The sequence below is a fragment of the Mesocricetus auratus genome, unplaced genomic scaffold (assembly GCF_017639785.1).
Source record: "Mesocricetus auratus isolate SY011 unplaced genomic scaffold, BCM_Maur_2.0 Super-Scaffold_100010, whole genome shotgun sequence".
In the NCBI taxonomy this organism is placed as follows: domain Eukaryota; kingdom Metazoa; phylum Chordata; class Mammalia; order Rodentia; family Cricetidae; genus Mesocricetus; species Mesocricetus auratus.
This window is the reverse complement of record NW_024429194.1, coordinates 40,278,562-40,350,650: the sequence shown is the minus strand read 5'-3', so window position 1 is coordinate 40,350,650 and position 72,089 is coordinate 40,278,562. Positions and strand designations below refer to the sequence as shown.

The 72,089-nt window shown below is 37.8% G+C and overlaps 1 protein-coding gene across 1 annotated transcript; it reads left to right on the top strand.

The window, feature by feature from the left end:
* The first annotated feature begins 38,486 nt into the window (after window positions 1–38,486).
* On the top strand, window positions 38,487–39,874 carry LOC121142804 (HAUS augmin-like complex subunit 4). Its single transcript, XM_040753391.1, is given in 1 exon segment — window positions 38,487–39,874. A coding segment is annotated over 1 exon segment (681 nt). The 5' UTR covers window positions 38,487–38,930; the 3' UTR covers window positions 39,612–39,874.
* Window positions 39,875–72,089: the final 32,215 nt, after the last annotated feature.

The window sequence follows — 72,089 nt, the reverse complement described above, 5'->3', positions numbered from 1 at the left end:
CTGGGTAGGGGGTTGGGAGGGCTGGGGGAGGGAGTGGGCATGGAGTGGACAGAGAGGGAGCTGGGACTGACATGGGAAGCAAGCTTGTTTCTAATTTAAATATATAATAAAAAGTGTATAAAAAAGAAAACGAAAAACAACAAAAAACCACTCATTTCTATGGGGTTTGCCTGAATATAAGTATGGGCAACATGTGCATGCAGTGCCTGTGGAAGCCAGAAGAGGGCGCTGGACCCATGAAACAAACAAGTAAAAAATCTTTGAATGTAAAGCAAAGGATAACCAGGCTACCATCCGCCCCAGAGAAGCCAGGTAACAAGGAGGACCTAAGAGGGATGGGTGGATATCCCTGGGAAGAGGACATAGATGAGTTGTCCTGGGTAAACTGAGGATGTAGGAGGGTAGAGGGAAGGGGATGGAGGAAGGACATGAGGAATCAGGGTGGTCAAGCTAGGAGTAGGACAGAGGGGGCAAGTAACGACTCTTGATAGAGGGGGCCATTATGGGATTAGGGGGAAACCTGGTGTTAGGGAAACTCCCAGGAACCTGCAAGGATGACCCCATCTGAGACTCTTGACAATAGTATAGAGGGTATCTGAACAGCTCTTCCCCTTTCGTCAGATTGGGGACTACCCTAATTGTTATTATAGAGCGTCCATCCAGTACATGATGGGAGCAGATGCAGAGAACCACAGCCAAGCACTGGGCCGAGCTGCAGGAGTCCAGTTGAAGAGAGGGAGGAGGGATTATATGAGCAAGTGGGGGTCAAGGTCATGATTGAGAAAACCTATAGAGACAGCTGACTTGAGCTTGTGGGAGCTCATGGACTCTGGATTGACAGCTAGAGAGTCAGCATGAGACTGACCTAGACCCTCTATATCAGGGTGAAATTGTGTAGCCTGGTCTTTTGTGGGGCGCCTAGCAGACCTGTCCCTGACACATGAGCTGGATCCTTGGAACCTATTTCCTATGGTGGGATGCCTTGTTCAACTTTAATGCAAGAGGGAGAAGTTTGGTCCTGCTTCAGTTTGACATGCCATGCTTTGTTGACTCCCATGGGAGGCCTGACCCCTTCTGAATGGAGACAAGGATGAGTGGATTGGGGAAGTAGGGAAGTAGTAGGGAGGGGGGTGGATGGAATGGGAAGAGAGAAAGGCAGGGAAACTGTGGTTGGTATGTAAAATAAATAACAAAAGAAAGAAAAAGCACTTAACAAAAAGTCCTGGCTGCCAAAAACAAAAACGAACCAGTGGTTATATTAAACTTCAGTTGGCCAATGGTTCAAAATGGATCTTTTCCTTCATAATTGAGTTCATGATTGTAAAGGTATTTATTTAATAGATTTAGGGGAATATTTGAAATATTCTGCAACAGACTTTGAAAGCCTTGAATATCCCAATATATTTCTAAAATAGGTTGTCTGAAATCCTTCCATGAAAAACACCTTGAATGAATATTTTGTAGAAAAGCAAAACTGCCCAATGAAGAGATAGATAGAAATAGATACCCACTCTCCCAGCTTTTCCAATAATCAAAGCATCTTAACCATTGCATATTCAAGGATAAGGTAAAAAGCATCATTTTTAGATGATGAGTAATTACATGATTTGGATACTGAAATGCAAATCCATATGAATTTGAGAATCATGTCCATATGTTCCGATAGTCCTTGCAAATTCATGTGAAATCCATAGTCTTACAGGGTGGCAACATGGCCCATCATCATATACATGAATGTCTAAAGCCTTAGTTTACTGAGTGGTTTTATGTCAGATATTCCTGAACATCCAGCACTATAAGTTCAACATTTCTCTTACATATGACACACTGCTATGATATTTTAACTTTATAACATTTTTCCTACATTTTTCTTGATAAAAGAAAAATATTACTTTAAATCAGGGCTAATAATCCTGACATTTGTTTCTCTCAGATAATGTCCATGTAGAAATCAGCTTAGATTTGATTTATCAACAGAAAATTAGTCATGAATTTCTGTAGCCAATTTGCCATGTATTTAAAATTAGTTTAAAAAGTTAAATTCACAGCTTTTTGGGGCCTATTCCCTATGGTTGTGTTGTGCCCAAATTCTTAACCCCCAAATCACCAAGAGGCCCATTTCGATGTAAAAGCATGGAATCTTTTAATGTTGTTTAACAAGCTAGCCCCATTAGCTTGGGCCTTTCATCCATTCACTGCAGCAGATGGCTGGAGAAAAGACCCAAGAATCACGAGGCAGGGATCTTATAGGGCAGCACAAGAGGAATGTCTAGGGGTGTGTAGCAATCTCAGGATTGGTGCACTTCCAGGCTTGTATGACCTGCCCTGTTCAACTGGTTGTTATGGCCTATAAGCCATAGCAGCCTTCCAGGGATGTTGTTATGCTCTGCACTTCACTGTTGTGCACCTGCCCATAAAGCACACCCAGAGCCATAAAGCACAGGCCCACAAGCTAACTTCTGATTGGTTCCTTGCCATGAGGAGGGCACCTAACCTCCTAGGGACCAGAACAGGAGCAGCAAGGTCATGCAAGTACACGTTAGCCTGTCATGGCTGCTAAGACGGTGGGGGCTGGGGGGGCTGTTCCCTTCAGTGGGATACTCGGTGCAACCTTGATGTAGTGGGGAAAGACTTGGTTCTGCCAGACTTAGTTGACTCCACATGGGAGGCCTTACCATCTCTGAAGAGTAGATGGGCAATGAGGGAAAAGAGGGAGGTAGAAGGAGCAAGGGAGGGAGGGGAACTCTGATTGGTATGTAAAATGAATTTAATAAGAGAAAGAAATAATTTTAGATTTAAAAAGCTAAGTTTAAGGAGACTTTAAGATATTATATGGAAATTAATACATATCTATATGCATAAATACCTACCAGAGCACATCATGAAAGAAAAAGTTGCTATATATTGTTGTCATTGTCAACAATGGTTCTGGAAAATATTTTTTTTATTATTAATATTTTTTTTTCCATTTTAAATTTAGATAAGAAACAAGGTTGCTTCACAAGTCAGTACAAGGTCCCTCTCCCTTTCCCTCCCCTCCTCCCGTGCCCTCCCCCCATCCCCCCCGTTATCCCCTCATTCCCCCAGGGAGGGTGAGGCCCTCCATGGGGGTGTCCATAGTCTGTCATTTCATATAGGGCAGGGCCTAGACCCTTCCCCAAGAGTTCAGGGTGAGAGTGCACCTCACATTGTTCTATGGGAGTCCAGAGACCGTGTGTATACTTGGGATGGGTACTGATCTGCTGTCCAAGGCTCAATAGATTACCTAGGCCTCCTCACTGACACCCAGATTCAGGGGTCTTGATCAGTCCCATGCTGGATTCCCAGGCTGATGCCTGGGATTCAAGAGTTAACCTTTGTCTGGTCAGCTGTTTCTGGGGGTTCAACCAGCCCAGTCTTAATCCCTTTGATCATCAGTCCTCCCTCTCTGATACTGGCTTTCTTGAGTTCAGCTCAGTACTTAACCAGTCAGTAAATGAAGTTTCTGTTTCCCAGACTCTCTGGCCATAGGATTGTAGGCTGGCACTCCCCAGATCTATGTCTAAAATCCATATATGAGAGAGTACATGCCATGTTTCTCTTTTTGTGACTGGGTTACCTCACTCAGGATGGTTTCTTCTAGTGTCATCCATTTGCCTGCGAATCTCATGATTCCATTATTTTTTCTGCTGAATAGTACTCCATTGTGTAGATGTACCACATTTTCTCTATCCACTCTTCGGGTGAGGGACATCTAGGTTGCTTCCAAGTTCTGGCTATTACAAATAAAGCTGCTATGAACATAGTGGAACAGACATCTTTGTTATATGAATGGGCATCTTTTGGATATATGCCTAAGAGTGCAGTTGCTGGGTCTTGTGGTAGGTTTATTCCCATTTTTCTGAGGAATCTCCATACTGATTTCCAAAGTGGCTGAACCAGTTGGCACTCCCACCAGCAATGGAGGAGTGTCCCCTTTCACCACATCCTCTCCAGCATAAATTGTCATTGGTGTTTTTGATTTCAGCCATTCTGACAGGAGTGAGATGGTATCTCAGAGTTGCTTTGATTTACATTTCCCGGATGGCTAAGGATGTTGAGCACTTTCTCAAGTGCCTCTCAGCCATTTTAGACTCCTCTATTGAAAACTCTCTATTTAGTTCTGCAGCCCACTTCTTAATTGGGTCCTTTGCTGTTTTGGAGACTTGCTTCTTGAGTTCTTTGTAAATTTTGGAGATCAACCCTCTGTCAGATGTGGGATTAGTGAATATTTTTTCCCATTCTGTGGGCTGCCTTTTTGTCTTGCTGACTGTGTCCTTTGCCTTACAGAAGCTTCTCAGTTTCAGTAGGTCCCATTTATTAATTGTTGATCTCACTGTCTGTGCTACTGGTGTTATGTTCAGGAAGCTGTCTCCTGTACCAATTCATTCAAGGGTACCACCCACTTTCTCTTCTAAGAGGTTCAGTGTGGCTGGATTTATGTTGAGGTCTTTGATCCATTTGGACTTAAGTTTTGTGCATGGCGATAAACATGGATCGATCTGCATTCTTCTACATGCCAGTCTCCAATTATGCCAGCACCATTTGTTGAAGATGCTTTCTTTATTCCATTGTATATTTTTAGCTTCTTTGTCAAAGATCAGATGTTTGTACGTGTGTGGGTTAATACCCGGATTTTCAATTCGATTCCATTGGTCTGCCTGTCTATTTTTGTGCCAATACCAAGCTGTTTTCAGGACTATAGCTCTATAATAGAGCTTGAGGTCAGGGATAGTGATGCCTCCGGACGTTGCCTTGTTGAATAGGGTTGTTTTGGCTATCCTGGGTCTTTTGTTTTTCCATACAAAATTGATTATTGTTCTTTCAAGGTCTGTGAAGAATTGTGCTGGGATTTTAATGGGGATAGCATTGAATCTGTAGATTGCTTTTGGCAGGATTGCCATTTTTACTACATTGATCCTACCTATCCAAGAGCATGGGAGATCTTTCCATTTTCTGAGGGCTTCTTTAATTTCTTTCTTTAAAGATTCAAAGTTCTTACGATACAGGTCTTTCACTTGTTTGGTTAGCGTTACCCCAAGGTATTTTATGTTGTTTGTGGCAATTGTAAAGGGTGATGTTTCTCTGATTTCTCTTTCAGCCCTTTTATCATCTGTATATAGTAGGGCTACTGACTTTCTTGAGTTGATCTTGTAACCTGCCACTATGCTGAAGGTGTTAATCAGCTGTAAGAGTTCCCTGGTAGAGTTCTTTGGGTCATTGATGTAAACTATCATATCATCTGCAAACAGTGAAAGTTTGACTTCTTCCTTCCCGATTTGTATCCCCTTGATCCCCCTTTGTTGTCGTATGGCAATAGCTAGAACTTCAAGTACCATGTTGAAAAGGTATGGAGAGAGTGGACAGCCTTGTTTTGTTCCTGATTTTAGAGGAATTGCGTTGAGTTTCTGTCCATTTAGTTTGATGTTGGCTGTTTGTTTACTGTATATGGCTTTTATTATGTTTAAGTATGTCCCTGTTATCCCAGATCTCTCCAAGACCTTTATCATGAAGGGGTGTTGGATTTTGTCAAAGGCTTTTTCAGCATCTAGTGAGATGATCATGTGATTTTTTGTTTTTCAGCTTGTTTATATGGTGGATTACGTTGATGGATTTTCGTATGTTGAACCATCCCTGCATCCCTGGGATGAAACCTACTTGATCGTGGTGAATGATTGTTTTGATGTGTTCTTGGATCCGATTTGCCAGTATTTTATTGAGTATTTTTGCATCAATGTTCATGAGGGATATTGGTCTGAAGTTCTCTTTCTTGGTTGTATCTTTGCGTGGCTTGGGGATCAAGGTTATTGAAGCCTCATAGAAAGAGTTTGGCAAAGACCCTTCTGCTTCTATTGTGTGGAACACTTTGAGAAGAATTGGTATAAGCTGTTCTTTGAATTTCTGGTAGAATTCTGCACTGAGGCCATCTGGACCTGGGCTTTTTTTGGTTGGGAGACTTTTGATGACAGCTTCTATTTCCATAGGGGTTATAGGTCTATTTAAATTGCTTATCTGTTCTTGATTTAGTTTTGGCAAATGATAGCTGTCCAGGAAGTCATCCATTTCCTTTAAATTTTCGAATTTTGTGGAGTACAGGTTTTCAAAGTATGACCTAATGATTCTCTGGATTTCCTCAGAGTCTGTTGTTATGTCCCCCTTTTCATTTCTGATTTTGTTAATTTGCGTGTTCACTCTCTGCTGTTTGGTAAGTTTGGACAAAGGTCTGTCTATCTTGTTGATTTTCTCAAAGAACCAACTCTTCGTTGCATTGATTCTTTGTATTGTTTTCCTGGTTTCTACTTTGTTGATTTCAGCCCTCAATTTGATTATTTCCTGGCGTCTACTCCTCCTGGGGGAGTTTGCTTCTTTGTGTTCTAGAGCTTTTAGCTGTGATGTTAATTCTCTGGTATAACTGTTTTCCTGTTTCTTCATGTGAGCACTTAGTGCTATGAACTTCCCCGTAGCACTGCTTTCAAAGTGTCCCATAGGTTTGGGTATGTTGTGTCTTCATTCTCATTGAATTCGAGGAAGTCTTTAATTTCTTTTTTATTTCCTCTTTGACCCAGGGATGGTGCAGTTGAGCATTATTCAATTTCCATGAGTTTGTAGGTTTTCTGCAATTTGTGTTGTTGTTGAATTCTAATTTTAAGGCATGGTGGTCTGATAAGATGCATGGAGTTATTCCAATTTTTTTGTAGCTGCTGAGGTTTGATATGTTGCCAAGTATGTGGTCGATTTTTGAGAAGGTTCCATGTGGTGGTGAGAAGAAGGTATATTCTTTTTTATATGGATGAAATGTTCTATAGATATCTGTTAATCCCAGTTGGGTCATTACTTCTATTAGACCCTTTGCTTCTTTGTTGAGTTTCTGTCTGGTATTCTTGTCTAGTGGTGAGAGTGGTGTGTTGAAATCTCCCACTATAACTGTGTGGGGCTTTAGATGAGATTTAAGTTCTAATAATGTTTCTTTAACGAATGTGGATGCCTTTGTATTGGGGGCATAGATGTTCAGGATAGACACTTCATCTTGGTGGGTTTCACCTGTGATGAGTATGTAATGACCTCCTTCATCTCTTTTGATTGATTTTATTTTAAAGTCTAGTTTGTTAGATGTTAGGATTGCTACCCCTGCTTGTTTCTTGGGTCCATTTGATTGAAAAATTTTTTCCCAACCTTTAACTCTCAAGTAATGTCTGTCTTTGAGGGTGAGGTGTGTTTCTTGTATGCAGCAGAAGGAAGGGTTCTGTCTTCGAATCCATTCTGCTAGTCTGTGTCTTTTTATGGGTGAGTTAAGGCCATTAATATTGAGGGATATTAATGACCATTGATTGCTCATCCTTCTTCGATTTGCCATGGTTGTTGTTGTTGGAATTATGGGTGGAATTTCACCCCTTTGTTCTTTTGGCTGTTGGTAGAGAGGGATTCTCTAGTGCTTATGTTTTTCTGGTTGTAGTTAGCTTCCTTGGGCTGGAGTTTTCCTTCCAAAATTTTCTGTAGGGCTGGGTTAGTGGACACATATTGGTTGAATCTAGTTTTGTCATGGAATATCTTGATGTAGTGGGGAAAGACTTGGTTCTGCCAGACTTAGTTGACTCCACATGGGAAGCCTTACCATCTCTGAAGAGTAGATGGGCAATGAGGGAAAAGAGGGAGGTAGAAGGAGCAAGGGAGGGAGGGGAACTCTGATTGGTATGTAAAATGAATTTAATAAGAGAAAGAAATAATTTTAGATTTAAAAAGCTAAGTTTAAGGAGACTTTAAGATATTATATGGAAATTAATACATATCTATATGCATAAATACCTACCAGAGCACATCATGAAAGAAAAATTTGCTATATATTGTTGTCATTGTCAACAATGGTTCTGGAAAATATTTTTTAAAAAAAATCTTATTTTGTGTCTACCAGAGATTCAGGAAACAAATGATCCAATCAGTTTCTAAATATACTTTGGTTTTTTATTTTCTTTATTATAAGATGTACAGGAAAATCTCACTAAAATATGATTTTAGACTTTTTGTCTTAAAATATTTAGATTGTTTTGATTGAGTGAATAACTCTGCACCCATGCCCATGATGGTAACTCTGGTAGAACCTAATGGGTCATGCAACAAAAACAGCAAAAATTAAAGGGAAGGGGATTATTTTTTTTTACAGGATGGAGTGAGGGTGGAAGGGTAGTAGGATATTGAGTGTGACAATAATAGTATACATATGTATGAAATTGCCATGTATAATATAGTAATTAAAAATAAAAATTGTGACAAAATAGCTATCAACACCAGTAGATCTACTCTTTGTCAGGTTCAGATACATACAAATCGTAGGGGTGGGGGTGAAGGGAATACCTGTCTGGGCACATTCCAATGAGGATAAATATGCTAATTAAATAGGCAACCCATCAACAACTGCCAGGCTCACTTGCAAGCTTAGGGACCCAAGATGGTAGGATGATAGTAAGAAAGAAACAGCTACTTGGGTAGAAGCTGTGGAAGGTTTACCAGGAGAAAAGAAATGCATTTGGAGCATTGTACATGACACAGTAAGTAATATCAGAACATGGGCAGGCGGTATTCATTTTCCTTATATTGGTAGATGTGTATTCTTTTTCAAAAAATTATACATAGTTTTTATGATGTTTCCAACTTTTCTCTTTCTTGTATCTCTGTGTCACTCTTTACTCTTGTCTGAATACACACAGCTGAAATAATTGTGCATGAGCTGTATGTATCAGTTATTTTTATTGCACAGAATACATCTCCTGAATTCGGCTTTGTGGGTTGGTAATTTGCACCAGACTCAAATAAGCAGGTCCTCTGGTCTTGGTTTAGGTCAATCATTAATCTAAGTCAGCTGTCTCATTGGTTGGAATGAAGTACGACATAGTATTTTAGTAATACTGATAACATGTGTGTCATTTTCCTTTAAGTGTTACTGTTTATAGAGTAAACATTTTATATCACTTTTTATAACATCAGCTAGTCTATATACTTAAAAAATGGCAATACAAGTGATGGATCCCTAGTGCTATAAATATCCTAATAAGCTGTACAATCTGTTTCTACATTGCCGTTTCATCAGCTGTATCTTATACATATTTGCCACCTGCTTTGAGTCCAGCAGACCATCTATGGGAAGACTAGCTAAATCTGTTCTATGGCTGTAGCTGCTGCCTCTGTCACTTCTGTTCATTTTAAAGATGACATGTCAGTCATGCCAGTAGTTCTTTATATGAATAATCCTGGGATGTAGGTATGCCCAGGAGATTGATGTTTGAGAAGCTTAAATATTTGCATGTGAAAATAGTTCTTTCACAATTTACTTCCCACAGCCAACTACTATATACTATCAACTTCAAGAAATAAAATTGTAACTATAATGTATATATATATAATGTATTCTTCAGAAAATGTACCACTTATTGTTAAAGAATATGAAGGTGAGTTGCATATAACTGTTAACTGCAGAATGCATAAATCTCAGACAGCAGAGTATGTCTGCTTCCCAATATATAGTAAGTATTCCATACTGTTAGTCTTTAACTCATGATGATTTGATGATTTTTCAGGATGGTTTACAAGAGGGATGTAAATTTAGTAAAAACTATATTTGAATTATGGATATAGATTTTCCCCACCCTGGGACAAACAATATACTCCAGGTTACAATACTGGGTTACAACATTATATAAGCAGATAGCAATCACGACTACTCTATCATGTTTTGCATTGCTAAGCTCTGATGTTCTGTAGGTGAGGGCTACTAAATGTACTCTGTTGTGGTGGTGCCAGAATTGTTGAGTCTACACAGATCTACTATGGAGCTAACCAGCCTCTTGTATGTATTTTGACTCATGATATTCTCAGTCCATGAGAGGTTATTAAGACATATCTCACCGGGCGGTGGTGGCGCATGCCTTTAATCCCAGCACTCGGGAGGCAGAAGCAGGCGGATCTCTGTGAGTTCGAGGCCGGGCTGGACCGATAGCCTCCAAAACAATAAGGAGAAACCCTGTCTCGTAAAAACCAAAAAAAAAAAAAAAAGACATATCTCCATCATAAGTCAGAGAGTAATCTTGGTGGAATCAATCAGTAAGTTGATAAATAAATTAATTTACTTTGACTATCTATGTTTTCCTAGGAAATTAAACCCACAGCAAATTGACACCCTCCCATAGACTAATTATTCTACTGTCTGGGGAGCAACTTTCCATTAGAAGGACTCAGCAAGTGAAGAGACAGATAATTTTATCCATGCAAAGTATATTTAAAGGGCAACAAGGTCATTATAGGGGAAACAAAGGGGAGTTAGAGAGCTATGCAGCATCTAAGTCATTTTCTCCCTTATGATTAGTTCTTATAAACTGTCATTTATGAATGAATGATAAAATAAATTGGTTCTGGGGTTTTACTGCTTTTGTATGCTAAGCAAGTTCTTTACTATTTAGCTATGCCATATCTACTCATGATATACTTAAACAGCATTCTGGCTGTAGGTAGCAAATGAAAGTAGAAGACAACAAAATTAGAAATAAGGAATGTTTTAAGTCAGGATGGAATAATGTCTAGAAAAGAAATGTGAAATGACTTAAAGTAGGACAGTATCAGTAGATATTGATTAAAACAGTCATTGATTTTTTTAAGTGCATATACTAATCTTGACTAATAGCTAGCATGTTGATTAGGAAAGAATGAAATGTATCAAAGTAGACAAACTACTATCCTTTTTACAGAAATAGAAAAGACTGAAAAAGGACAAGCTAGAAAGAGAAAGTCCATAACAGTTTCATATTGCACATGATAAGTTTGATAGAATGAACAGAGATGTTTCAGATTGGGGGTCTACAGTCTTGTTGCTGCCATTCATGCCAGCAGGCAACTACTTTACATTTGTTTGTGAATAAATTAATGCCAAAAGGAACTGGATATGTATATGTATATATAATCTTGATGCCGAACTCCAAGTTTTAAATGATAAGCAAAATCCCAATCTTCAGTCCCCCACTTTAGCCAACCTTACCCTTTCACTGAAAACTTATGCACCTTGCTTATTCAAAGCTATGCTTTATATTCTTTATAGATATGAATAACAAATTTCCAGAACCTTTGAAATATAACAATTTCTAATATTTTTCATTATCACATAACAGTAGATAAAATGGATTTTATTATTGTAAATACATATTTGTGGGTAAGTTTTTAATATTTTTATATATACATACAATGTGAAGTGATCAAATCTGTATATTTAAAAATTAATTATTAATCCTTTCTTGACAGCTAGACTTTCAAAGCTATATCACAGGTCATTATCATTTTTTACTATCTGTCTTTTATTTACATTTTTGGTAATAAATATGGTGGCTTCTCTACAAATAGGGCTGTTTCTTTCTTACAGGTAAATGATAATTGTGATTAACATTGTGAAGTGAAGAATTTGCATATTGAGGGAGTGTGGCCCTGTACCTCTTATTTTTAATCATTAGAACTAATATAACTGACAGGAGCAACTAGGTTTCCCTCTGGATCATGGTTTCAAGGGTTAAGTCTGTTGTAGCAGGAAAGGCATGGCAACATGATTGGTTTTATCTGAACTAGAAGGCAGAGACCATAAGCTGGAAACAAGGGCAGTTATGCTTTTCATTCTCTCTCCTACTGGTTTCCTTCACCCGCAAGGCTTAATTAACCCTTAAAGTCTCCATGCATTTTCAAATTGCTAGAAACCAAGTGTTCACAATATGAACTACTTAAGAACATTTCAGATTCAAACTCTACTCGGTTCAAAGTACTTCAAGAAAATCAAGCTCCAAAATTTCCCACAGAATATTATTTTTTAAGGAATCTTTAAAAAATCACAGAAGGCTTGAAGGACAGATGAATATTTGTGGCCATTTTTCTGAAAAATGAAGAAGAATTTTCAAGGATAATTGCTTCTTTTAATGAGCATCTTCTCCATTCTTCTGTTCAACATTCACTGAGGGCCTAGAACAATACTTTATGGTGTGCTCCATCAAAACTGAAGATACAATAGACTCAGTCATGGCTGCCAAATAATTAGTACTCTAGTAGAAAAGAAACACAGGATGCAAGTATTCTTATGTGAATGACAGAAAAATATCTGATGAAAATAAAAGGGGGGCTGTCTCTGCCCTCTTCCCTCTGCTTGAGGTGTGTGTGGGCTCTTCTGGGGCCCCAACTTCCTACATCCTCCTCCTTGGTTCTTCCTGGGCCTGCTCTGAGCCTAGACTGACGCACCCCAGCAGAAAGGACCACCCTGAGTCTATCCACATTTCGGTCTTGGCCCCCCTCTGCCCTCTGCCCTCTGCTTGAAGTGAGTGTGAGCTCTGCTCAGGGCTAACTCCCTACATCCCCCTCTGATGGTGATAAATGAGCCACGCCAAGGATAATGGCAGTGAAGTCATATGATACAGAGAGAGAGAGAGAAGTTACTTGCATGAGAAGCCTAGAACTGAGGTCAGCACTCTGCTTGTCTCTGAACTCGATCTCAACACTAAGAGAGACAGTAACACCTTCTGCCTTGTTCTTTATTCCTGCCTCCCTCCACATGCCAGTGACAAACAGGTTTGGTCACTGCTGTGAGTATGTAATATCTCTACCTACACCCTCCTTGGATATTCCTGGGCCTGCCCCTCACCTATATACCCATATATGAGTGAGTACAATATGGTATGTACTCACTCATATTGGATTTTAGACATACAGCAAGGGAGTGCCAGCCTAAATGCCACCACCAGAGAGTTTGGGAAACACGGAGGAACCTAAGAGAGATCTACAAGTTACCCCAAAGAAGAGCAATGGGACAGAATTTCCTCAGTGGATTAGGAGCATGGGGAGAGGGGATAGGGAGCTGGGAGAGAAGGGAGAAGAGTGGGGGAGACCAGGATGAGAGATACCATGATTGAAGGAGACATTTTAGGTTTGAGGAGAGATCTTACAGTAGTGAGCTTTCCAGAGATCTACAATGATAACACCAACTGGCAATCTAAGAAATATTTGAGGTTACCTTAAAAGCCCTTCCCCAATAATGAGATTGACGACTACCTTATATGCCATCCTAAAACCTTCATCCAGTGGCTGATGGAAGCAGAGGCAGACACCCACAGCTAAACACTGAACTGAACTCCTGGAATCCAGTTTCAGAGAGGAAAGAGTGATGAGCAAAGGGGTCAAGACCGGGCTGATGAAACCCACAGTAACAGCTGACCTGAACAAGGGGGGAAATCATGGACTCCAGCCTAATGACTGGGAGTCCAGCATGGGACTGATCCAGCCCCTCTGAATGTGGGTGTCAGTGAGGAGACCTCGGCAATCTATGGGACCTCAGGTAGTAGATCAGTATTTATCCCTGGCATATGAATGGACTTGGGGAGCCCATTCCACATGGGGGGGATTCTGTCTCAGCCTGGGCACATGGGGGAAGGCCTGGGCCCTTCCCCCGATGATATGACAGACTTTGAAGAATTCCCATGGAGGCCCTCACCTTACCTGGGGAGTGGAAGGGGATAGGGTAAGGGGTTGGGGAGGCTGGTGGGGGATGGGGGAATTGGGGAGGGTGAGGAAGCTGAATTTGAGATGTGAAGTAATCTTGTTTATAATTTAAATAAAAAATTAAAAGAAGATAAAAAGGAGAAATGCAAATTTATAATTTAATAACATGATAAGGTGTCAAAGATTGACGTGTCCTGGAGAAAATGACCTATGTCTTAGAACTTTCTTGGAAGTTGCCTTGATTATCAAATTAATTTAACAAAGGGAAATAACTCTAGAGATGATTATATTTTAGGTTAATAGACACAAGTGTGCATGTACAAGCTCACATGCTCATGTAAAGTGAGGGTATTGTGTAATTGCATTATTCTTCCAGCCTAGTCCCAGAGCCTCATCAGTCGCAAATGAACACACAGAATTCTATATTAAATATAATGCTGCTGGCCATTTGCTATGGTTTCTCATTGGCTAGCTTTGACTTAATTATTAACCCCCAATTGCTAATCTGAGTATTTCCACGTGGTCTTCTTTTACCAGAGAATGGGTATGTACCTCATACTTCTTCTGCATCCAACATGGTGATTGACTGCCTCTGTTTTCCAAAATCCTCCTCGCCTCCTATTCCCACCTATCTTGCTTCCCTATTGACCAACAGTGCTTTATTCAAACAATAAGACAAACATATATACAGAAGGACCTCCTCCATCAGTACTGTGTGTGTATGTGTGTAGTATGCCAGTGTGGAGACCAAATTACTGCAAATGAGAGAAAACAGGGGGCACTTTCAGGACAGAATTTACATGTTAAACCCTAAAACATAATTCTCATCATAAATGCTTAGGGAGAAATCACAGGGTTTTCTTTTTAAAGAAGAACTTTAATTTTTACTGTTTTCCTTTTTATTTATCCTTCTCTCCTACAATATGGTCTCCCTTCCTCCACTCCAACAATTTCCTGCTCCCTGAGAGATCTTCTGCTCCTCTGTTTCCCTTCAGGAAAGAGCAGGCTTCCCAATAATCTCAACCAAACATCACTTGAAAGGATGCAATGAGGATAGTCACAAACCCTTATAACAAGGCTGAAGAAGACAACTCAGTATGAGGTAAAAGAGTAAGTGACATCCCCACTTCCACTGCTAGAAGTCCCACAGAAACTTCAGGTTGAACAACTATAGCATGCATGCAGAAGAACTAGCATACAGTCATGTAGTCTCTGGGATTGCCTCCAGTCTTTGTGAGTCCCTAAGAGCCCAGGTTAGTTAATTCTGTGAGTTTTTCTTGTGTGTTTGATCCCTCTGGCTCCTGCAATCCTACCTCCTTCTCTTCAGCAGGATTCCCTAAGTTCTACCTAATGTTTGGCTGTGGGTCTCTGCATCAGTTGCTTGAGGAAGCCTCCCTGATGATGATTGGTCTAAGTATTGACTGTATACCAGAATATCATTAAGAATCTTTTATGTTCTTCTCTCTCTCTCTCTCTCTCTCTCTCTCTCTCTCTCTCTCTCTCTCTCTCTCTCTCTCTCTCTCTCTCCCTCCCTCCCTCCCTCTTTCTCTCTCTCTTTCTCTCTCTCTCTCTCTCAACTGTGTTTTTTTTTCTATCTTAGGTTTCTGAGTCATCCAGCTTCAGTGTCTTACCTGGGTACCTGGGTTCCTTCTCCTGGCTTTGGTTCCAAGTTAGACCATTCATTTGATGGCCATTCCCATAAGCTCTGAGCCACCATTGTCCCTGCACACCTTGCAGCAAGGATAGGTGTGGGTTTTCTTTTTTTTTTTCTTTTTTGGCTGTATTGGTGTTCCCAGTGCCATGTCAGGGAGCCTTGCCTAGTTACAGAAGATGGCCAGTTCATAATCCCAATATCCATATGCAAAGCTGGGTGAAGTGTTTCAATGCTGAGGAAAGTGGAAGAGAGGATACCTGGGGCTTGCATGCCAACTATCCTAACAGTATAATGAGCATCAGGCTCAGTGGGAGATCTTGTCTTAAAAAAGAAGGTGGAGGGATGGAGAAATGTATCACACTTAAGAAGTGGGAGTGCTCTTGCAGAGAACCAGTTAGTTCCCAACTCCTATATCAGGTGACTCACAACTGCCTGCAACTCTAGTTGCAGGGGAATCCTACATATCTAGCCTCTGCAGGAATCTGCATATACTGTGCCTCCCCTCCCAGACAAATATGAATAGATACATAATACACACTTAGAATACACACATACTAACACACAACATGAACACATATATAATACATGCATACCACTTCCACACAAAAGGAAAAAACCAGATGCTGCCTACAAATCATGGCATTTTCAGTGACTTCTTGCTGTCTTAGAATTGTCAAGAAAGACCTGTTTAATAAAAAAAATGCAAGTGAGTCTCTCTCTCTTCCCTTATAAGTTATATATTTTCTGAGACTAGCATAATAAATCACCCCAATCACAGTAGGGGAAGTAATACAAATTTGTTATTTCACGGTTCGAGATGGCAGAATTCTTACATGGAGCTTAAGTGGGTGAAATCAAGGAATCAACAGAGCTTCGTTTTTGTGTGTGTCTGTGTGTGTTTTTTGGAAAGTGGAGGAACACTCTGGTTTCTGTTTGTTCGGTTGGCTAGTTGTTTTTGATTTGTTGTGTTGTGTTTGTTTGTTTGCTTTGTTGTTGTTGTGGTTTTGGGTTTTGTTTTGTTGTTTGACTTATCCAAAACCTACTATTGCTTTCCCACTCTGGCACACAGTTCCTTCTTCCCACATCACAGTGCTGCTTCTGTGATGGCATTTTCTTTCTAGACTTGCATCTTCCTGTCTCCTTCTTAGACGGACCTTGTTTAGTCCTGGCTTTAATTCATTCCTGTTTCCGTAACAAAGCATCTTACACTGAGTAACTTTAAGGTAAAGACATTGGCTCCTCACATCTCCTGTGGCAAAGCTAGTCATGATTATCACATTTGCTGATTATGTATCTGGTGGGGACTGATCTCAGACTCTGGGATGGACAATTCTGCTCTGTCCTGATGCTGCAGTAGATACAGAAGGGCAGTAATAGAACCAATTCGAATTCCATTCCTAAGGGTAGTACTTTCATAGACTTTAATAGATAGCTCCAAGGGCCCTCACCTCAGGATAGAGTTTCAACCTCTGATCTTCAAACAGATTCATGCACTCCAATACTGGTAGTTCCACACAGGGAAACTAAGATCTCCCACACAGGAGATCCAAGGTCATCTCCTCAGTTGAATATCTTTCTTCATGTCTATGAAGTTCTTCTTACTATTGAAAGTTACATGCTGATAAGTTTCCATCACTGAGGTATGGAATTTTTTGGAGATTCATTATTTTTGACTATAGTATTTATCACCTACGAATTATTAACAACCTCCACCATAAATTTGAGATGGTTCACTGCCTTTGTCTACAAAGACCAGAATGAAAACCTGCTAGTCTTACTTTCACCCTTCTTTAACCATAGAATTTTCTCTTTCATTGGTTTAGCACAGGAAAAAGGAGAAAGTCATTTCGCCATATCTCCCACTTGAAAGATCTCTGATATATCTAATAGATAAGCAAAGATTGGAGCTAAGACATTTTGGTCATTGAGTATGATTTGTTTAAGATAATACCAAATTAAAATAGACTATATAATAATTAACAATAAACCATAAAATTTCTCTTGTTTAAAAAACAGTTTTTAAAAGCAAATCATGGTGTTATTATCTAATCCTTTCATGGATGCTTGGGTGTATTCATGATCTCTAGCTTTTATACACCTCTTACATACAGTTGAATGCCTGAAATCCAGTTGCAGAGAGGGAGTGGTGATGAGCAAAGGGATTGAACGGAACAAGGGGAGCACATAGACCCCAGAATGATAGCTGGCAAATGAGCATAGGACTGTTCGAGGCTCCCTGAATGTGGGTGTCAGTTTGGAGGTGGTTAATCTATGGGGCCTCTGGTACTGGATCAGTATTTATCCCTAGTATACGAATGGACTTTGGGAGCTTACTCCACATAGAGGGATACTCTCGCAGCCTAGACACACAGGGGAGGGCCCAGACCCTGCTCTAAATGATATGACAGATTTTGAAAATCTTCCATGGAAGGCTTCACCCTCCCTGGGGAGTAGAAAGGGGATGGAATAGGGGGTTGATGGGAGCCAGGGGAGGAGGGGAGGGAGAGGGAACTGGGATTGACATGTAAAACACGCTTGTTTCTAATTTAAATAATAAAAATAGAATGACGAATAATAAATGTTTCTCCAGTCACTAAACCCAGAATGAGAAAAAGCATGGTGTTTAGTTTGTCAACATTCTGCTCTAAACCTTCAGAATCTTTCTCCCCCTTTTTCTACTTAGTCCCTTCAGGGAGAAAAAGTTCTTAATTATGCTATCTGATTCTGTTGCTTTTCCTCCTGACACATAATCAGAAAGGATTACTTGAACTCTCTTAACCATGGAAGCAAAGAACACTAGCAGCAGTCCCCTAAGATATTCTCATTCCTACTGCAGAAAAATAACAGATTTGGGTCTTAGCCTTTCGAAGTCATTTCTCTCCCTAAGCTCATGTTTATCTGAAAATAAATCTGTCTTGGCCATGTTGGCTGTGATAAATATGGAATAGGTTGTAGGTGATGCTGCATGGCCAGTGCTCAATGTGACTTAGTATGGCCTCTGAATCTTCCCATTTGCTGAATAAGGAACTCAAATCTTTCGGGGGGGGCAGGGTATATTTTTTGTTTGTTTTCTCTTTAGGTGTTTTCTTCCTTATAGATGTTTTCTTCCTCCTTTCAACTTCTAGAGATTCATGAAGCGAGGTTTGTCATTTCTGCGCTCTTTGGATATGAACTTCGGACTGATTTCCTGTTCTTTTTCTCTTACCTGGGCTTCTCTTCTATATGTCTGCACAAACACGTTTTCCTAGTGCTGCTGTCTGTGTTGGAATATATTAAATACTAAAACTTAGAAATTGTGTCTGTTTAGGGGTTTGAAAAGACTTTCATTTTTCCCAACAAGTCATAATTGCTGATAACTGCTTTCTTTTCCAGTAATTTTTGAAACATGTAGGAATATCAATGTGCACATACTCTTAATGAAATTTTGTAGATGATAATGAAAGATCAGAAAGAAGTCATGCATCAAATAGGCAAATCTATGAATGAAATGACCCTGGGGTTGATCAAAATCAAAACCCAGCAACGCTTTGCTTTTAATTTGAAATTAATTATTAGGAATTTTAAGTGGATAACTCAAATTTTAATATTCTTTACAAATAATGGTTATCTCTGATACTCTAAATTGATTATGGGTTATTCTTCTACAGTGTGACAAGAAAATGAAATTAATGGTGATATCTGTGATCTAATATGTTTTCTCATATCTGATAACCATGGGAATTCCACCTTCTCTATGGCTCCATATTTTTCATTATTTCTGTCTTAGAGTTTGAACAAAAGATTTTACACAAATGTATGTGTACGTGTACACACACATACACACACACATACACACACACACACACACACAAGAACTCTAAGCTAGTGCTAAACTAAATTTTTAACTATGTGTATTTAGTTGACTGATAATATAAAAACCATGTTACTGCTTAAAATTGAGCCAATACATAGCTAGCTTGGTAGCTGGAACTTTGGGGAGATAAGTCTTCCTTGTTCTGTAATTTTAAACATGTATTGTTGTTCAAATGTCTTCCCTGGCAATATAAGTCAGGATGAGAGAGCAGGGGAATGTACAGAAATTACCCTGTAAAATATTGACCAGGAAGTTTTTGTATTACTTCCTCTTTACTCCCAAACTGACCACATTTATGTGCAAGAGAGAATGGAAATGATGGTCTTCAACATAAGCCTTGTTAAAATTAGACTTTTTATTAATAAAGGAGAACTACAAAAATTGACATTCTTATTCAGTCCTCAGACTCTACATACACACTAACATTGCCTAAACATGCTTTCAAGTTATTGTATGTAGGAGACCAAAAGATAGTAGCACGTCTACAGTGTTTCTATCGTTGCCTAGGGACAGCTTTTATAAATATTCCCTTCTTTATTAGTTTTCTTCCTTCCTTCTTCCCTTTCTCTCCTTTCACCTCACTTCTTACATTCAATTATTTAAGTAACTTCCATTTATTGGTTAATGTGCTACACACTGAAAATCAAAGTTGACAAGGTTGTTTTCTATCTCATGGGGAGGAAAGTAAGAAGTCTACCTAACTTGGTTTCATTTTAACCGTATGTTAAAAGAAGACAGAACAAAGAGTGTGTGGGACATTCAGAAAACATCACTAACAGGTCACATTTGAATTTGATTGACTCAGAGTAGGAGTTGCTGATTGTTACCTGTTTTGTTTTCACTCTTCTTAGCTCCAGCTCTGTCTATAAACATTAACACCCAGGACAGTGAAAGACCCTGATACTATTCACTGAATTCATGATTAACCTCCTTCTAAGCACAAATTAGAACTGTATCTCCTCAAAATCAAATGTAGCAAATGACCTGCTATAATAAAGATACATGAATAGAGTAGAAAAATGTACTTTTAAGTGGACTGATGGAATAGTTGCTCTGTTTTTGCGACAGTGATAGTCAATAAAAAATTTGCTGAGCTTTCAAATGCAGGTCAGCTAATCAGAGAGCTGTCTGTACCTGAAGCACATCCCCAGAGAAATAAATTCTTTTTGCTTTAAGGCATAGAGATTTGTGGACTGTTTGATAAGAAAAGGCATTCAGCCTACTGTCACTCATACATAAGAAGAAAAAAAAACAATTCCTCCAGCAGTACATTTTTCTCCCATGTTCTGTCTTTATGTTCATGTTATTATTTTAACAGCAAGGTAGGAATTCTAGAATAGGATTACACATAGAACACAAGAAAGATCTAAATGATCCTCAATGAAACCCATTCTAGTTATGTCTAGGTCTCATACTTTTATTGCACATCAGGTACATTCATTATTGTTTATACAACTCACAGGAGTTAATTTTGGTTTGGTAGAGCTGTATTCATTCTCCCAAATGATAGAAAGGTTTTATCTATCCAATCAAAATGAAATACATTTCATTGCTCAAAATGCAATATTGCTTCAAAAGTGAGAGATCAAAATAGGTGCAAACTTGATAAGATAGGGCATCCATATTTACATAGTTTGATAATCATTACATGACAAAATCCATTGAAAGAGTGAATATTGTTGGCATTGCCACCCTGAAATAGTTTATACTTACCTACATAGAACCTTAGGCATCAATGAGGTGAATTTGTATAACTTTTAGCCTGGTAGGAATATATATTGGGAAGGAAAACAGTGAGGACATATGGCTTTGGAACTGGATCAGAGAAACTGACTGTAACTGGTAATGACACTGAGGAACATGCTGGAGCTTTTGAGTTCTCTGTCTCTGATGTGTAAGCAAGGACAAAGCATCCAGAGATCTGACATGAGAGGTCAAGAAGATACAGAAATAAAAGGGAAGAAAAATGCTAAAGAGGAACTGAAAGGTCTTTGCTGACTCTGAAAATGTCATGGGGTCGCTTGGTGGGACTTGATAATCCAAAGTGCTTGTCGCTTAATAGAAGGAATGATCTGTGTCACAGTCTCTGCTGTCCTGAAAATTACTTTCTTACTTTTTGCATTAAAAATGTCCATTATACATTTTTGTATGTGCCAGTATCTTTACCCAACCAACCAATCAAAATAATCTGCTGGAAACTTCTGCTAAACAAACCCCAAAAATCCTACTTCAGCTCTCAGCAAACCTTATAGAACTGAGTAGACAGAAACGTATTCCTTCTTCTCACAAGAGGGTGCCAGATACCCAGACTAGAATTACAAACAGTTTGGACTGCCATGTGAGTGCTGGAAACTGAATCCAGATTCTCTGGAGAAGTGGTCAGTGCTGTTATGCACAGTTACTACTTGAGTCCTTTTATCCTTCTTTAATCTGAAGTGTATTTACAAATATTATGTCTTTACTATGATACAATTTCATGTCTGTTGGTTACTAGGATATTTGTCCCATATTAACTAGATATATATGTATATATAAACATGTATGTGTGTGATTATCACTGTTGTTAATCTCATAATTTTAAAATATTCATGATTAACAACAAGACAACATAGTGAATTATAAAATCCAGGAATAAAGGAATATAATGTATGCCAAATACAAGCTAGCTCTTGGTATAGGAATGAAGATGATAGTAATGATGATGATATTATGGAAAAAGACATCTTAATTTAAGTTTTATAAAATTTTATTCCTATAGTTGGACAGAAGTTGAGTATATTGATTTTGTAGTAATGTTCTTTATACCATTTGAGTATTTAAATCATTCATGATCATTTTAAAAACTCACATAATCAATCTCATTCTCTTTCTATTTTTTCAAGTCTGCAGGAATTTTTTTAGAAAACACAGAGATCGTAAATAACTTTTTAGATAATTTACTTCCCTCTTTCCATTTTGCTATTATGATTGCATCCATTTGTTTCTTAATGCTTTCAGTTGCTTCTAGATCCATCCAATAAATTTTGGCACAAGTGCGTTAGTATTGTATTGCTAACTCTAAAGAAAATTGTTTTATTTTCTTATGGTGAAACAAACAGGCAATCTATAGGGTAAATTTGGTAATGTGGATAAGGCTGTGTACTTAGTTTATATAATTGCATTTTGAGAGAATTAGTGATTGCAGGTTTGAGGGCACAAGTATCTAAATAACTGCAATAACTTTCTTTGCCATTATAGATAAAGATTGATATGACTAGCTTAGAGGATGTGGTGTCCATTTTCATTTCACTATTATCATCCCTGAATCTCCCCTCATCAGCTGAGAAGACATATAATAGGTTATTTTTTTTTTGATGGTAGAGATTACTTGTGTTGAATTTGTCCTGCGGCTGAGATAAGTGGGTCATGCTTTGAATATTTATGAAAACTATGTGCAGATATTGGAAACTTTAAAGTATTTTCTTGTATTAAATGGTGATTTATAATATCTTGTTGTTAATATGGAGAGATGGCCTGTTGTCTCCATGTAACATTGTTTGTATCTCAGTGCAACTCCAACTTGCTTTGCTTATGCATTTTTTACCCTCAATGTGCACACCTCTCCAGCTTGAGGGCTTTCTTTGTGAAAGGAGGGGACAACTTGTCTCAGAGTCTCAGGATGTGTCAGATGTCAGGCCATCTTCTTGACACATCTGGGAGCAAAGCATGCACATTTGCATAGTGACCTTTGAAAAACCGAACAGAGAAGGTGATATGAGGGTCACTTCTTAAGCCCAGATAATGAACTGATTACCCCTACAGCCTGCTGATCTGAATAACAATGAAGAGAGGAAAGTTCACAGTAAATCCTGTGGGGGAAAATAAATCCCTCAAGTGGTATTTTTAATAAACCAATTGTATATTACAATCAGTATTTTAATTTTGTTGCTGGGATACCCAATGCCAAGAGATCAAATTGTTGCCATAAAGAATACCAGTATACTTAAACGAAAATTATCTCATTGTTCTTGAACTATCCCATGTCTCCCCTCTCCCGTCCCTCTCTGTAAGGATATTAAAGTATAACAAAGATTTTTCAGAATACTTATAGGCTAAAAATTTGAACATATTTTCAGTTAAGCTCAATTTGTTCTGTATGGCTAACTGATATGTAAAACTTAAATGAATTAAGGATATTATTATTATCATTTCCACCCACATAATTTCTTTACAAGCATATGGTATAGTTTCAGATTTGGTATTGTCTTAATTGGTTACAATGGAAATGATATTTTCAAAATTTCAGCAGATTAATCCTCTGTATCAGAATAAAATCAAAATTAAGAAGAAATGGGCTACACTGTGAATTTTATGTTCAGTTGGCACACTCAAATTTGAAGCTCATCTACACCTTCATGGTTGTTGAAGATAATCTAAACTACAGACATTGGTCTATCATCATTTTACATGTTTAGCTATATGAAGGAGATATTCCCTGACTGACTGAATAATTGGTGAATATTGATAACATATCTGACTATTCTCTGTATATATTCTTTGCAAGTATATGTTAATTTTTCAGTGACTATTTCAAGCGTTGATCACTTTGATCAATTACATGGTCAGTGACTGATTTACATAATCAATACCTGTGTTACAAATCCTATTCTTTGAAGATAAGTTAGTATACCACTTGTGATTTCCTGGTATTATATTTGTTCTGTAGTAAAGGAAAGAGAATAATAGAAATGCTTTATTCATCAACCAATAAGAGAAACATATATTCAGAAGGACATCCCCCATCAGGATCTTCTCTGATGTTCATGAAATTATCTTACTATGCCTTGGTTACATTTCTAATTGCTATGTTAAAACGACCTAAGGAAAGCAACCTAGGGGACAAAGTATTTATTTTGGCTCACAGTTTGATGCTGCTATCCATTATGGCAGGACAGTTTGAGATGGTGGGTTGCACTACATTTATACACAAGAAGCAGAGAGTGATGAATGTGTTCAGTTTTCTCCTTTTTATTCCACCTGGGATTCCAGTATAGAGAATGGTGTCATCCAAAGTGGGGTAGATTGTCTTCTTACTACAATTATCACATCAAGGTAATCCTTCCCAGATATACCTGGAGCCTTGACTCTTTGGAGTTGACAATATAGTTATCACATTGTGCTTTTCCTGTTGTGCATTCCATTCCAATTTTTAGTCTTTCCAGTGGTATCATTTTTGAACTGGTAGCATCCATCCACATATAATCAATTGCCCTTATGAATGTTTTATTTTTTACTTTATATGAATACTGAAATTTAAGAAATATGGGTTAAAAATTACCATCAGTTTGACTTCAGCTTATCATTTTCTATTATCAAAAACAGATTTTTTTCTCACATAGTGTATCTATGCTCCCAGTAGTTCCTTCCCACCTCCCCTCCCATCTGGATCCACTTCCCTTCTGTCTCTCCTTAGACAACACACAAGCTTCTAAGGGATGATGTAATATAAAGCAAAAACTAACACGCTGGAACAGGACAAAACAAACAGAAGAGATCAGTAGAGAAAGACCCCAAGAAAAGATGTAAGAAAAAGATATAGATAGAGACCCACTCTTACACACACTCAGTAATCCCATGAAAACACCAGACTGGAAGCCAAATATATATACAGAAAAGACCTGTAGGAATTTTTTTAAATAATAAAATAAAATATACTCGATTTAAAATAAAATAAAGGAAAAGCCCCTTTATGCCATTGTGAGACAAGGAACCTCCAAAGATGCTGTTGAGTTCATTTTTCTGTTGGCCATCTACTGCTGGACATGAAGCTTACCCTTCAGAGCAATTTGTTTCCCCAGTGAGACTTCCATGAAGAAAACTCAATTTTCATTTGCAAGTAATAAACCTTGCAAGTTTTAATAAAGATATTAACCTTTCCCAAATGACTCTATTGCCAGTATACTATACTGGTTCTAAAATGGAGTCAAAGTCTCTCCTTCTATCCTCTTTCATGCAAATTGAATCAATACCCGCTTAATAAATTGGGTAGAAAATTGCTTTTCCTCACCTACTCCCCTTCCCTCAGGACCCAACAAGTCACCTAGTACTCTCTCTTCAGTGAAGATACATTTTCTGATGTTGCATTTCTGCTCTGCATTCCACAACCACCAAATTAATTTTCTCCCTGACTACATTCTAATCGCTAGTCCTTTTAATATATCCTGAACTCCGCATTCAGAATTGATTTTTCCGAGTATTTTAAATCACTATTTTCTGAGTAAATTCAACTGGTAATTTTTACTGAATCATTGCTCCATAAGAAAAATCCTAAAATCCACAGAATGCTGGGACCATTTCACCAGTGGTTGCTAGGCTCCCTTCCTGTGAGTTTTCCTTTCATTGCGCTATTGTAGGCAATGTCCATCTGGTAAAGAATACCTTCTCCACAAAGTTTTTTTTCCAAACTGATTTCATGGACAAATTTAATTGTTCTTTTATCACTGTTCCTTTTTCTTTGATTATTTAGGCAACCTTAACGGTCATTATTCTAAATTCCCAATTAAACAGTTTTAACAATATTCTACAAATTAAAATGGTCTATTTTCACTCTCTCTTAATTGCACCTTTTATTGATCTATTGTAATTCATGTTTGGATATGGGGGCTATGCAGAAATTCCAATTCCAATTTTAGAATTAACTTCTAACTTAGTTTCCTGGCCAGAAAGTATACTTTGAATTATTTTAGCCTTTAGTACCTTGTCAGGTATTTATTTAATATTCTGTGGTAAGTTGGGAAGAACATTCACTTCTAACATGTTAAAGGCACCACTCCAGACATTCCATTACATCAAGTTAATTAGCTGTGTTGCTTATGTCTTCAAATCCTATTGCTTGTATTATAGCTATAGAAAGATATATACTAAAGTCACATGTTCATGCATTTGCCAAATCATCTTATTTCTTGCAATTTGGTTTAAATGTTTAAAGGATGTATTAAATGGAAAAGTTAGAAATGTTTCTTATCTTAAAATGTACATCTAGCTCTGTTAGTATAGAGAAACCAGAAATCTTGTAACTTCTCATGACAACCTGTACTTTTTCTATTTTATGTTGGGGATTTTGGTTTTATTTTGTTAAAGCTTGGAAGTTTCATATAGTCCATCTCTGTCTCAACCTAGCCTTACAACATGTGTGTTTTAATTTGAATATTTATACTGCTTATAGTTATTGCAATTATGGCTATATAATATTTGTATCTATAGTATAGATATTTTTCTGTACTTCAGAGCCTTTTTTGATTACTCTAATTCAATTATCATACTGATTAACTTGTTGGAGTTATACCTTCTGTCCTGGTCATTGTTGTATTGCGGTGAAGAGACACCATACCATAACTAATACAACTCTTGTGAAAGAAATCATTTAATTGGGGCTTGCTAACAGTTTTAGAGATTTAGTTTATAATAATGGTGGGGAGCATGGTGTCACACATGGCTGTGGAGCAGTAGCTGGGAGCTACATCCAGAGAGAGACAGAGAGAGAGCTTGGTATGGGCTTTTGAAGCCTCAAAGCCAAATTCTAGTGTCATACTTCCTCTAATAAGGCCACACCTCCAAACCCTTCTAATCCTTTCAAATAGTGCCACTCCCCAGTGACTCAACATTCAACCTGAAACTATGGGAGCAATTCTTATTCAAACCAACATAACTTCTAATGTTCCTTTAATTATTTATTTAAGAGTCATTATACCTTATTATAGGATAAAAATTTATAATTCTCAACATATTTTTAAATCCTCATATAATATTACACTTATATTTTTTTCACTCTTCTCTGTTGGGTTACATTTGGGCATGCCTTTATTTCTGCTTAGAAGCTGTTGCCCATGTTTTTAATATATACACACAATATTAGGTTTCCTTAACACATTTTCATAGTGAATTTATTTTCATTGATTGGTCCCCTCTTCTCCCCTTCCCCCAGAGGGTTGTTATCCTCTCTCTACTTTCTTTTTATATTATTTATTTTATTTTACTTTTTACATTTAAATTAGAAACAAGCTTGCTTCATATGTCAATCCCAGTTCCCTCTTCTTCCACTCCTCTCTTGTACTCCTTCAACCTCCCCCAACCCCCCACCCAATCCCCACTTCACTCTCCAAGAAGGGTGAGGTACTTCATGGGGGATCACCAAAGTCTGTCATACCATCTGGGGCAGAGCCTAGGCCCTCCCCCATGTGTCCAGGCTGGGACAGCATCCCTCCACATGGAATGGACTCCCAAAGTCCATCTGGATGCTGAGATAAATGCTGATGTATTGCCTGAGGCCCCAAAGAATGCCTAGACCTCCTCACTGACTCCCACGTTCATGGGGTCTGGATCAGTCCCATGCTGGCCTCTCAACTATCAGTCTGGGGTTCATGAGCTCCCCCTTGTCCAGGTCAGCTACTTCTGTGGGTTTCACCCACCAAGTCTTAACCCCTTTGCTCATCACTCCTCCCTCTCTGCAACTGGGTTCCAGGAGTTCAGTTCAGTGTTTAGCTGTGGATGTCTGCCTCTGCTTCCTTCAGCCAATGGATGAAGGCTCTAGGATGGCACACAAAGAAGTCATCAATAAGGGAAGGGCATTTAAGGTAGCCTCTCCACTAGTGGTTAGATTGCCAGTTGGTGTGTCATCCTTGTAGGTCTTTGGACGTCTCACTAGTGCCAGATCTCTCTTCAAACCTATTATGTCTCCTTCTATTACGGTATCTCTCATCCTGCTCTGCTCTATTCTTCCCCTGATTCAACCTTCCTGCTCCCGCATGTCCTCCTCTCACCTCGTCTTCACCTGCTCTTTCTCCCAGCTTCCTTTTCCGCTCTGAACTCGTGATCCCCTCGGAAGATTCTGTCCCAATCCCCTTCTCTGGGGTATAATGCATATCTCTCTTAGGGTCCTCGCTGTTTCCCAGACTCTCTGGCTGTGGGATTGTAAGCTGGCACTCCGGTGTTTCATGCCTAAAGTCCATATATGAGTGAGTACATACCATGCTTGTCTTTTTGTGACTGGGTTACCTCACTCAGGATGGTATCCTTTAGTGCCATCCATCTGCCTACAAATTTCAAGATTCCAATTTTTTTCCGCTGAATAGCACTCCATTGTGTAAATATACTATATTTTCTCTATCCACTCTTCAGTTGAGGGGCATCTAGGTTGCTTCCAGGTTATGGCTATTACAAATGATGCTGCTATGAACATAGTGGAACGGATGTCTTTGTTGTAAGAGTGTGCCTTTTTGGGAATATGCCTAAGAGTGGAATCGCTGGGTCTTATAGTAGACTGATACCCATTTTCCTGAGGAATCTCCATACTGGTAACCAGCAATGGTAACCAGCAATGAAGGAGTGTTCTCCTTTCTCCACATCCTCTCCAACATAAAATGTCATTGGTGTTTTTGATTTTAGCCATTCTGACAGGAGTAAGATGGTATCTCAGAGTTGTTTGGATTTGCATTTTCCTGATGGCTAAGGATGTTGAACACTTTCTCAAGTGTCTCTCAGCCATTTTAGGCTCCTCTACTGAGAATTCTCTATTTAGTTCTGTAGCCCACTTTTTAATTGGATCCTTTGGTATTTTGAAGACTTGCTTCTTGAGTTCTTTGTAAATTTTGGATATCAGCCATCTGTCAGATGTGGGGTTAGTGAATATGGTTTCCCAATCTGTGGGCTGCCTTTTTGTCTTGTTGACTGTGTCCTTTGCCTTATAGAAGCTTCTCAGTTTCAGGAAGTCCTACTTATTAATTGTTGATCTCAGTCTGTGCTACTGGTGTTATGTTCAGGAGGCATCTCCTGTACCAATTCTTTTAAGGGTACCTCCCACTTTCTCTTCTAAGAGGTTCAGTGAGGCTGGATATATGCTGAGGTCATTGATCCATTTGGAACTAAGTTTTCTGCATGGTGAAAGACATGGATCTTTCTGCAGTCTTCTACATGCCAGCATCCAGTTATTCCAGCACCCTTTGTTGAAGATGCTTTCTTTTTTTGACTGTATAATTTTAGTTTCTTTGTCAAAAATCAAGTGTTCATAGGTGTGTGGGTTAATATCAGGGTTTTCAATTCAATTCCATTGTTCTACCAATTTTTGTGCCAATACCAAGCTGTTTTCAGGACTATAGCTCTGTAACAGAGCTTGAAGTCAGGGATGGTGATGCCTCCAGAAGTTCCTTTATTGTACAGGGTTGTTTTGTCTATCCTGGGTCTTTTGTTTTTCCATATAAATTTGAGTATTTTTCTTTTCTGTGAAGAATTGTGCTGGTATTTTGATGGGGATTGTGTTGAAGCTGTAGACTGCTTTTGGCAAGATTTCCCCACTTCTCTCCCTCCCCCAGAGTGTTGTTACCTTCTCTCTACTTTCTATAAACACTTTCTACTTTATTCTCTGTAGAACATTGTATACTCAAACTCACAGAGATCTGCCTGCCTCTGTTTGTCAAGTGCCACAATAAAACACATGTACCATTCTCCAATTTGCTAATCTCTGTGTTTTGGAGTTAAAACATGTTGATTTCTGTTATTTTATTAATATTATGGTGCTTGTATTTTAGCCTTATTTTGTTTAATTACAAACCTAGCTATCATTTTTTCATTACTCTCTTGAATATATTTAATTTTCTTTACTCTGAAGTATTCCATTCGGTAAGTTCTGTAGGGCTTGTTGATAGTCATAGATTCCTTTAATTACTTTTATTCTGTAAGGTTTTTTCTTTTATTTCTTTTGTTGAAAATACTAGTCTGTTCTGGAATCTGTGTTCTTTCATATCTTGTAATATATTAGTTCAAGTCCTTCTGGATTTTCATGTCTCCCTTTCAACGGTAACCTCAGGTGTTATTCTGACATGAATACCTTTACATTAATCGTGGTCTTTTACTTGTGTAATTTTCAATTCCTTTCTTTGCTCTGAATATGCAGAGTTTTGCTTATTCATTTTACGTGTTTGGGTATGTTGCTTGCATGTATACATATCCATGCACCACATTTGTGCATTACCTATGCAAGCAAGAATGGGATGTGAAATCCCCTGGGACTGGAGTTACAGATGGTTGTAGATTGCTACACAGATGCTAGGAATCAAACGCTGACCTTCTGGAAGTATAGCCCTTGCTCTTAACTGCTGAGTCACAGCTTTAGATCGCTATATCTAGTATTCTGAATATTATATGATATGAAGAAATTCTCAGGCCCTATCTGCATGCCCCCCCATCTAAATAGGCATCTTTCCCTCTAGATTTAGGAAATTTTCTTCTGTCATTTTGTTCAAAGTATTTCTGTTTTTGGTCTAGGTTTTTCTCTTCTCATGGGTTTGTTTCTTTAGAGTGTTAAACAGTTCCTGCATGTTCCTGTTGGGCTGGAATTTCCAGCCCTCCCCTGCAAAAGCCCCATTTCTGTCTCTCTAAATCCTACCCTCTCACAGATTTTCCCACAAAGGCTCCAACAAAGCCCAATCCAGAATTTTTGGTGGCTAAGGTAGAAAAAACTATTATCAGGGTACAGAAAACCTATCAGTCCCACGCATGATTTTGTTTTGGTGGTGACAGTGTACTTTATCATTTCACTTATGATCCCATTCCTCTACCTTGTAAATTCTCTCCCCAAATTGGTTATTTCCACTTCTAAAGGTTTCTGCTGAACTTTGCTTGCTGAGTTCTTATTTCATTTTTTATTAAATTATAGTTTTATATCATGAATTTTTTCCTTGTTTTACTCATGATATTTTATGTCTTCTTGGTCTTATTATTATTGCACATTCTTTTGTAGCCTCTTTGAGTTCCTTGAAAATATGAATAATTGCTACTTTGAGACCATTGTCTTCTCTGCTATTTAATTTACTTTCTTCAGGGAACATGTCTACAGAAGTAGTAAAAATTGAAAGACATATGCTCTTGTACTTTTTTGTGTTAGCTGTATTTTTGTGATAATTCCTGGCCATTTGTAATTAGGCTAATGGTTTTTGCCTTTTGTTGTGGTTATCTGCCCCAGCATTAGTTGGTTTCTTGTTCAGTTATTGCTGTGAAGAGACACCATGACCAAGGTAACTCATAAAAGAAAGCATTTAATTGGGGACTTGCCTACAGTTTCAGAGACTTAGTTCATTTTCTTCATAGTGGAGAACATGGCAATGTGCATGGTGCTAGAGCAGTAGCTGAGAGCTTCATCCTGACCCATAGGCAAAGAGAGAGAATGAAAGCACTGTTGAAAACATTAAAGCCGACTCTTGGTGACACACTTCCTCCAACAAGGCCACGACCCCTAATTTTTCTAATCCTATCAAAGAGTTCTCCTCCTTGGTGACTAAGCATTAAAATGTGTGACTATACGGAACATTCTATTCAAACCGTCACAGTTAGTGGTTGTTAGGGTCTCTATTTGCTGTTACATCAGGTTGACAGGTTTGGAAGCATCTGGACTATACCTGAAGTATAGTCTTGGGATCACTCAGTGCTGATATGTGCTTGAGGTATCAGAAGTGATTGTTGGCTCAGTTTGGGCAACTTCTAGCTTTCAACGACACAAACAAAAGAGCTAAATGGTTCTACTAAAGTTCTTCAGAAGTCCAGGTTGGAGTTACAGAAAGAGATGAAAGTTATTTAGTTACTAATGGGGTACTTAGGCACTCAGCATAGGTATTTCGCTGACTACTAAAGTTCCAATGGGTAGGGCCAAGTGAGGACTTCCTTCAAATGTACCTTACATTCAGGTTCTCAGAAGATGAGAACTTGAGCTAGAGGGAATGGGGTTTTGGTGGAGATGTGAAGTTTCAAAGGATAGGAAACTAGGAAGGTAAAAGTGTCAGGAAGGTGAAATTTGTAGCATGTGCACAAGGTTCAATATGCCAGTCCTTAGAAGACAAAGGCTTGGGTCATGAGGTACGGTAGTTCTACTTGTGGAATATGTACATGGTTTGGTTCTGTGTGAGCTGCTGTGGCAGCAGTTTAGCATTGAGGGAGCTCTTATGTACATATTAAATATTATTTCCATCTTTTATAGAAAGGAATGCTATTAAAAGGTTTAGATATATTCAGTATTCAATTCTTTATTCTGAATAGGAAGTCCTCATTCCCCTCATCTCCACATATACTTTTATAAGCCATCATTACTCATATAAGCAGTATTCTGAAAAAAACCTGTACAAAACACTCATTGTTGTTGTTTTCGACTTGCTTTTCTTGTTTTTGTCTCATATTTTTTAAAGCATTAGCCATATACTTAAGAGAATATTTGGAACAACTGGTGTAATATTTCTACATAGTATTATAAACAAAGATTTTGCAGGACATCTATTTTATTAAGTACTATAAGGATATATGCTATAAGAGTGCATGCTATACAATACTTTATTCCTGACATTAATATTTGTATTTTTATTTTCTGTTTTATTCCTGACATTAGTATTTGTATTTTTATTTTCTGTTTTCAGAACTGTCTCTCTCCATTTACTACAGCAAATTTCCTAAGGGCAAAACTGATATAATTCATCATTTTATTTAGAATGTAGCATGCTTCTTATCCATACATAGAAAAAACTAAATAAATGATTGTTGAATGAATTTCTCATCTCTTCAGATGATGGCTCATTCATCTCATGCTATGTATTAAATTATAACTTTAAGAATGAGAGTCAGCACCATTACATTATGAAGATGCATCATTATTTTTACATTTCTAATAGTTTTCAAATAACCAGCATATACTTACTTGATATAATCACCTTTCTTTGTACAATATTATATATATTATGTGCAATATATATTTATATAATATTATCTACATTTGCAAGTATTGTGATGTTGAATGAGTGGGTTATTGTAATAAAATATGCGAGTATTGGCATATGACAATATCAAAGCAAATTGGTGATATAAACATAATCCTTAACCTATCTTAGTTAGTTTAATATACCTCAAAAGAAACATTCATTAGTCTACCATTTGCTTAAATTATTTGAAACCATGTCAAAGAACAACAAAGGTTCTAAAATGATGAGTTAGATTGGTGCAAATAATAAGACTACTGCAGGGCAGTACTAAATTCATCAATTGTATACACACTTAATTTTACCATAAATTTTAGCTCTCTCTTAGTGAATGAAAGAAAACAGCATGTGATGGTGAAAAAAAGGAACTTTCTTACTAACTCTGATATGTTTTGGCACTCTGAACTGCTTCCTGCATCACCAACTGAGAATAAAAATTACTAGGAAACAGTCTACTCTTCCCTTACCAAGTAGCTACCAATCTATCTATTGATTTGAGGACTGAACATATTGCTGGCTGCAGTGGTAGGTCCTTAAGTAAAATGAAAGTCAGTTGAGGGGATGCAGGGACTTCCTCAAGCTATGTTACCATCAGTGGTAGCTTGTGTTCATATTCTCACCTGGAAAGCTCAGAGTTGATGATGAAAGAGTACTATGAACTATCTCATATGTGTTCAGAGCCTAGAATGTGGTAGTATGGATGTTGTAGTAGAAGAGACATCTGTTTACCCATATTCTAAATCAAGATGCAGTGAAGTAAGCTATATTATGTACTTAACCCTATCCCATTTCCTGATGAGAAAACAACTCTTACTTGAAAGACCAGATTACCAACTTAAGCTTTGTGATAGTTAGATATCCATATAGTTATAAAGGAAGGAATGGATCAAATACTCTGTGTAAGATCTTTGCAGTGGCATATTCAGCCTTGACTTTTCATGAAAAAAAAACTATGAACTGTGACTGCACTATTTGTTTTAAGGTTATCACATTTCCTCTTATAGAAGACCAGATGTGTCTAAAGGGAGAGTATACCGGTGTGTATCTAATACCTAATTCCTGCTACTAGGATTATATTGGTCGATTTTCTGTTACTGTCAATTTAGTTAAGATAGGTCTTTATCCTTGTTAAGAATAGAGAATGAAGCTAAAATTTATGGTAAAATTAAGTGTATATACAATTGATGAATGCATAAAAGACAACTCTCAAAAGTACACTTTGATTAAAATTGTCTGACAGATACTTCCATAGTAGTTCAGTTTTCGATGACTGCATAAATAAGCCCCAAATGAGACTCCTACTGTCCCACATTCACTATACGGAGTTGGGTATACTAGCATACAAATGGAAATCTTCAAATTTATCAGTGGTGCACTCTATTCCAATTTAATTAGCATGATGATTATTAGTACAAGATTTTCTTAAAGCAAGTGTTTCAAAAACAAGGGTGCTTTCCTTTAAATTACAATTTTGAAATGCAAAAGACAAAATTGTGTACAAGATTATAAAGCAGATTGTATACCATGTTACTCTAGTATTTTGTGTTTGTGATGTGTGTGTTCTATATGCACATGAGTGTGTGGGTGCCTGAATAACACATGTACACGCAAAGGCCAGAGTAGTACTTTCATTGACTTCTTCTGTCTCTCTCTCTGACTCTTGCTTTGAGACAGGTTTTACCACTGAACTAGAATTTGCCATTTTGGTTAATCTGGTTGGATGGCAAGTTTTTAAATTCTCTGCCATCTTAGTATTGGGGTTACAGCCATGCACAGCCATTCCTGATTCATGTGAGTGCTAAGCATTAGAACTCAGCTCCTCATACTAGTAGAACAAGCCCTGTTACTCAATAACCATTTCTCTAGCCCCTATTCTAACATTTATGACTTTTAGTAATATACCCATTTGGGGATAGAGTATTATCTTGTGGAGAAGTTCTTTTTAACATTCTGCTCTATGCTCTGACCTCTGCCAGCTATATACTAGTAGGAGTCCTTCCCTATTTTCAATGAGCAAAATTGCCTCCAGATATTCTGAAATGGTATGGGGTGAGATTGCCTATGACTGACAACTATTATCTTGCTTTACCAATCTCCTCCCCTTCATCACTCAATAACCTTCCAGAACATAATTTCATCATATTTTCCAGAGGCTCTCAATGGAAACATTTCTCTCTACATAAAAAATTTTATATGAAGGACAATATTCGGATCCTCGCTTTTGCATTTAAAGTATTTCAGGACACAATTAAAAGTTGGGAATTATAACTTTTGGTAATCTTTGAACATTTGTGTTGATTCAAATTTGCTAAGTTCATTAAATACATAAATATGCATTTGCCATTGCATATGCATATAAATAGAACAAGAAGTGATATTTGAAGTGAAAGGGTCAGTCTGTGTTTACTTTTCATGCACTTTGCCACGTTTTCCTATAAAGGTACCAATTTATGGTTCACCTACATCACAGACTCACTAAAAGTAGTATTCATGTGCTAGTGGAATTGATTGTGCTCTTGTGTGAATTTGTCATTTCCTGCTTTGCTTTGTGTGATTTGCAGAAGAAAACACCAGGAAATATTGAACCTTTGTATTGCCAGTTTCACACTGTAGTTTCTTTTATAAAAGCTAAGGTATAAGTAAAGGTTTAGTGAGGTAATCTGAAAAACAAAATGATTAGCAGAGAGACAGAAGAAAGTAGTAAACTGGAAGAGATAAGGTCACTGGCCTCTAGAGATGTTGATAAAACACTCTTAAACTGTTTATCCAATGAAAGAGAGCAATAGTGCAATGGTCCAGTGTAATACTACAGGGAAAGTTCAAGCAGAAATTTTCAATCATAAACCTACTAAGCATTTCATCTTCCTTAGGCTAGATTGGAGCAGCTAAACTCTGCGAGGAGGGAAAAAAACAAACCTTAGACATGATTTGAACTATAAACAGATTATGATTTGTGGAACCTGTGAGTATTTTAACCTTTAGTGGAAGCCTGGTTAATGGCAAGCATCTTCTATATGAAGAAGAAAAACTCTAAAAACCCTTTTTTAAGAGAATGTCTTGCAATGTAGCCCAAATTGGGCTTGAACTCAGGATCGTGTTGTCCCAGGTGCTGGGGTCACAGGCTTGTATGAAATGATTTCATTAATGACTCTGCTGAGCAGTACTTGCCCTCATTCTGTGAGAATTTGCTCACTGAACAATTCTTCATAGAAATGTAGTTCCTATTTTTAGGTAGTAAAAGAATTATTATATAATAGTATCAGTTTGAATCAAAACTTAGCCTTCCTTTTCATCATAAATTGTGATCCTTCCCACGACAACTTTAAGCAAAGAAAGGTTATCAGAAGAACAAACTCTACATTTATTTTTTTCAGATTATATGAGTTCATCAGAATACAATTACATAATATTCATTATCATGTGGCACTTTGCTTATTAGGATAAAAGCTATCCACCTTGTATTACAATTACAGTATGATTACTATGGATGTTGTAATACTACAGTTACTGAAACTTGCAGTACTGGAGTATTCATTTTCATGACTGTGAAATTGAATGCGATTATTAATAAATGATTATACTCTTTCAAATATATTCTCCCAGCCAAGACAATATTAAAGTCATCATATCATCAACAATGATGGCATACAAGAAGCTCTAAAACCATGAACATGACTGAATGCCTTTTATGTCTATAAATCTGAAACTACTTAGAAACCTCTGAAATTTATGAGTACTTTAGGTATTATAAATTTTTATCAAGTGTGGCCTTTAAAGCTAAAGTTTTTATTCATGTTATGTGAGATTTTTATATAGCTTATCTTGATTGAAACCAACTTGTCACATGAACCCTGATTGCCAGAGAGTAGGTCCTTTGATAATCCCATGTGTTGCAAGCAGTCACTGTAAACTTAGTCCAAGGCCAAATTCACTAGTAACCATCAACTGAATGCCTTCAAGGGGGGCACTGTGCTCTAGGATGCTATTTTGTCATATAAACTTAATTATCATCTTTAGAAATCCTTCTTCAAATCAATTTCCTGTTGGGTAACAATGATGTATATCTTTAGTGCCTATTGCTGACCAGGTGTGGAGAGCTAGCCTAAAAAGAGTTAGTTTTCTAGAAATTTAGAGCACATCAGATTGCCTACAATCAAAGGCCAAGTATATACATCTCTTTTACCAGAAGGAAAGAATTCTTCCATACTTCAAGGGGCTCTAGAGCAAAGGTCTGGCAATTCAAGATTTTTGAGCTCTTCAATCTAGTTTCTCCTACCTCATGTCCATGGACTCTAATCCTAATTATCAAGCTCCTCTTGGGTCTTATATATACCATTTAGGAATAATTAATATACCTTGGGCTTTTATAAAATATATTTATTACTTGAAATTAGAGCTATCTTAATTCTGTATCTTATATCCTAAATAGTTTTTACAGCTGAAACTTCCTCCAGCATTCTCAAAAGTCTGAAATGTAGTGTAAAGGTTTCTCAATGACATTGCTACCTTATCAGGGACTTCTCATTTATCACAGTAAGGGGTTGCTCTGTTTTCTGACCAGGTGGTGATTCTAGTTTAAACTCTCAGGGTTGTTCTTGGTATCAGTTGTCATAAGTCTAGCTTCCTGTATGACTTAGTCTGAAATAGCAGTTTTCAATGTGAGATATTTGGGGGAGTGTTCTTAGAAACACCACTTGTAAGGAAATGAGGAAAGCAAGTGAGACAAAACTCAAGTGTTAGTGTTAACATAGACATCAGCTTTTCACAGTTAGAGCATGAGAACTAAGATAGACGAGTCAGTTCTTTTTTCTTCCTTTCTCCTCCCTCTCCTCTTCTGCCTTTGTCTACTTTATATAGATTTTCAAAGTCTAAGATTCAGATGTTGTCCTGTCACCAAATGTCTGATTATCCACATTAAATATTGTCTCTGGATCTACATTTTATTGTTGCTGTTTGTAAACAAGTAGCAATATCTTTGATAGGATGATTATCAGAAATTGGTGGGATAATATCAATTATGTACCCACAGTAAGAGCTACAACCTTAATAATTAGTCCTAAAAATATTGATTTCTCAGAGCATCCTGAGGCCTGGGTACAGCACATTTCAGATCCCATGCCAGCTTTCTAGTCCACCCAGTGACTGCCAGTGTCCTAGTCCGGCATCCACCCACTGGAGGAGGTAGGCATGGGCCTGTTTCTGGCCTGTCTTCCAGTGTGCTGCTTGGAGTCTCTTGAGGCTTGGGGAGAGCCTCATCCAGGATCTGCCAACATCCCCATACTAATCCCCCCTCCACTCACTGGAAGAGGAGAGCCATCGGAGTATTGGACCTGCTTATACCCACTGGAAGGGAACCTTGGACCTGTACCCACCAGGAGAGGAAGAAACTCCACCTGCACCTACTGGAAGAATGAATGGGAAGAAGACAATATAAAAACACATTCAACAACAGAAAAATCAGTATGACACTACCAGAGTCTAGGAACTCTACACCAGCAAAACCTGACCATCCCAACACAAACGAGACAGTAGAGAGTGGCCTTAAAAATAACTTCATGAGGAGACCTGTGCTACCCAAGTTGGCGGGAGTCCACCCCCGGCAGTCCCCAGTCCCCGGCCTCCGCGCTCCGGCGGCGAGGTGTGCAGGTTTGCTTTCGACGTCCGCGGGCTCGCGCGGCTTAGGACTCCTGGGCGGCCCAGAGGATACTACCAAGAAAGCCAGATGGCGTCTGGAGATTTCTGCTCACCTGGAGAAGGGGTGGAAATACTGCAGCAAGTGTGTGACCAGCAGTTTCCTCCTTGTGCCCTGACTGAAGAGGACCTGATCCAGAACCCATATTTCAGTAAGCTGTTACTCAGTCTCTCACAGCATCTGGATGAAAGCGGCTTAAGTCTCACCCTGGCGAAGGAGCAGGCTCAGGCATGGAATGAAGTTCGACTGCATAAGACAGTGTGACTGAGGTACGAGATCTTACAGAGAGTCATCCAGGAGCTGCTTGTGGACTGCTACGTGAAGGCACAAGACACAAACCTGACATCGGAAGACAAAAAGTTTCATGAGACCCTTGAACAGCGGCTACTTGTAACTGAACTGACACAGCTTTCGAGTCCTGACCAGGAGACAGAGATGCCCCCACTGCTGGGACTTAAGAAGGCCGACCTTCTGGAGCTCATGCCACCCTCACAGGACTTTGTCTGGATGAGAGCTCGACTCCAGCTGGAGGTGGAGGAGCAACTCAAGAGGAAATGCTTCACTCTGCTCTGCTACCACGACCCCAGTTCAGACACGGACGGGGAGACGCTGAAAGCTGCGAAGGTGTGGAGACTGGCCGAGGTGCTGGCGGGAGAGAAACAGCAGTGCCTGGAGGCCAAAGGCCAACACAAGAAGCAGCTGGTGCTGCTGGAGAAGAGGAGAGCCACCTACTCCCAGGTGCTCCTTCGCTGCCTCACCTTGCTGCAGAGGCTTCTTTAGGAGCACCGGCTGAAGACTCAGTCTGAGCTGGACCGCATCAATGCCCAGTACCTGGAAATCAAGTGCAGCGCAATGATCCTTAAGATGAGGATGGAGGAGCTAAAGATGTTGTCTGACACGTACAGCGCTGAGAAAGTGGAGGTGCACCGTCTCATTAGGGACTGTTTGGAGGGAGCCATTCGCCTACAAGAGCAGGACATGGAGAAGTCGAGACTGGTCCTGAAAACCTATGAGGTCCTTGGAGAAGACTTTGAGAAACTGGTGAAGGAGTACACCCAGCTCAAACTGGCAACTGAGAATAAGCGTTGGGCTCTCCAGGAGTTTAGCAAGGCCTAGCCACTGGGTTGAGTGTGGGCAGAGCCAGGAAGCATGGATTCTATATGGCCATCTTCTCTTCCTGCTCAACAGACTACCTCCACTGTAAGGGAATATGGGGACACATGCTTAAAACACTTCAGTGATTATGACAGCCTCCTGGTCTCCTTGTTTACAATGACTGGGTCTCCTCTGGAAAATGTAGCTATTAGATTTATAAAATTTTATGCATATCTGTGTGCATCAGCCCTGTGTAATATTTCCTGAATAAAGTAGTAATATTATAAAAAAATAACTTCATGAAAATGATAGAGGCCCTCAAAGAGGATATGAGAAAATATGCTAAAGATACAGAAGACAAAACAAAGCAAAAAATACAAGAAATCAACAAATCTCTTAAAGAAAGCCAAGAAAAAAAATCAAACAGATGAAGAAAACAGTTCAAGGCCTGAAAACTGAAATAGAGACAGTAACTGGAGGGATTGCTGGAAATAGAAAATCTGGGTAAATGATCAGGAACCACAGATGCAAGCATAACTAACAGAATAGAAGACATGGAAGAGAGAATGTTAGGTGTTGAAGATCATTAGGAAAAATAGATTATCCACCAAAAAAATCTTAAATCCAACAAATCCCTAACACAAAATATCCAGTAAATATGGGACACCATGAAAAGACCAAGCAAGAATAATAGGTGTAGAAGAAGGTGAAGAAATGCAGCTCAAAGGTGCAGAAAATAAAAATCTTCAAAATCATAGAAGAAAACTTTCCCAACCTAAAAAAAGACATGCCAATGAAAGTACAAGAAGCTTACAGAACACCAAATAGAGTGAACCACAAACAATATCCCTTTGCCACATAATAGACAAGACTCCAAACATACAGAATAAGGAAAATATATTAAGAGCAGCAAAGGAAAAAGGCCAAGTAACATATAGATTCAAACCTATCAGAATTACACCTGAGTTCTCCATGGAAACTCTGAAAGCCAGAAGGTCCTGGATAGATATTCTACTAATGCTAAGTGACCATGAATGCCATCCCAGACTACTATACCCAAAAAAGCTTTCAATCGCTATAGATGGAGAATACAAGGTATTTCGTGACAAAACCAGATTTAAACAATACATATCCCTAATCCAGCCCTACAGAAAGTTCTGGAAAGAAAACTCCAACCCAAGGAAGTGAATTACAACCAGAAAAACATAGGCAATAGATAATCCCACTTTACCGACAGTCAAAAGAAAAAGGGGGTGAAAGTCCATACACAATACCACCACCACCACCACCGAATTCAAAACAAACAAGAATGAACAATCAATGGTCATTAATATCTGTCAACATTAATGCTCTTAACTCACCTATAAAAAGACACAGGCTAACAGAGTATATATGAAGACAGAATCCATCCTTCTGCTGCATACAAGAAACATACGTTAACTTCAAAGACAGACGGTACCTCAGAGTTAAAGGTTGGGAAAAGATTTTCTAATCAAAATGACCTAAGAAGCAAGCAGGTATAGCTATTCTAATAACTAACAAATTAGACTTCAAACTAAAAATTAATCAAAAGAGATGAAGTCATTTCATATTAATAACAGGAAAAATCCATCAGGATGAAGTCTCAATTCTGAACATCTCTGCCCTAAATACAAAGCTACCCATGTTAGTAAAAGGAACATTACTAAAACTCAGATCACACATAAGACCACACACAGTTATAGTGGAAGACTTCAACACCCCACCCTCACCACTAGACAAGACCACCAAACAGAAACAAAGGAACTAATAGAAGTTATGACACAATTGGGTTTAACAGACATCTACATAACATTCCATCCAAACACAAAATATTTACCTTCTTCTCAGCTCCATGTGGAACCTTCTCTAAAATTGACCACATGCTCAGTAATATGGCAAATCTCAATAGGTACAAAACAATTGGAATAACCCAATGTATCTTATCAGACCACCATGCTTTAAACTTAGAATCCAACAACAACAAAAATTGCAGAAAACCTACAAACTCATGGAAATTGAACAATGCACAGCAGTACCATTCCAGGGTCAAGGAAGAAATTTAAAACAAACAAACAAACAAACAAGAAAAAAGAAATTGAAGACTTCCTAGAATTCAATGAAAATAAAGACACAACATATTCAAACTTATGGGACACTTTCAAAGCTAAGAGGAAAGCTCATAGCACTAAGTACCCCCACAAAGAAACTGGAGAATAGTCATGTTAGAGAATTAACATCACAAATGAAAGCTCTAGAACAAAGGGGAGCAAACTCACCCTGGAGGAGTAGATGCCAGGAAATCATCAAATTAAGGGCTGAAATCAATAAAATAGGAGTAAGGAAAACAATACAAAAAAAATCAATGTAACGAAGAGTTGTTTCTTTGAAAAAAATCAACCAAAAGGCAGAGAGAGAACAGGCAAATTAACAAAATCAGAAATTAAAAGGGGAACATAAAAACAGACACTGAGGAAATCAACAGAATCATCAGATCATACTTTGAAAACCCGTATTCCACTAAATTCAAAAATCAAAGGAAGTGAACAACTTTCTGGATCAATATTATTTACCAAAATTAAATCAAGAACACATAAGCAATTTAAGTAGACATAAAACCCCTAATGAAATAAAAACAGTCATCAAAAGTCTCCCAACCAAGACCAGATGGCCTCAGTGCAAAATACTACCAGAAATTCAAAGAGCTAATGCCAATTCTTTTCAAAGTATTACACACAATAAAAGCAGAAGGGTCATTGCCAAATTCTTTTGCAAGGCTGCAATTACTTTGGTACCCAAACCACACAAACACAACTAAGAAAGAGAACCACAGGCCAATATCTCTCATGAGCATCAATGCAAGAATACTCAATAAAAAACTGGCAAATGGAATCCAAGAACACATCAGAAAAATCATCCACCATGATCAAGTAGGCTTCATCCCAGGGATGTAGGGATGGTTCAGCATATGAAAAATCCATCAACGTAATCCACCTTATAAACAAACTGAAAAAGAAAAATCACATGATCTTCTCACTAGATGCTGAAAAAGCCTTTGACAAAATCCAACACCCCTTCATGATAAAGGTCTTGCAGAGATCTGGGATAACAGGAACATATATAAATATAATAAAAGCTATATGCAGAAAACCAATAGCCAACATTAAACTAAATGGAGAGAAACTCAATGTGATTCCCTAAAATCAGGAACAATAAAAGGCTGTCTACTCCACATTGCCTCAATATTGTACTTGGAGTTCTAGCTAGAGCAACAAGACCACAAAAGGAGATCAAGGGGATACAAATAGGAAAGAAAGAAGTCAAACTTTCACTACTTGCAGATGATATGATAGTTTACATAAGTGACCCTAAAAACTCTACCAGGGAACTCCTGTAGCTCATGAACACCTTCAGCAAAGTGGCAGGATACAAGATTAGCTAAAAAAAATCAGTAGCCCTACTGTATGTAGACAATAAATGGGCTAAGAAAGAAATCAGAGAAACATCACCCTTTATAATTGTCACAAAAACCATAAAATACCTTGGGGTAACTCTAACCAAACAAGTGAAAGAACTTATAACAAGAACCTTGAGGCATTAAAGAAAGAATTAAAGAAGATACTAGAAAATGGAAAGATCTCCCATGCTCTTGGATAAGTAGGATCAACATAGTAAAAATGGCAATCTTGCCAAAAGCAATCTACAGATTCAATGCTATGGTATATACACACTTATATATGGGTTTTAGAAACAGAGCAAAATATTACCAGCCTACAAACTACAATGAAATCTTGAAATTCCCAGGAAAATGGATGGAACTGGAAGAAAACATCCTGATTGAGGTAAACCAATCACAGAAAGACGAGCATGGTATGTATTCACTCATACATGTATTTAGACATAGAGCAAAGGATTATCAGCCTACAATCCACAGTGCTAGAAGAAGCTATGAAATAAGGAGGACCCTAAGAGAGACATACATGGTCCCTCAGAGAAGGGGAAAGGAACAAGATCTCCTGAGTTAATTGGGAACATGGGGTGGGGGGTGTTAGAATAAACAGAAGGGGAGAAGAGGAGGGGAGAAGACATGAGGGAGAAGGAATATTGAGTCAGGGGAAGAATAGAGGAGAACAAGAAAAGAGATACCATAATAGAGGGAGCCATTGTAGGTTTGACAAAAAATCTGGCACTAAGGGTATGTCTAGAGATCTACAAGAATGACCCCAACTAAGAATCTAAGCAATAGTGGAGAGGCTGCCTTAAATGCCCTTCCCCAATAATGATATTGATGACTACCTTATGTGCTGTCATAGAGCCTTCATCCAGTAGCTAACAGAAGCAGAAGCAGACACCCACAGCTAAACACTGAGCCAAACTCCTGGAATCCAGTTTAGAGAGGAAGGCATGATGAGCAAAGGGGTGAAGACCAGTCTAGAGAAACCCACATAAACAGCTGACCTGAGCAAGGGGGAGCACATGGACCCCAGACTGATATCTGGCAAACCATAATAATACTGTTCCAGAACTCCTAAATGTGAATGTCAGTTTGGAGGTCTAGGCCATCTATGGAGCCTCTGTTAGTGGATCAGCATTTATCCCTAGTATAGGAATGGACTTTGGGAGCTCACTCCATATATAGGGATACTCTTTCAGCCTAGACACATGGGGGAGGGTCTAGGCTGGGCTTCAAATGATATGACAGACTTTGAAGATCCTCCATGGAAAGCCTCACCCTCTCTGGGGAGAAAAAAGGGAATGGGATAGGGGGTAGGGGGAAGGGGAGGAGGGGAGGAGGGGAGGAGGGGAGGAAGGGAGGGAGAGGGAACTGGGATTGACATGTAAAACAATCTTGTTTCTAATTTAAATAAAACATTAAAAAATAATAAAAATAAAAAATATTGATTTCTCTCTACCTTCCCTCATTTTGCTATTTTTTAAATTGAGATACTGTTTTCATCTCCTCAATAATTCCCAAGCATTCTTGTTTCACTAGATCTCAGCTAAAATGTTGACAAGGGATATTTTTCTGTCACTTATGAAAAGCACTTTGTATTTGCAGCAATCATATTGTGTATCTTTTATTAGAAGAACCCACAATTTAAATAAATATCTCCAAAGAACACCAGTGAAGTGCTAAAGCTGTGGAGTGCCTGATTATAGGAGTGCTTATATATATATCATCTAGTGGGTAGACAGTGAGGTATGCACTTTAACTTTTAAGGGAACAACTGAGATTCTCAATTGCATACCAAATATATGGTAAATTACTGTGTACAATGACTACTGTGTTTATATTGCTTACATATTATTTCTGAAACTATTTCTCTGTGGTGATTTTATCTTCTGCTATTTGATGAAGCTGCCTCACAATCACTTTTGTCCCCTCTGGTCCCTCCAAAACAGCTAGCATTTGACACCAGTAGAGCCACTGAAGTACTTTTTCTCCCCAAATGATTTGTTGAAGGATGGTGAAAAACAAGACCAATCAGAGCTTCCTCTAAGACTTACAGTTCTGAAAGAGAAAATTCCCCTCATTCTTTGGGTCACAAAACAATAAAAAAGTGGATGAAGCTGTTGACGTCTTTCTTTCCATCTCAGATGAAACCTTCTACAGGAGGAAACCTACGAAGAAAAGGATATCTCTTCTGAGGCAGAAGAAAGATCCTAAAAGCAAAGCTCAAAATCCAAATAGGTCAAAATATACCTCAATGTTTGACACTCCCAATATCATGAGCTAATTCTGCTTTATAATGAATTTTTGTTAGGTTTATGTTACTTTCATCAAAACCACAACAAGGAAACCTATATAATAATATCTTTTTAATACTTAAAGTGCTGGTTGCTGAGAGTTTAATTTGTTTATAAATCATTTTTTCTTTATTTTTAAATTTAAATTAGAAACAAGGTTGCTTCACATGTCAATCCCAGCTCCCTCTCCCTCTTCCTCCCCTCCTCCCATGTCCTCCCACAAATTCCCCCTTCCCCCTCCCCAGTTCCCGCTCCTTTCCCCAGGGATGGTGAGGCCCTCCAAGAGGGTATCCATAGTCTGCCATTTCATCCAGGGCAGGGTCTAGGCCTTCCCCCAAGAGTCCAAGTTGGGAGAGCAATTCTCATTGTGGAATGGACACCCAAAATCCATTTGTATTCCAGAGATAAATACTGATCTACTACCCAAGGCCCCATAGATTGCCTAGGCCTCCTAACTAATACCCACATTCAGGGGGTCTGGATCAGTCCCATTCTGAATTCCCAGCCATTAGTCTGGTGTACAAGAACTCCCCTTGTTCAGGTCAGTTGTTTCTTTGGGTTAAACAAACCCAGTCTTGTTCCCTATGCTCATCAGTACTCCCTATCTGTCACTGGGTTCCTTGATTTCAGCTCAGTGTTTAGATTTGGGTATCTGCCTATGCTTCTATCAGCCGTTGGTTGAAGGTTCTGTGTCCTAGAATCTCTGGCAGTGGGATTGAAGGTTGGCTCTCTCCTGATCCATGCTAAGATCCATATATGAGTGAGTACATACCATGTTTGTCTTTTTGTGACTGGGTTACTGTAGGGAGTGATTTTATGTATTTGTAAGCATTGACCACTCCCATGTGGGTAGGTTCATGGGTACGTTGAAAGGACAGTGGTAAACACAGCTAGGGGGAGGAAACTCTTTCTCTTTTGTTTTCGGTTTCAACCTGGAGAGTAGCATAGGTATCTTTGGTTCTCAGCTTTCTTAACTTTTCATGTAAGTGATTTCTCTTTCAATAAATATCATAGGCCACCCCTAAAAGTCTACAGTTTAATATTTAGGCTTCAGCTGGTGTCACAGTGATTCACCCTGCCCCCAAAACTCAGTGTCCTAAAAAACAGCAGCACTGAGGTTTCATTTTTCTGCATTCTCTCCACGAATCACTGGTAAGCCAGGCCCAGTTTGCACTGCTCAGACAGCACTGTGCCCTGCCTCTCCCAATCTGTTGGAACATTCTTCCCAAATAAAATTCAAGGCTTTGTGGGGACAGGAAGCCAAGACCCTCGAACTTCAAAGCTACAAGCAAGGCTTTGAGGCTTCCCAAGATAAGATTCTTGGTGAAGGGGAATATGCTGATTCACAGGACCAAGCTGAATTTGATGAACACAAACTGTGTTTATGTCATACAGCAGCTCTGAATGCTTTGAATAAGGTTCATGAACCAGATGAAAAAAATTGAACCATATTCAAATATGGTACAGGGTTCTAGAGAAAGGTTCACAGAATTCTTACAAAGATTATCCAGAGCAGTAGAATTACAGGTAATTCCTTATAGAATCTTTAGCTTATGAGAATGAAAATCCACAATGCAAACAGGTATTTTGGTCATTAAAGATCAGATCAGCACCACTGGATGAATGGGTCTTGTATACAGCTAACATTGAGTAAAATGGTCCAAATACAGGAACCTGGATAGGAGAGGCCATTTCTAAAGGCCCAAAGAGGCACCAAGATGACAATTGTCCTAACCGTGAGGAGATACAGACTTGGATTGGAGAGGCAATCTCCAGAAGTTTAAAAAGACAACATAACACAAGATGTTTTAACTGTGGTAGAATAGGACATATGAGTAGGAACTATAGATAAAGCATTCCTAGAAATAATGCTTCTCCTAGGAATGATTCAAACAGAAGGCTTCAGCCTTCTGGATTATACAGGCAATGTGGCAAAAGGTGACAATGGACAAATGAATGTAGGTCAACCACAGACAAACAAGGTAAACCTTTACAATTTGGAAACTTCTCAAGGGGCCTCTTGAAGTCCCCTTATCAAAACTGGTTCGGTCATTCCCAGTCACTATAGAAGAAAATTTCTCTCAGAACAATTAGAATATCCACTGCCTATTGTAAAGACTAATGGCACTGTGGATGTCAGATAAGTCATTGAGAATGAATCAGTAGATACTAGAGGAAATGAAAAATGTCTTTGTTGGCAGGCTTCTATCAATGACAAGAGGACAAAATTAAAAGTACGGTTAAATAACATTATTTTGGAAGGCTTGCTCTGACAAAGCAAGAGATATTTCTATTATAACTCAGGAATGTTGACCTAAAAATGACCTCTACAAGTTGTAAATGTCCTATTGTTAGGGATCAGGACCCTATCTCAAGTAAGACAAAGTACAAGATGGGTGGAGTATATTGGACCAGAAGGACAAAGAGGAAGATTGAGGCCATATGTTGCAGATATGGCTATAAATCTCTGGGTTGTGATTTATTACAGCAATGGAATACCCAGACTAACATTCCTACTGTTTCAGATAAGAATCATAAGCAAGCTGTTAGTGGTAGAAAGAATATTGTAAGGCACTATAGTAAAAAGTCGCAAAACATTCAGGCTGTACAGTTATGGGATGCTTGTGACACACTTACAGAGGAACCAAAATCACTACCCATAAAATGGCAAACAGTTGAACCTGTCTGGGTAGGGCAATGGCCCATGACCTCTGAGAAGTTAGAGCCTTTAGAAAAGCTAGTTCAGGAACAGCTAAATGATGGACATATTGAACAATCAACTAGTCTATGAAACTCCCCTGTATTTGTTATCAAAAAGAATTTGGGGAAATGGAGGATGGTTACCGATCTGATCAACAAGTTAATTCAGCCTATTGGTTCTCAACAACCTGGGATGTCATTACCTTTTCTGATTCCTAAAGGATGGCCAATTATACTTATAGATTTAAAATATTGCTTCTTCACTATTCCTTTACAAGAATAAGATAGGGAAAAAATTCGTTTTCACAGTACCTACCTATACCAATTCTCAGCCAGTATGGAGATGTCAATGGAAGGTACTGCCACAAGGAATGTGAAATAGTCTGACTTTGTGCCAGTATTTTGTGCAAAAACCCTTGGAAATAATTTGCAATTTCCACAATCCATAATCTATCATTATATGGATGACATATTGCTGGTTGATTCAAAAGAAGGTATGTTAGAAAGTATGTTTGAGGCAGTAAAGGAAACTTTACATCGCTGGGGATTACATATTGCCCCCCCCAAAAAAATACAAAGAGGAGATTCTATTAATTATTTAGGCTATAAAATAGACTTACAGAAAATTAGACCATAAAAGGTACAGATCAGAAGAGATCGTTATCAGATTCTTAATAATCTTCAAAAATTACTAGAAATTTCTCAACTACAGACAATTATTGGAGTAGAAGGGCATACTTTAAAACACCTGAAAATGGTCCTAGAATATTGTCAGCTGAGGCTGAAAAAGAATTAGAATGGGTAGAACAAAGAATATTGGAAACACATATGGACTGTGTAGATCCAAAACTGAACTGCATTCTGGTTATTTTGCCATATAAAGAATACCCCTCTGGAATATTAATGCAGAGTGAAAACATGATACTAGAATGGGTATTTCTGCCACATAAACAGAATAAAAAACTGAAGACATATATAGAAAAGATCTCTGATTTGATATTAAAAGGCAAGTTAAGGCTTTGTCAACTAACTGGGAAGGACCCAGAAGAGATTGTTGTAACTTTAAAAAATAAGGAAATTTCCTCCTTATGGAAGGATAATGAATATCAACAAAAGGCAATGATTATTTGGGAATGATCAGTAACAATTATCCCAAAACAGAGAGAATCAAATTCATTAAGAAAACAATTTGGATTCTTCCACATATTGCAAGAAAAATGCCTATCTCTGGAGTTCCTACATTCTACACCAATGCAAACAAGTCAGATAAGTCAGGTCATAAATCAGGAAATATAAGTAAAGTAGTTCAAAGACCTTACAACTCTGTGCAAAACACAGAGTTGTATTCCATTCTCATGGTACTTAAAGACTTTACAAATCCTCTCAATAGAGTTATAAATTCTCAGTATGCAGAGAGAGTTGTTTTTCACATCGAGACTGCAGTAGTTGTTCATGGTGAAACAGAATTAACCTCATTGATTTTACAGTTACAGGAAACCATCAGAAATAGAACTCATCCTATAAATATATAACATACATCAGATCCCATACATGTCTGCCAGGTCCTCTAGCACAAGAAAATGATGAGATTGATTGTTTATTAATACAAAGTATGTTGGAAGCTTCAGAATTTCATAAGAAACAACATGTCAACAGCAACGGCTTAAAGAGGGATTTTTCTGTCATTTGGCAACAAGCCAAGGAAATAGTAAGAAACTGCCACACTTGTTCATTCTTTAATCAAACTCCAGCAGGCAGTAATTCCAAAGTTATTAACATAAATGAAATTTGTCAAATGGATGTATTTCACTTTCCAGAATATGGAAGCTTCAAATATGTTCTCCATGCCATAGACACATTCTCAGGCTTCCAATGGGCTACTGCCTTCAGCTCTAAAAAGGCTGATTCTGTTATCACACACCTCTTAGAGATGATGGCTGTTATGGGTATACCTGCACAAATAAAAACTGACAATGCTCCAGCATATGTCTCCAACTAATTGGAACAGTTTTTCAAATATTATAACATAAAACATGGAACTGGTATACCTCATAATCCTACAGGACAAGCAGTGGTTGAGAGATCTAACTACACCTTAAAAGAAATGCTCCAAAAACAGCCAGGGGGAACAAAGACACCCAAACACAGATTACATAATGCTTTACTAATGTTGAACTATCGTAATGCTAATGGAAAAGGACAAACAGCTGCAGAAATCTGAGAGAACCATGTTCCTCCATTAAGTAGCTACCTTCATAGTTAGATACATTTTAGGAAGCATCTACAGTAGTGGGTTTTCATGTGGCATTTTAAAGACGTTTAGTTTTAATTATTTCTACCCTCCCAACTCCACCCCACTTAATTTTCCCTGTACCATTATTCCCCTTCACATTTTTGCAACAGAATACTTTTAAAGACTAAAGAAGTTATAAGCATTTGAACACAAATCCCACTTTAAATCTGTTGCATACATTTTACTCTGAAACAACTTTTCTTCTGATTAATTATTTAGACACAGAGATGGATGCCTTTCAGCTTATCCTGAACACTTTTGGGGGAACCTACTTGCTGTGTCCAGAACTTCAGCAGTGAAAACTGGTAGGGGAGCTGCAAACTACACATCCATAATCATTCGCACCACCAGTCGGATCAACAACTTACTGTTTCTTTTTAATTTTTTTCCTTTTCTCCTTTTTATTTGGTCCCCTAAGAGGATTTTTATTTTTAGATAATATTAGACTTTAGATCCATCAAACTTTTCGTTCCATCATATGTCTTCTTATTAATTAATTACTTGGCACTGCTATTTTCCCATTTTCCTAAGTAGAAACTCTGAGAGCTGTTTGAGTGCTAAGGCAACTCACATTGAGATAGAATCGGCCAAATTGCTTACTAATCATTCAAAGCTTGGCATTCTGTCACTCATAGAATGTGTGCTTATATTGTATTTTAATGAAAAATAAATCAGTTGTGATCCTTTGATAATAAATGAATTGGACCTTAATCTTATTCATACATATAAATGTGTTTATATAATTTATTTATAGTTTATAGTTGATGGCATTCACTTAACAGAGACCAAGAAAGAAATTCCCAATAAAGAAATAGCATGATTCATTTCTTTTAATGTAATAAATAACAACCGTTGATAAACTACTGTATACCTCAAAAAACTAGCAAAAAAGGACCTTGGGGATAGGGAGATGGCTCAAGGAGTAAGTATACTTACTCAAGTTGTATACCACTGAGTCAATGATGAAGAATGTGAAATGACTTCATTGTCTAAGAGTGGCCAATCTGAAAGGCTGTTTAAAAGTTACGAGACATGAGGGAGGAGTGATGAGCAAAGGGGTCAAGACCATGTTGAAGAAATCCACAGAAACAGTTGACCTGAACAAGGGGGAGCTCATGGACCCCTGACTGACAGCTTGGAAACCAGCTTAGGACCAAACCAGGCCCCCTGAATTTGGGTGCCAGCTAGGAGGATTGGGAAGTCTATGGGGCCTCTGGTAGTGGATCAGTATTTATCCTTAGTATAGAATTGGACTTTGGGATTCCATTCCACATTGAGGGATGCTCTCTCAGCCTAGACACATGGGGGAGGGCCTAGGCCCTGCTCCAAATGATGTGACAGACTTGGAAGATCCCCCATGGAAGGCCTTACCCTCCCTGGGAAGCAGAAATAGGATGGGATAGAGGGTTGGTGGGGGGCAAGGGAGGAGGGGAAGGAAGGAGAACTGGGACTGACATGTAAAACAAGCTTGTTTCTAATTTAAATTAAAAAAGAGAGGAAAAGTTTCCAAACACAAACAAGCAGGAAAGAAAAGTTACTAGACCTATTAAAAGGACAAAAATCTGAATCAAGGCCAAGTCAGAAATATTAGCTTAGATTATCAACATAAATACGACATAAAAAAGGAACAAGAACAAATCAGTAGTTACTTCCTCAAACTACATCCTATGTATTTTAATATGTAGTACTGTGTTCATGTTTTACTATAATTAATAAAGGCTATAAAATGTTCCTTATGCAGTGCTTGAACCTTTTCTTTTACATTTTTGTTTTGCTCAAAATGTCACTCATTTTAAAGCTCTCATTTGTGTATTACAAGCAAAGACTTTCAACATTTGCCTTTGTTACTCTCTCTTCCTCCTTGGGAAATACAAATTGAGTATGTTTGTTAAATAAAGGTCATATAGAGAGATGGCTGCTTTTGAAACACGTCTCCTGCATAGGCTTGGGGAGTGAACTAGAGACAAGAAAACCACTGAAAATCATTGACTTGTTTGCCTATCCAAACCCCTGAGCTTTAGGTTCAGTGGGAGATTGTCTTAAAAGTAAAGTTTGAGAGTGATGGAAGAAAGACACCAAAATATTCTTGTGATTTACACATACACATTGGCATGTACCTAATGCATGTACAAGTACATGCATCTACACTAAAAAGTACTTATACCACACATACATGTACATACACACACATGTACACACACAGAGATCATCTCGATAAAGACTGTATCATGGGATTGTGAGAGCATGTGCACAAACCTGCTCAATGACCTGCTGGGTTCCCATGTTTTGAGGATGTTAATGGGAATGACTCTATGATCTAAGTTGAAGTGACAACTCACTCCTGAGGCTAGTGTTGAAGGGACAGTCTCTGTACCTTCCTGTTTGTGAACTTCCACCAACTGTTTGGATATCACACAATGAGAGGCAGACAGAGGGAGAGAGAGAGAGAGAGAGAGAGAGAGAGACTTCATGGTACATGATCTAACTCTCACATATAAGGACACATTCCAAAAAGAAACCGTGTCAAGGGACTTTCACTGCAATTATCTTTTTTAATATCAGAGATCATGGCTGAGGTCACTTTGTGTACGTCTATAGGCTTTAGAAGAAATTGAGATTTAAAGCAGATTATGCAGTATGTATGTGTCTGCGGAGTGGATAAGATATACTTATGAGTGCTGGTGTCCGAAAAGACCGAGAGAGGGTATCAGACTCCCTACAGCTGGTTTACAGGAGTTGGAGGTGGAACTCAGAACCTCAGCAAGAGCAGCAAATGTTTGTAACCACTGAGCCTTATTTCCAGACCAGAAAGTGAAATTCTCATGGAGGCAGTTATGCTGCAATGGGTAGTTTTAGACACTACAGCATTCACTTGGCAACTGATGCTTCCAGGAACTGCTAGAAATAGGTGCTGCCTGGCTGGTCCACTATTTCATGTAAGATTTGTAATGTTAGTGATTCCATAATGTGATACACAGCCTGAGTAGCTCATGATATCAGCCCTCTCAGATGAGATCATGCTCCCAGGGACTGATTCTCAGTGTCTAATCACAGAGGAAAAGGAACAGACAGCGAATAAGCACAATTACAATTTACACATTCTTAATGTCAGTGATATCTGTCAAGGTAACTAGCACCTGTCATAGCTCTAGATTCCTCCTCCTGATGGTTAAACAATCCTGGACATCCAAACCATTTTCTCATGAAACCGATCAGTGTGCACTCGATAAACAAAAGGGAGTCATGGCCTTCATTCACAGTCCTGTGACACAGCTCTGAAATGTCCCTTATTGGGGCCTTTAACTTGAAGTGGAATTATTATAACCACAGAAGCCCATATCTGCATCTGACTGGCTAATTGGGAAGTTTCATATAATTTGCATTTCTATTTTATTGCACTATCAAAGCAAATTGTGTACAGTTGGTAACACTGGCCTTCGGGCTATGAAAACGAGGAAAATCCATTGTTGATTTATTTGGTGTCGAGTGTGCATATTTTAAATTTTAATAAAAATGCCACTTTTCTAATATTTTTAAATTCATTAAAACTAGGGTCAGTATATTACTAATTTTGTTCTTTCTAATATGCTAGGTTTTAGCCATTTGCCACCCAACTCATTTGCTCCTTACCCATGTCAACTTCAGTGAAGCTATATCATATACTTTCTTCCATTTATCCAAATTCTGCCTTTACACCAAAATATAAGATATATATTGGGTTAGGGTGAAGGTTAAGGATGGAATACAGAGCTTCATGAAAATTATACTACTGTCTTACCCATGAACTATACCCCATCCCTAAATAGATATAAATCTTCATGAGATAAAAGCATTGTCCACATTTGTCTATGTCGTTTTGTAAACTTCAGAACATTATTAATGTCAGCAATAACTAAAAATAGGGATTATTCTTCTCTAGTAGGAATAGTCTTCCCAAGTCAAATCTTGTTTTGATAAGGTCACAAATGGAAAACAGGGTTAAAGACTCAGATGAATCTGAGTCAGGAGGATTGCCACAAGTTTACAGTTGTGCTGATCTACATACATAGTGAGTTCAGAGCAGCCAGGGATATACTTTGAGACTCTGCCTAAGAAAACAAACTACCAATAACAACAGCAACAGAAAATTCAAATCAGCACCTGGCATTGGTGGCTCATGCCTTTAATCCCAGCACTCAAGATTCACCAAAGCAGGTGAATCTCTGTGAGTTCAAGGCCAACCTGGTGTACAGAGTGAGTTTCGGGACAGCCAGAGCTGTTACACAGAGGAAGCCTATATCAAAAATCCAAAAGAAAAAAAAAAAAAGAAAGGAAGAAAAGAAAATTCAAATTAGAACTTTTAAAGGGGATTTGGAGTTAATGTGTTACAGCTTGGGAGGCTTGGAGTCACATGAAAACATTTAATTTAAATACCATGGTTGCTTCATCACTTTATTTTTACTCTCACCTTGTTTTGGATTATCATTTCTTTATGTTCAGCTATTGCCACCAGGAAACTCTTACCTGGGAGAGCTTTGACAATGTGAAGACTCTGGGGTAAGTTACTCTCTTGTTATCGGTCTAGGCTGTGGACATAGGAATACATCAGCAAAGTTGACCATCACCAAAACACTGAGCTATACACAAAGCACCTTAAAGACCAAGGTTTAGATGTTACTTTGAGGGACATTGTTTTTAAGACTCCAAGCCCTTTGAATGTGGGTACCAGCTAAGAGGCCTAGGCAGTCTATGGGGCCTCTAGCAGTGGAGCCAGTGTTTATCCCTAGAGCACAAGTGGACTTTGGGAGCCCATTCCCTATGGAGAGATACTATTGCAGCCTAGATACACACAGGAGGGCCTGGGCCCTCCCCCAAATGATGTGACAGATTTTGATTATCCCCTGTGGAAGGCCTCACTATCCCTGTGGAGTGGGTGGGGGTGGGTTAGGGGGTTGGTGGGGAACATGGGAGGGTGAGGGAATGAGGAGATTGATATGTAAAATATGATTATTTCTAAAATAAAAACAATTATATTAAAAAAGGATGGCAGCTTAATTTAATTACCAAAAAAACCAAAAAGCTGATGATGACCCATTGGAACTTGTGCAGCAATAGCTGCGTTCCTCCTCAGGAGAATACAAGGCACATTTCACAGACAAGCCTAGGAAATCACATAAAGGTTAAATGGCTTACCAAAGCTCCTCTGTTCTGTCCTGTGCCCTCCTGATGCTCACCCACCATAGAAATGAGGGAGTTTCTTTTTTAATTAATTGTCAGAGGGCCCACATAGTTGTCAGGGTTAAAATTATTTGACTTAACATTCTCTCTGAATTAAAAAATATCAAACAACACATGGAAAATGAAGAAAAATATTATGTGTAATTTTGTCCATACCTAAGTATTTTGGGTATCATATTTCATTTCCTTAGCCTTTGAAACTATATTTTATACTTCTTCTGTATTTACATGAATGAGTCATTTGTATATTACATATAATTATTATTTTTTTTTTTTTGGTTTTTCAAGACAGGGTTTCTCTGCAGTATTTTGGAGACTGTCCTCGAACTCGCTCTGTAAACAGGCTGGTCTCAAACTCACAGAGATCCACCTCCCTCTGCCTCCTGAGTGCTGAGATTAAAGGCATGTACCACCAACACCCAACTATTATATATAATTTTTAAAATAAATCTATATCATAAAATATAAAATGCATAATATATCTAATACACTCAATATATAATATATCACAATGTAATATAAAATATAAAACTGTCATATATATACTTTTTATAACATTTCAAAATTTATTAACACATTTTTTTGTAATCACCAAACTTAAATCATGTCTAGATATGTATGTCATAGCACTGTATAAAGAAATTTATTCAATTACTATCCCAAACTAATGTAGTTATTTAAACTACTATAATTATAGAAGCCTTATTTATACATATTTTTATACTTTTAATGAATTCTTCATTGTTTCTCCAGGTTAAAAAGATGCTTAGAAATTATTTACTTAATCATAGGTCTATGAATGTATGAAGTTCTTTATTTAAATTAAGTCAATCTTCAGAAAGGTACTACCAGTTTCCACTCTAGAAAATCTTAAAACACACACACCCAGAGACAGATCATAACAGAGTCACACACAGGCAGACAGTCAGACACACACAGAGAAACACAGATACACCCACAGACATATACAGAGATACCTACAAACAAGTACCCACATATATACAGACACATACACAGACACACACAAAGACACATACACACAGATATACATGAAACCAACACACAGACTGACATAACCACAAATAAACACACACACACACACATAGTTACACAGAAATACACACACACACACATTAAAGAAGACCTACAGTTATTCAAAACAGGCCCATGAATCATAATCAAATTTTATTTTAATAGCGCTTTGAAATCATGCCACAGCAATCTTTAAGTTGGTGTTTTATGATTCAGTGAGTGACAGCAATTCTTGCTCTAGTATCTAATTTTTAATCCTGTTCGGACTGTGCTCTCCTGAGAGAGAAAAGCTATGTGGAGATTTGTTTTTTCTTGCTACTTTTGTCTAGATAGCTGAGGTGGTCTGATTTTGTCTTTAAATAAATGAGCTATCCCTTAGGATTCCTATAAGAAAATGCAACAAAACAATTTAAATTCTTTGTACTACACCTAACAAAACATATAAATTGCTTTATTTATGGCCTCCTTTACTTTTGAAAACATTTTGCTAAATAGGATCCTCACAGGAAGAACCAAGCTATAGTCAGAACCTGCAATTTAACGTAAGGTTCATCTTTGAATGAGGATAAGGGACACTTGGAGGATAAGCTCATGGGGCCAGTCTTCCAAGTTGATTTCCACCTTACACAACAGCAAGATGTTCCTTGATTGAAACTGAAGTTTTTGTGCAGAAAAGGCAGAGGTGCCTGATAATTATTTCCAAGCCTGGCAGTGGGAGTTCTACTGTCCTGAACACTGATAGAGTTGATGTTCATGACTAAGAAAAGCATGATTTTTCTGTACCAAACTGATTCTTAAAGAAAAATGAGAGCATAGAGATTAAGCCTTCCTTTCTTACTCTATCCCTTTGTCTCAGCCACCAACACCTGAAGGTACTCTATACTAGGAATCCTGCTGACCATGCCAGCCAAGAAATCAGATGCCAAAACACACAGGCACACTTTACTTGGCAACCCACTCTCTATGCTGACCTGAGAATCAGGCCATGGCTATTGATGGCACACCAGAATTTGATGGTAAGGCCCTATTACTGAAGACAATGCCTACACAATATATTTAATATAGAGATGAAAACTGATGCCTTTATCCATAATAACTAGAGTTCATGGTGTTAGAAGGTATTCTTCAGGCTATCAATGGAAAAAGATAAAAAACAAAACAGTTAAAAACCCCTCAATGTACAGTGGTAACCTGGATACAAGATATGCTAGTGTAATAGTGGCTTAAATTTTACGGGAGTACCCAACCAGTGGAGTTAAGGCCCACTCCATGAGATGAAATCCATCCCTGATACTGCTCAGGTGGCCTGAGACTAAATAGGCCAGGGACCTACTTTCTATTATTATTATTATTGAAAATAGATTCTTCTTTCATACAATACAATCTGACCACAGTTTCCCCTCTTTGCACTCCTTCCAGCTACTCCTATCTTCCCTCTTCCCCAGATCCACTCCCCCTCCATATCCCTTTAAAAAAGAGCAAGCCTCCAAGAGACAACAACCGAACAAAATACAATGAGACAAGGCAAAAGTCCTCACATCAAAGCTGAACAGGTAGATGACTCTTGCCTACTCCTGGGACTCTTTTTCCCGTAAAGTTTCAAGGCAGACAAAATGAACTCATGACTTAAAACACAAATGTCACATTCTAAATATGAAAGGGACCTAGGTATGGAAAACGCCTCTGATACAGCACAGGTCAAGGTTAACCTGTCTTACAGAGCAAGGCCATGCAGAGAAAAGAAGTGGAAGATGTAGGTCATTGTTGGTTCACATGCTTCCAGTCTAGTTCTCAGCACCAAAACATAATCAATTGTCTCCTCCCTTCAAGTCAATTCTTAAAGAAATTTTAAGTAGGTTTTAATTAAAAGGAACTTCCCTTGAACTGATAGGAATTGTAGGAGTATTTTTTAAATTTCACAGAAAAAAAACTGAACAGTGAATAGTTAGACACATATTTTAAAATGAGAGCTAAGACATTAAAGATAACTGCCATTGATTTTTCTTCCACATTTTATGGGGAGTCTCAACAATATAGAAAGGAAACAAATAAAAAGTAAGGAATTAATATAAACATATACCTATAAATTCAAAAATACTTTAGAGATAAATTTTTAGAATTTAGCAGGAGTATAAAAATGATAACATAAATTAATACACAACCCCCAATTGTATACTTATGAAAAATCAATAAAATTTGTGTAATAATAATTTCTAAATGCAAGTTATAAACCAATAAAAATATAATGTAATGATAAATAAATCCAACAAAGCCTGTATAATTTATCGTGAAAATGCATTTCTTTATTAAAATCCTACTTAAATAATAACTGTTGAAACTTACAGAAAATGAAACAAGTATCATCAACACTCAAAATTCATTGGATTTGTAGTTTCCCTGCAATTCCATTTAAAAACTAGCAGGGTTTTTGTAAGAACCCAAGAAAAAATTTAAAATATAGTATCACTTTTTGTTTTAAAGAAGATCAAATATATGACCATAAAGAAGACCCACACACGTCTGTTTGCTCCTGTGGAGCTTAAACCTGTTCATAAACCTATAGTAGTTAATAAATATACCCACTGAGCCTCAGAACACAGCTGTATCAATAAGGTTCTCAATTAACAACAAAGTGAAGTCAGAAAAAGATGGTAAAAGTTTGATTATTTAATAAAGATACTGGCTTAATTGTTTATTCATTAGGAAAAATTAAAGTTGAAACTGCATTCTACACATACTGTAAGAAAAATGAATTCATGGTAGATTGTATACAAATATGAAAACGAGGCTTTATTTATTTATTTATTTGTTTGCTTGCTTATTTATTTGTTTGCTTGTTTGTTTGAGACAGCATTTCTCTGTAGCTTTGGAGCCTATCCTGGAACTTGCTCTGTAGATCAGGTTAGCCTCAAACTCACAGAGATCTGCCTGTGTCCTCCTACAGAGTGCTGGAATTAAAGGAGTGCACCACCACTGCTTGGCCACAAAACTTTATTTTTAAAGGAGATAAAAGTTTATCTTTATAATGTTGGTATAGGAAAAAATGTCTTATTTTAGGAAAAAATAAGCATAAAGTAATTGATTTGATTGCATTCAAGTTATGAATGGAATTAAAGATGAATTGAATCATCAGATATTTGCTTTAAAAACATGATGTTATAAGGTCTCGTCCCATTGAAAAGGATCAGACAAGAGTATCCTGAAGAGGCAGAAGAAAAGATGGTAAAATTGCAAGCAACAGAGTTGGAGGTCTTTCTGTAGAACTGGGAGTGTCAGACAACTTGATGATGTCATTAGCTAAACAACACAACTGATGCCAACTGGTAAGAAAAAAGGCATGGAGTTCCTTGCATAAAGACCAGGAAGAGACAGTAACAGAGATAGGAATCAAGCTAGAGCTCTCTTTTCTCAGCAACTGACAAGAAACTTCTGATGGTCCCTGCTTGAAGATGGCGACCTTTGCTAAAATGAAGCATGGTAGTTGGATCTTGAAACACTGGTAATGGTAGCTTGGCACTTTGTATATTAGTAGTTTGTACCACAAGCCAATGAAAGTGGAAAATACTGACGATTTTTTTCAGTCTTCAAACCAAATACAATTGTTTCTTAAACAATTTTATTTATTTATTTGTTTTCTATTTATTGTCTGTCTTCTATAATTTCGCTGTGGTTTAAAGTGAGCCACACTGATGTACCTAATAGGATTACAGAGATGAATAATGTGAATGCACAAAATACAGTTGGCACATTATCAGGAAATTAAAAATGATAATTCTTATTAGTGCTGTTTATCATACTCAGGATACTTTCTTAGTTCATTTTTCTATATCAAGATTGTGTAACACTTGGTAAGATATAAGCATAATATAAAACAGATTACTTTAATTTCACTTTGTTTTAAATTTATATTAGGCAATAGATTTTAATATATGTGTCCTAGTTAGCCTTAATTGTCGAGTTGACACAGCTGAGAATCACCTAGAGGAATGCCTTGGTTGAGGAATTACCTGGACTGGATAGGCCTGTGGGCATCTCTGTAGGGAATTGTCCTGATTATTAATTGATGCAAGAGACCCCAGTCCACTGTGGGTGTGACAATGCCTAGGCAGGTATCCCTAGGCTATGTAATGAATCTGACTGAATATAAGCCTAAGTATAATACATAGAGTGAACTAGTAAACAGTATTCCTACAATGGTCCTTACTCTAGTTTTCTGCTTTGAGAACAGAAATCAGAGAAAGGGTGTAAATCAACGTAAAAATGAAAATCAATAGGACTTTAAAAACAATTGTAGACCATAATTTCTATTAGATGCATTATTTAAACTGTAAACTAATTAATATTTTATAGAAAATTCTCATGTATTCTAGGCATGTGGGCATACTATGCTACTTTGTATATTTATAACCACAGTCCACGCATAGTTATTTTGTTAAAGTGTTACTGAGTTTAACATTTCTCATATATTTAGATAAGCTAGCCTAGAAACATATCCCTGGAATGGAAAAACCAATTCAATAGCACAACTTTATCAGTGTCTAAGATGTGTCTAAGATGGCTACTGAATTTATTACATAGCACCACAGTGAAGTAAAAACATCCCAATCTGAATATGGTCTCTGAATCCACTGAGAATTAACAATTATATTAATATTATATATAAAATAATAAAATAATCAACCACATGTAACATAGAATGTAACCTATGTTTTTTTTCATGATTTATATCCTGCTTGAATTTAAGTGAAGCCATTAACCTGGGAGATTAAAAGCATCATGGGTAGTGAACTGTGAAATGTGATTCTTACGAGGGCAATAGCATCAGAAAACTTTATTGTAATGAAATTGCCTCTCCTTGGAAGTACACCATTAGATTCCCAAATGAATGAGCCATGTTGATAATAAAGTATAATTATCAATTCTGTCTTGACAAATCCAGCTTAGCGCACATATGAAAACAAACAAGAGGTAGTTATTTGTCTTTTATTAGTACTGTTATATTCTGAATAACGTCTATGAAAACATAGGCACATTGTGTAGGAGGTAGTCAAACATACCATTGCTAAGACTATCACCATCTAAACACTTAATTTCTTTTTTTTTTTTTGGTTTTTTGAGACAGGGTTTCTCTGTATTGTTTTGGAGGCTGTCCTGGAACTTGCTCTGTATACCAGGCTGGCCTCTAACTCACAGAGAGCCACCTGCCTCTGCCTCCCGAGTGCTGGGATTAAAGGCGTGCACCACCAATGCCTGGCAACTCTTAATTTCTTACCATTCAATTTGTCTATGTATTTTAAATTTTTCTTATATATTTATTTTCTTCACCAGTCCTTCCTTCTTATGGGGTTTTTCTCCACCAAAAATGATAGTGAAAAATATTTATATGGCTTGATTCTGGGACAGGCTTGAACTTAAACATATTAAAGGATCTTGTTTAAGTTCCTCAAAATCTGATGAATTGTAATTTACTAATATCCTGTTTTACATATAAGGAAACTTGAGGTTAAAATATATGTGTCATGTAATTTGACCAAGATCATATATCTGGTATGTGTTTATATGGCACAGGTGTAATTTTTATTTACTTTTACTTAATGTATTTTAATGAAAATTTGATCTCATTTAAGCACCCAGTGTTCATTCTTCAATAGCTCACGTCCAGTTTGTGTCTCATATAATCCTGTTTCTCTTTCCTTTCCAAGACTATTTAAAATAATTGGCAGTTTCGAGTATATCTCTAAAATATAAGGAACTTTTATAAACATGACAACAATATCATCACCAAAGTTAGGATTTTATAATAATTGTTCAGAATCTCAACAGTGTTTACATTTCCATGGTTGCCACCCAGAAAAATTGTCCCCAAACTGGGAGTGAAAGTAGAATCTTTTTCAACACAATTCTTGAGGCAGCTATTATCGAAAGTAATGGATTTGGCACCTGTGATGATTCCTGAGGCTGAATCTGGACTCAGCAAGAAAGAGCGCTATGATTGATTAGCCATGTCTGCCATTAGCTCAAAACTGGGGACAGATCCTGCCAGATACTTGCTGACAACAGCTTAGAAGTTTCCCTTGTCCGTATGAACCTTCGTAAAGACTCGCTGGTTGATACTCAGGTCAGTATAAGTTTTAGTTAAACCTGCTTGATGCCTCAAATCTTAGTTATACTTGGCATGCATATATTTCTGATGTAAAGGCTATATTTTATATTTCATTTATATCCTTTTTATATTTTAGCATCATAATTTTAGAGAGTTTTCTGAATTTGTAATTATATTTTAAAAATTCTTTACATTTGCATAGTGATTGAGACATTGCAAATAATTGTTCTGTTAATGGTAACTTTTTTATCTTAATTTCCAAATGGTCATCACTGGCATAAACATATTCCTTATTGGAAAACAGCTGATTACATAAATTACTGTTTGCTCCAGTTTTAAAAACATTGTTTATTCTTTGAGTATCATACACACACACACACACACACACACACCATATACGTATATCCAATCCCCACTCTCTCTCTCCAACTTCTCTCCAGACCTCTCCAAAACACCTTCCTCCTAATTTCATGTTCTCTTTAACACATGTGTGTTTCACTGATCCGATTGTGTTGCCTAAATGAGCACAGTTGTGGGTACATCCACTGAAGCATGAGAAAAATGCAAGTGGCCATAACCCCCAAACAAAAATGACTGGCCTTTCTCTAGCAGTCATCAGTTGTCAAAAGTTCCTCAGCTAGGGTTGAAGGACAATGTGAGCTCCTCCTCTCTCCATGCCAGAATTTTGGTTACTCAATCTTGTAGAAGTCTTGTACATGTAAGAACAGGAGTCATTTCGTTTTCTGAAGATAGCTTTACACAGCACTCCTTCCTATTCTCCAGATCTTACGCTCTTTCCACTCCCTCTTCCTCAGTGTGCCCTGAGCAATGCAGTGAGAGGACTTGGTATAGATGGTTCACTTAAGGCTGAGCATCCACTGCCACTTATTCTCATCAGACTTTTCAGTTATGCATCATGCAATAACCATTACACACTACACAAAGAAGCATCTCTGACCTAGGCTGAATGTAGCGTGGACCTATAGGCATAAACAAATATTTAGAAGGCAACACACTCATTTATCAAAACAGCAACAATAGATTGTCGCATGAAGCTTGTGACATCCCCAACCATGGGTGTTAGACAAAGTTCATAGTTCCTGACATGAATTCTCTTCAGTGAAGCAGGTCTTCAATCCAATCAGAAAACTGTGAGTTACCTCATAATAGTCATGCCACTGATGTGCCATTTTGCCTTGCATGTCAGTATTGTGGCATGGATGGTACAGAACTAGGTAAGACCAGTGATGAGATGACATTTGTCCCCTAGTAGTCTGCATAGCCCTTTGCAGCACTATGAAACCTATCATTCAGAGATAGTTCCCTGATCACTTATAGATTGCTTTTTCCATGTCCTGCAATGAAAGGATGTCATATCTTCATCAGTTGACTTTTACTATATAGTTATGATGGGCAGTCAACAATGATGTGCATTGTTCTGCAGACCTTCCTAATTGATAGAAAACTACTCCATGTCTGGCATTATGATTTTTGTTGAATAAACCAAATTTTGGAGACCATCATTAACCACACATGCAGTGTTCCTCTATTCAAGCTTCATATGTATAATATTATATATACGGATATAAAATATTATATTAATCCACTCCCTACCTCCTACCCCTTACCCAATCCCTGCTTAAACTGTTATCCCAACTGTTACTCTCTTTTTATTACACATTTTACTATCCCGTTCAATTACATTTTACTAGGATTCCAAGGTAGTAGGTTTCCACAGTTTTTCATACCTCCTTGACATGTAGTTAAGATTTGTATATGAATACATACTTGCCTAAGCTAGATGGGAACCACCTCACTGCCAGTGCTGCACAGGGGTCTGAATGTGTGGGTTTTATTTCCCCATCCACGAAGAAATGTGGTTGCAAACGAAAAAGCACTGGAAGAATAAGGAAAGCATCAATTTTGAGACAATGTATTCAACTGCAGGGTGAAGTCTGAAAAGACAGGGCAGTAAAGAAGGGAAAGATTTAGGGAGGAATTCCAGGCTATCAATTATTTGGGTTGGAATTTTCTTTTGTCTTGAAATGGCAGACATACCCCAGGGGTCATGTTCAATCACCCCAAGAACACTCCAGCTGGAGTTCATTGGCAAGATGACTAATAGACAATTAGGGTACAATGGAGGCCATTTATTTTCTAAACATGTCTCTAATTTGCCAGTCAGTCGAAGCTTTGGAGCAATAAACTTGCTGTTTAGTGGGTGTTTCTGGTAGCTGGGCTGAAGCATCTGAGTGTGCACCCTCCATGATAATGCTTCAGACATCAAAAACAGAATATGGGCACAAATAGGTACTTTTAACACACTTCACTTTAAATGTACTAGAAGAAAAACAGACTCTCAATTAATTTGTTTGACTACTGCTAGGACATTATCATAAATGAATGTCACTCTTCATAAGGTTTTGGTTGCCATTCCATTTTTTAAAAGCATATTCTATTTTGCTGTTTTGGGAATTTTTTAAATTGTGTTGAATAAGGTGAAACTATAATTTAAATATGTACATCTACTAATTCAAAGTTCTAAGAAAAAAAAGGTTCATCACATTCATGAGAATATCAAAACCAGAAAAATTTCACTGGAATTTGAAGGAACCCCATTTTAATAAGATGTTATTGTCTGAATACAAGCCCAAGTCAACTGACTTTACTCACAGTCTGCTTCTGGTATCTTAACTTTTGGTTTCAAAGGCACACTCGTGATGATAAACCATACCCTGAGTCCTCTGAGCTGAGCAACAGAATAGAAACCTATAAATACATAGTGTTCATAATGCCCTCTGTCTGCACATAAGGGCGTATTGGGTTTGAGATCAATGCACTTTCTTTTACCACATTCACAAGTCATTTGCCACCACTGGGAAACATTTTACTGAAGATGATCAATATTTCCATGCAATGTGAGAGACACCCAGGTTAAATCAGGAAAAAGACATAATATTGAGATAGCAATGTTTGTAAGAGCAACCTAGTGGCCATCTAAATGAATGATCAGAAAAGTAACAAAGCATTTTTGTTTAAGTCTGGGAAGATAACTGCCCAGTAGAGAATACTACTCAAAAATATTTTACCAAAGACAAAATTCTGAGCATGCCTCCTAAGCTGTGTGTATCAAGGTATTTTTCCTATGAGCAAGAAAGAACACAATTGTCACTGTAAAGAATCTATTATGGCAAATATAATTGTTTTATCAAAGGAAAGGAATTTCTCTTAGAACAGTTTATTTTAGTTGTGAAGGCAGTCAAATCATCAACTCTCAGAAATACATTATTAATTTTTTATTTGGTATGTTTAACTCTTTTATCTAAAAAATATGTAATTTACATTCTTTTTCATTCAGCACTAAATTGAATTCAGTAGCATATAGGAATAATGTCTATTCCTTTGTATTCATTAGCAAAAAAGAGATGAAAATTAGTTTCTCTGTCTTAAAATCCAATGCTAGAACCATTATTATATTATATAACATAGCATGATAACAAATAAGTGCAACACAAATCAGTCCAGGGATTTCTGTAATTAACAAGTTTTATCTTCTTTTTATCTCTACAAAAAGTCTACAGTGATTTTTTTTAAACACAGAAGCATCCTTCTGAAAAATAAGTGACAGGTATGTCTTTGAATTTTAAGACAAGAAACAATTTTAAACCAAATCAAGAAAAATAAAGTCATGAAGTTATAAGTGACTTTTGACTTTTAGAATAAGTCAAGTTTGGTTCTGTTTAATTCAGCAATGATTATCTATCTCCAACATTCTGTCATTGCTTATGGTGCCACCATGAAAAGAAAGTTATCAATGTCTCTTTCTTCATAAGATGATTCAGAAAGATGCAAATGCTGAAATTCCATAATGATTCTATTCTTGAGTTTTCTCCCCTAGGGATTACATCATGTTAAAAAAAAAATACAACAATGCCCAAAGTATAAAAATAACTCTCAAAATGCATGGAGCCAGAGGTGGCTCAATATATGTAAACCTAAACCATATTCCCAGGTCTAAAAATCTGTGCATTTCCAAATGTATTGAGGATATTTGTTTTATCTCATTCTAAGCACCTTGGCTGAATTCACGTCCACATGCTCCAGATATGCTGCTGTGTGCTTAACGTTTCAGCCCAAATGATGGTAAAGGGGGACAGGCTCAAAATGTCCAAAGGAATTTGAAAAAATAGTAAAAGAGAAAAAAATGTGAAGTAAATTCTAGAATAAACAACACCTGAGCTTATCAAAATGGAGCTGCCAATTCTTCCACCGGCTTTATTTTGTTCTAAAATGATTTTCTGTGATTCCTAACTCTGGTTTGCTCCCATCCTATTGCTTCTACATTTCAGTTTTAAAGGAGAAATTACTTTCAGAGAAGCAGCAGGGATAAACTAGATTGAGATTGAGGTAGTGCTACCACCGCCAAAGCTTTCAGGATTCGCTTCCTTGTAAGAATTGGTTATTTCTTTTTGGCTTTTTGTTTGTTTGTTTTTTCTATCCTGTATCAGTCAGTTGTGACAGGGCTCTGTGCTCCAACCCAAAGGCGACCTCAGAAAGCAGGAGAGCAAGCAAATAACAACAACTCTTTTTACTAGTCTTGGGTTCAGATGAAAAAATGCCTTTACTTTTAGCTCTTCAAAATTTGTGAATCTTTATGCTTTGTGGAAATTAAATGGGAAAAGATACCATATAAAAGGAAAAGAAACTAAGTTTGCTTTTTATTCAATTTCCTAACATCTCATTCCCAAATTGACTCAGGTCTGACTTTGTCATATCTCTGATGTTCTCTTACCTGATTTCATAGCTGCAAATTTAAAATCTTGCTTGTTTTTAAGTATGGTATGATTCCTGAGGCAGTGTCTGATGCATTTCAAGCATTTGCGAAGTGAAGAATTTGGGGGACACAAGTTACGTCAGTGTTTTCCCCATATAGAGTCAATTTTAGCTTTTCTCAAACTCCCAAGTTGAAAGCCAGCATGCAAGAGAATTTCTGAAACATACTAGCACCTAGAAATGAGTTTGGATAAAGACAACCTCCTGGTTTAGGAGGATTAGACTTTCTCAAAACCACACAGTGGAAAAGTCATAGTGAATTGTTCTTTCTTGGCATATTTCAGGCCCGGCCCCTGACGAGGGTCAAACCTGGAGTAGACTGCTGCCATGTTCATGTGCAGGTTTAGCAGTCAGGACACCTGGTCTTGGGTAAGCTTGAGGATGCCTCGGGTCACAAATGAGAATACAGGACAGCACGGAGCATTGGACTGAGTGCAGCTGGATACCAGGCACACTGCAGCTGGTTGTCATTCTTTTCCAGGTGAAATATTCCTATCCAGAAACCTTTAAAAATACCTTCCAGGCTCTAAAATTATAACCGCATTGCTTAAATGGCATGTTTCCAGACAGACACACACTAATTATACAACTCTAATAATAGACTCAAAATTAAATAGGTTTAAAAGAAAAGGAGAAATGAGTGAATTTCATTTGAATGTTTGAATTCTGATCTTCAAAAAGGTAGGAAAGAATAAAACCTGGTTCAAAAACTCTTAAGGACAACAGTGGTTGATACTGGATGTTCTCTTTTATCAAGAACATTTTATAAAACATTGTGAAAAAGTGGAATTTAGAAAAAAACTACACAGCGAGCTCATTCTGGAAATATATACCTGCAAATAGAAAATGATATTTATGTGAATCAAATCGTTTTTCATTTTGAGGCTAAAGTACAAAGCTCATTTTTTTCTTATTAGTTGAAAGATAAAGGAAGCACATGTTTCAAATCAATTTTATGAAACTCAATAAAATGGCATTTTATGTTTCATGTAAGAATGTTTGTGAAACGAGTCACTCCATCTCGGAAGACTTTGTTATACAAACAAAAAGATTGTGAGAAAACAAAGATTGTGTTGTGGAGGCTTGTGGGTTAATGTAGACACTAGCCTTTTTGGAAAAATAAAATCATATTTAACCTGTAGAAGTAAAAGGAAAAACGTGGGATTTTCACAAAGAAAAATGGCATTTAAGGAAATTAAGGTGTTCTAAGGTAATAATGTAAATATAAGAGTCTCCGTTCCACTGATAAACTAGTTTATAAATATGTAATTTTATGGAGAATATTTCTCAGCTTAGCATGATATAAATAAACAGATAATCCCTCACTTGGTGTGTTAGGCTAAATTTAGAGTAAGGGAGATGTCTAAGCATTTATTTAGGGTTTAAAACATTTTTATTGATGTGTATATGTATCAGTATAAATGTGGGTTTGTACTCATGAGTGGAGAGACACAGGAGGCAAAAGGTGGGTCTCAGATCTGCTGAAGCTACACTTACAGGTATCTGTGAGCCATGGGACATAAACAATGAGAACTAAACTTGGTTTAGTAGTGTTCGAGAGTGGTGTAGTGCTGTTAACTGCAGAGTCAACATTCCAGACCATATTAAAACTCCATAAAAATTATGGAGATGATTTCTAGCAACTTTGGTGAATTCAAATTCTTATATATTATAAGGATACTATTCTTTAGACTTATATTATTCTTTCGTATACAATTGTAAAATGTTAGCTCCAGACATTTTTGGGGTCACTGACATATTTGCAAACTCATTTCTCTAGAGGCATGCAGGGATATTCAGTGAGAAATGTGGTGTTACCAAGGGTTCTTAAACCCTTAATTTTAGAATCTGTTTTTTTATCTTTTTAATCAAATAGCATATCTTTTTTTTTTTCAAGATTTGTTATGCATACAGTGTTCTGACTGCATGTATCTCTGAAGGCCAGAAGAGGGCACCAGATTTAAAATAGATGGTTGTGAGCCACCATGTGGTTGCTGGGAATTGAACTCAGCACCCCTGGAAGAACAGCCAGTGCTCTTAACCTCTGAGCCATCTCTCCAGCCCAAGAGTAGAATCTCTTATGCCCTGATTTAATAAGGAAATTTATCACGTGGAAGGGATTGGTACTCTTGCTCATGGCTGCTGTTACCTAAGGCACTTTGATAACAAAAAGGACAACAGTGTCCTCTGTTGGCCAGCATGGTTAACCCATGAGATTATGCAAGTTACATCCCCATACAGAGCCACACAGCAGAATGTGGAGATCTGGGTAGAAGAAGCAATGAACTCCAACCAACCTGCAGAAAAGTCCCCCTTTACCCTAATTTCCTCAGGAGCAGAGCTTGTTAGATATGGCCCAAAAACTAGGCTCTCCAGTTTGATTATTTCTGTACAAAGGACATGAAGAGTGTGTGTCACTACACATACACACAAGCATTCGATCAATAAGTTTTGAAAATCATATTGAATATTAAAAGCATGTTATTACAGGATTACTTTTCATTCATTTCTCTTAATATTATTTCCATACTTAGGTTGCTTTTTATTCATATTTGCTATCAGTGATCAAGACATGATGAAAAATATTTGCTAAAGAGAATGCTCTGTCTTTACTCTGAGTATAGTCTTTAGAGCGACAGGACTGTTTCAGTTAGTGGGAAAAAGTAGTTCATGTTCTGTACAGTTCTAGAAACAACTGCTATTTAAAAGCTGAATGAGGCTTGACACCCCCAGAAGAACGGAGAATTGGTGCATTTTATTCTTTGCTGGTGTGGATGACAGTGGCCTCCATTCATGCCTGGGTAGCTTCGCTACTCAGTGTGGTTTTCAGTCTTCAGCTTGATTAGCTCTCTCAGTGAGTGCTCGTGGAAGCAATGTCCTACCTCACAGAACCAGGGCTTGTCCACCTACCGCAGGCATCTGTTCCTCTCACTCCCAGGCCTGCACTAGCAACTGTTGCTTTACTAAACCTTGGGCTGGGGTGATGGCACAAGCCTGTGATCCTAGGACTAGAGAGATGGAACGGAGCTTAAAGACCAGTTTCAGCGACATAGAGAGTTTGAGGCTAGCCTGGATTACACTAGATTCTGTCTTCAAAATAAACATAACAACAACAAAAAAAACCTTTAGGAGGCCAAACACTACCAGTTGGCCACCTTAATTAAGCAGAGCCCATGGTGACCACCACAGCATTGCTTGATGTACCCAAGACTCCGATATTCTCACAGGAAAAGAAATCCATTCTGGATATCAGTATGTTTTCCTCTGAATACAGAAGACCCGAGGTGCAGATCTGGCTCAAAGATATTTAATTGTGTAAGCAGAAACTTAGTATTTTTAAAGGAAATAATTCTGTCACATGTCTTTAGATGCATTGTCTAAAACAGAAAACATTTTATATACAAATTTAGTTCAGACTCAGTTTTGTTGCCATGGTCTCCCTAAATGTGCAATAAATATTTATTGTGGATGACAAGATCAGGAATTAGAATTTGCTGGAGCCCTCTGTGATGGACAGCTGCAGAAGAATTGGATGGAGTCATTGCCTAAGTCATCATATGCTGCAAAAGCCCAGAGAGGCTATCAGAACGTCTAGTGTATGGCTCTCTGCCCTCCTCGCCAGGTGTCCCGGGTTAAGCCTCCCTTGTTTCCATCCAGCCCAGACTGCATGAAGCAGAGTTAAAGTTGTTGCAGATGCTCTTGATTCAAATGCATTCTGAGCACTCCCTGACCGGCTTGTTCCTTTGGGCAATATCACAATTTCATCTTGTTCAAGCTGTCTGCGTTCCTGTTTACTCAGGTTTGCAAATAGAACTTTAACACTCAAATTAGTCCTGACAGAACAACCTGCAAGGGCTCTAAATCCTCATTTGCCTTCATTCCAAGGGACAGTGCTCTCTTTTCAGAGCAATATTGTTTTATATCAAAATTGCTTGCGTGACAGGAAAACAAAATGACATGAAAATGCATGGCATGAAAACCCTGCCTTCCTAATTTTAAATGTGGTGGTCTGGGTGTCAAAGTCAACCCTCAAGGATGCATAACTGCTTGGCCAACCATGCTTCTCATTTTGTAGTGTGTTTCTCCTATGGGGCATGGAGGCATATGCAAATAAGAGAAAAATATTTTTAGGATGGTAATGCAATAGTACATGGAAGTGATGCTACTTAGGATCCTTAATATCTGAACTATTAACCATAAAATCCCCTTCTGCTCGGGTTCTGCTTAATCTGTCTGATGCTGAGTCAAAATTAGCTGAGAGCATTGCCTGTAACAGGCAGGACTGCATGCAGCAGTGTCAGAGAAATAAAAGGGTCAACAGTTTCCCATGCCTCTACCCTGTTAGATGTCTTAGGCAAGCCCATCTCACTTTCTCAAAAGTGGTCAGTGTGTTTGATAATGGAAGTGTATGTTTGATGACACACACAATAGAATCTTCTCCGAGTCTTTCACAAAATCCCTGTGCTTGGATGTCATTCCAGCTAACTGAAATGGGCATTTCTAGGCCCAGGGCCTGGATACTAGTACGATTTCTATGCATCCTTTTTTGTTTGTT